Here is a 54,445-nt window from a genome sequence, read left to right on the forward strand (position 1 = left end):
AATACGATCACTTTGCCTTTTGAATGAGTAGCTGGTACACTGCTATTTTATATTAACTTCCTTCTTTTGTTGCCCTACAAAACAGCCAGGTGGTTGAATGAAAACACACTTTCTCCAGCTTGCCCTGTAAAGTAGGACAGGCTAGGGCCACTGTCTCTTGTAAGAAACTTCCTCCAACAAGTTTTATCCCCTAAATTTGAACTGGGAGGAAGATTTGACACTGGTTGCATTTTTAAGGGAGGCTAAGTAAAGGTAAAGGGACCCCTGACCATTAGGTCCAGTCGTGGCCAACTCTGGGGTTGCGGTGCTCATCTCGCTTTATTGGCCGAGGGAGCCGGTATACAGCTTCTGGGTCATGTGGCCAGCATGACTAAGCTGCTTCTGGTGAACCAGAGCAGCGCATGGAAACGCTGTTTACCTTCCCACCAGAGCAGTACCTATTTATCTACTTGCACTTTGACGTGCTTTCGAACTGCTAGGTTGGCAGGAGCAGGGACTGAGCAACGGGAGCTCACCCCATTGCAGGGACTTGAACCGCCGACCTTCTGATCAGCAAGTCCTAGGCTCTGTGGTTTAACCCACAGCGCCACCCGCGTCCCTTCAAGGGAGGCTACCTTGGACTAAAATTCAAACCAAAACATAGCTATCATTAGAAATATGCACGTCTTTGAATCTTCTGGCGCAGTCCTCCAGCCAATGAATGTTTACAAAATGCATTATATTGGGAAAGTTGCTTGGAAAAAAAAAGTGTCTATGTGTAGTGTCGCTCCAGGGCACTGTGTGAAATTTCAAACGGCAGCTTGCCAGCCTAGCTTCTGTTACCAATCAAGTTTGCAGCTGGAACCAGTCATGGAATGCATGCTTTCATTAGTGCAGGGATGGGGAATTTGTGGCCTTCCAGATGTTGTTGGACTACCATTCCCATCATCCCTGACCACCAGCTCATGGGAATTGTAGTCCCACAACATCTAGGAGGCCACCGTTTTCTCATCCCTGCTTTAGTGTATCCTCCAAGATGCTTTTATGTTGAGTGGGTGACGTTTAGCTAGATTAAAACACCAATTTTGTCAATTTCACCTATGTGTCCTCCAGGTTTTTAAGCAGACTTGATGAAGCTCTATTTTGCTGAATCAATAGTAACCAATTTATTTTCTCGGGCGCAAGGCTACATTTACTACCTTTATCAATGCTGGAATCTCCTCCTCCGTCTCCCTGAGCTTTCTGTAGTAGCAATGTGCACGATACGGGTCATTACCCAGAGATTGGGGTCAGTTCCTCAAATATCATGTTACTTAACATTGGCTCCTTCTGGGATCTTTTGTCCCATGTCTGAAAAAGGTTTAGCTGTGTCTTTAACCAAGGTCATCCTATTTATTAGGACTGAGAATTCCTGTGCCTCTTGACAGTGAAATCCTTTTGACTGGCAGCAGAATGACTAAGCGCAATTTCAAGTGTAAGGGACTTGTCCTGGTGTGCACAGGCTCCAAGACATGCCTTTTATCTGTATCTGTGCTTTTTATAAATTCTTATCTGTTTCTGAGTTCCTCTGTGTTCTCTCTGCTTTCATTAGCGCTCCCAATAACGGATACTTTCAAAACGCTTATAGCGTTTCCTTCTGGTTAAAGTGGATGAAATGTACACACTGAGGAGTCCCTCCGTAGTGGATTAAGTCTGCCAAATATTTTCAGGGGATTTGGGGGGCAGGGGCAAGTAAAAGGAATTCACTTTTACCAGAAGCCCTTTTATTGGATATAGTGGGTGAAGAGATACTAAGGGAAGATAAAAGACTGTTTATGTATGCAACAACTGCGGCAAGAATTCTTTCAGCCCCCAAATGGAAACAACAAGAAGCACCAACGAAAGAAGAGTGGCAGATGAAGATGATGGGCTTTGCAGAACTGGCGAAGCTGACAGGAAAAATCCGAAACCAGCAAGATCAAGCATTCCAAAAGGACTGCAGTAAATTTATACGATATCTGAAAGATTATTGTAAGTAATTAACATCACTAGCAGGGTTGTCTGAAGACTTGCAATGAGAAATCCTCTACCTTTCTATATTTTTAGTTAAATTTTGAGCTATTTCGTAATGTGTGTAATTAGAATTGGAAAACGTACAAAATGCAATGACAAAAAAGGTTAATTTTGAAAGCCATGAGGTGAGAGGGACATAAAGTGGAGTGTTATGATGTGAACGTATATTATAAATTGGAATATATATATATATATATATATATATATGGGATTCACTTTTCTCTATAATTCCTTGAGGGGGTAGGGTAGTAGATAAGAGTATTGGACTAAGATTTAAAGCCCCACTCAGTCATGAAGCTCACTGGGTGACCTTGGGCCAGTCACTTTCTGTCTAACTTACCTCACAGTGTCGTTGGAAGTTTTAAATGTTTGACATTTTATTATTTTGCTGGAAGCCACCCAGAGTGAATGGGGAAACGCAGCCAGATGAGTGGGGTATAAATAATAACATTATTGTTCTTATTATTATTATAAAATGGGAAAGAGGAGAACTAAGTGTGCCACATTGAGCTTCTTGGAGGCAGGGCTGGATTTAGGTTTGATGAGGCCCTAATCTACTGGAGGTAATGGGGCCCTTTCTATGTCCAGCTGTCCTTTGTCAACAACAAATTGCCACTGTTTCTTGTGTGGAATATATGCTATATGGTAATTTATGGACCTAATAGGTATCTAAAGCCATTTGCACATGTTGCCGTTCAACCAGTCCATGCAGAATGTAGGCACCCTATATATGGAAATGAGCAAACCAGTGATATTTCAGGGAGCAGGCTAGCAGGCAGGGCCCTTTACTTACATCATAGGAGCCTACACTACACAAAACTCTGTTGCTGTATGTAGGTTTTATTTTATTTGTTTTTTATCTCATATTTTGAAAATGTACATCCAGGGGTTTTTTCTTTAATTTTTTTTGGGGCCCCCACAAGAGTGGGGCCCTAAGCTATAGCTTTTGTTTAGCTTATACGTAAATCCGGCACTGCTTGGAGGGAAGATGAGATATATAAATGCAATCAATCAATCAATCAATCAATCAATCAGAGGTGACTGTCAAATCTTGCTTGTCAATTTTTGAAAAAAGTTTACAACTTCAGAGCAGTCTCCTTTTCAGTTCTGTGCATGCCCTGTAGGCATATGTTTTTGCTCCCCTCCCTGTTGACAAATGATAGAAACCAAGCACACAATCTTTACCAATTACATTAAGTTGTGTCAAGTTTAGTGCTGCAGTAGCATTTTTGGGATTGGCACTGACAGCTAGGCACTTATGCAGTACAGAGGGCAAGCAACCCACTTACCTCTTATGACTGGGAGTGACAGCATTAAAAGCCTATTAGTTCATTCTCATTAAACTTATTGGAATGGCAGCTTTATTAGCATTGCTGCTGCATGAGGCTTCCCACAGTAGAACAGGCAGCCTTTGGGGATTATGTATCTCAGGGATGGGTGTTAAAATGGCCCTTACCACAGTCAACTCAGCTTTAGAGGTCAAGTTGCAGAATGAATGACAAAGCATAGCCCTGGGGCTTGCTGAGATCTGCAGAATATTTTCTTTGTCTCTTAAAGTGACATTGACAAAGAGGGAGAGAAATGCACCTTGAAAAATGAGGAACCACAGGCTCTTTTCTCAGGCATTTAAGAATGGGAACATGTGCCCCTAATTTCAGGATTGTGCCCACTTCGGTGAAATTGAAAGTAATTTTCAGGATGAAGAACTGATGAGATTTTAATGTCTCTTCGGTCCTAATTTAACCACTAGGTAAAGGTAAAGGGACCCCTGACCGTTAGGTCCAGTCGTGGCTGACTCTGGGGTTGCGGCACTCATCCCGCTTTATTGGCCGAGGGAGCCAGTGTACAGCTTCCGGGTCTTGTGGCCAGCATGACTAAGCCACTTCTGGCGAACCAGAGCAGTGCACAGAAGCGCCATTTACCTTCCCGCCGGAGCGGTACCTATTTATCTACTTGCACTTTGACGTGCTTTCGAACTGCTAGGTTGGCAGGAGCTGGGACTGAGCAACGGGAGCTCACCCCGTCGTTGGGATTCAAACCACTGACCTTCTGATTGGCAAGTCCTAGGTTTTATGGTTTAACCAACAGCACCACCCGCGTCCCAATTTAACCACTACCACCACACTAATGTCCAGCTGGTATGTTGTACACACCTGAAAACATGCTTGAAATCACTGGTCAAATGGTTCTGTGCCTGGGCAGTTGTAAGGTGCCTTGAGAAGACTACCCCACCGCCAACCCTCTGGGGTAACAGGGTCCTTGCTGGGAGGATGCCATTTTCCCCCACCTCATTCATTCCTGCGGTCCATGCTCTTTTTTTGGCACGATGAACGTCTGACCTTCCAAATTTACCATGGCCTGCACCCATTTCCCACATTCCAGTCACTGCAGTTTACCCCTAACAGAGTTATAGTTTCCCTGCAACCGATAGCTCAGTCAGTACAGCATCAGACTTTTAATCTCAGGGTTGTGGGTTCGAGTCCCACATTGGGCAAAAGATTTCTGCTCTGCAGGGGGCGGGATTGGACTAGATGACCCATGGGGTCCCTTCTAGTCCTGTAATTCTATGATACAGTGCTCAGAATTCTATGAGGGCAAGAATGCGCTTCAAATGCACTTTAAAAGTTCAGCATAGATCAGCCAAAAGGCTCACCTGCATTTTTTGTGTGCCAGGCGGTTGTCAAATGCATAGAAGATATATATCCTTCAAAGAGACAAACAAAAAGATGGTGACCTAGGAAGCCAAATCTAATGCAGTCCCAGAATACTGGACTCATTTGGGCTCTTGAGCTGCATGGGGAAGTAACGTATCCTGTGTGATGCATACCTTGTTCCCTTAGTTTCATGATATACAGTGGTACCTTGGTTCTCAAACTTAATCCATTCCGGAAGTCCGTTTGACTTCTGAAATGTTCAAAAACCAAGGCGCAGATTCTGATTGGTGCAGGCGCCCCGGAAACAGTAGCCGACAGCCACACTGGATGTCCGGCTTCAGAAAAGCATTCAAAAATTGGAGCACTTGCTTCCGGGTTTTCGGTGTTTGGGAACCAAGGCGTTTGAGAACCAAGGTACCACTGTTCTTATAAAACACTGGTTAATGCCAGAAATCCCAGGAGGGATTATTTCCCAGCTCTCCCCCTCCCCCGACCCTGTTTAATGTCTTTGTCACTCTGAAGTGTTAATAGCTCTGATGGAGGTGTAAATGGCTTCTAACTGGGCCTTTTTGGCATCTGGCACAGACATTCTTACTGTGTTTTAGACCATATGGGATTGTTCCTTTGGGGGGAACACCTTGATCTCCCACAGTCTCTGTAGCTTTACACAAGGAGAGACTGTTGCTATAAACAATTAAACGGGCCTGTGATTTTATTAACGTATTTTATTCTTGTTGCAATCACTTCAAGACTTTTTTCCAGTAGCACCTTAAAGACCAACTAAGTCAGTTCTTGGTATGAGCTTTCGTGTGCATGCACACTTCTTCAGATACACTCAATAAACCTAAACTATTCCAAAGGGAAGGGAAGTTTGACCTGTTTGCTTAACATGACACCCCGCTCACTTGGCTAGGTATTTTTTTTTTGCCACCGATCGTCTTGTCATCATTATGACACTCAGAATATAAGACAGCAGATCGTCAAAAGCATATGCACGAGACGAGAGAACAAATTTCCTGGAAAGGTGTTCAAATTTGCATGCATCTAGTGAGAGAACAACTTCTGGAAGATTTTTACTGTATGGGGCTGCAAGTTTCAAATAATGGCACTCCCTTTGTCTGTGGTAATTGGTTACAATGTACCGGACAATACTAGGGAAATATATAAACATGGGTAGGCAAACTAAGGCCCGGGGGCCGGATCCGGCCCGATCGCCTTCTAAATCCAGCCCACGGATGGTCCAGGAATCAACATGTTTTTACATGAGTAGAATGTGTGCTTTTATTTCAAATGCATCTCGGGGTTATTTGTGGGGCATAGGAATTCATTCTCCCCCCCAAAAAAAATTCTGGCCCCCCACAAGGTCTGAGGGACCCCTGCAAGGCAGGCAGAAATGCAGTAGGTGATGCTCTTCCTGCCATGCATGTGGATATGCTGTGGTGGTGAAACTTTAACAGCTGCATGTCAGGTAAAATTCAAACTAGTAAAGTTACAGGAGCCTTGCCAGGGGAAAAGGTGACAAACATCCACTAAAGGATGAAGCCTTTAGCTGTGACATATGAATATTTGAATTTCTGCCAGTTCAGCCATTAACAGGGTGAAGAAATAATGATCACAAATTACTTGCCTTGTATTATGGGGAATTCAGTATGGTCAAACAAGCCTCAAAAGAAAGTCTGGATTATCTGAAGCACAAACCATGTGCAAAATAAAGGGTTTGTATCAACTTGCACTCCATTTTTTTTACAGGTTATTGCTTTTATTATTGATAATAATATTTATATAAATTTGTTGAGATTTTTTTGGGAGGATAAAGTTTATATTTATTTATTTTAGCTTATATACAAACAATTATAACAACAGACAAAATAAGGTGAATTTTTTTAATAATGGCATTTCTACAACAAGCTAAATGTGTTTTGAAATCTTATGTCCACAATATTAATATATTAGCCGAAGTTTTTAAGGTGCTCACAACCCTCTATGAAGTGGTGTGAGTCACCGGCAGGGAAGCTGGAGAGAAGGAAGCAGGAGGAATACCAGCTAGAGCATGGAAGGTACCCATATTGTCAGCAGCTTCATAATTCATCTCTGCCTGAGGTTCTGTACAAGGACAGAGTGAGACGTGGAGTCACTTGCCATTTTTTGTAAGTGCTATGATTTATCATCTACCTGTCAGGGAATAATTTGTGAGGCTGTTTAAGCTATTATGTGGTCTAGACTCTCAGAGAACACACACACACACACACGCACGCACACACACACACACACACACACACCCCCCATTTCCAGTTCAGAATTATTGTAGAAAATACCAACAACATGTTGCTCTCTGTTAGTTTTTTTCCTGCCCATGTCCTCCTACAGTGGTACCTTGGGTTACGTACGCTTCGGGTTACATACGCTTCAGGTTACAGACTCCACTAACCCAGAAATATTACCTCGGGTTAAGAACTTTGCTTCAGGATGAGAATGGAAATCGCACCATAGCTGCACAGCGGCAGCGGGAGGCCCCATTAGCTAAAGTGGTGCTTCAGGTTAAGAACAGTTTCAGGTTAAGAACGGACCTCCGGAACGAATTAATTACTTAACCCGAGGTACCACTGTATTGCCCAAAGGTGCGATGGTTCTTATTGGATTAGGAGCACAATATGGGGTGAAGGTTAATATTTTATTAAATAGCCCAAAGAAATAGCCCATTGTCCTGCAAACCTTCTGTCTTTGGCTGCTGGGAACCCTATTAGCAACAGTTGTGACCCCTGAAGAGGGATCAGGAACTCTGGCCAGTGCACAATACTTTCTGTGGCCTAGAGATTCTTACTAGTAAAGGTGTTTGGGAGGCTTATATACTCTTAGGGTACATTCTTCATTTAGAATGTACTCTTAGGGTACATTCTTCATTTTCTCTGAAAGGGACACCCTCAGCCCCAGGCCATGGTCTGCAGACACTTGATGCTGTAAGATTGCTGAATTGAAAAGTCTGGTCAATGCACAGGCCTGATCCAAGACATTTCTTTTCCTGAAGGGAAGGATACCCAGTTCCACATACAGATGCCAACCAAACTTGTTGAATATTTCTTCAACAGCGGGAATGGAACAATGTCCTCCAGCGCACCTGAGGGCGTCAGACTTGCTTAGGGGGTCTAGGACTGGCCACATGGCACCATTTTCATAGACTGTGTTACTATTCCCCATTCCTCCCTATAGCTGCCCATGGAGATGCTAAAAAGTATGGCAAGCTGTCTCCCTAACTGGTTTGGGGGTAGCTCCTGGTTCTGGTGCAGGTCAAATAAATGCACCTCTGCCTCCCTCGTTCTCTTCTTCTTGTTGTTTAGTCATTTAGTCGTGTCTGACTCTTCGTTACCCCATGGTCCAGAGCACGCCAGGCACTCCTGTCTTCCACTGCCTCCCGCAGTTTGGTCAAACTCATGCTGGTAGCTTCGAGAACACTGCCCAACCATCTCGTCCTCTATCGTCCCCTTCTCCTTGTGCCCTCCATCTTTCCCAACATCGGGGTCTTTTCCAGGGAGTCTTCTCTTCTCATGAGATGGCCAAAGTATTGGAGTCTCAGCTTCAGGCAAACAGCTAGGGTAGCTTGCAAGGGCCCTCGTGCAAACACAGACGCACGCAATGGTTGAGGCCTGTCTGGAAAGCTTAAAGCCTGCTTCACGGGAGATGGATGGAAGAAAAGGAAATGTGAGTTGACCCTGCCCATAGCTTGACCAATCGTGGCTAGGAACAGCTAAGAGCTAGGTGGAGTTTTGTTCATTTTGGGCTTCTCAGAAGTACGTAAGGGTTCAAAGTGGGCAGGGGGGGGGGCCTGCCTGCAATGGTGCCAACCTGAGAGGTGCCGGAACTGCACTCTGGCACTCTCCAGCTGAAAAAAAGCACTGGTTAAGAGGCATACTGCATGCACACCTGTCTAGAAAGGGGCAAGGCTGAGCTGATGATACCTGGTTACCCATTTTTAAACAGATGATCTGATGATGCAGATTGAGATAAAAGGAGATCCTACAGGTTGTCCCACATGCTGCAGTACCCCTCTTCTTGCTCTTGGTGGTCAACATTGCTTTGTTTTCCTTCTTCTTTATTGTACTTGGCATCTGGAGAATTTGGGAGAAGGAAGAGCAAACAGATGGTGAGCTTTGAAGATTGAATGCTGTGAGTCAGTGCTCAGCTAATGTTTCCATTTATATACTTCTCGATCCCCCTCCCTCTTTCCTCCTAACCATTTCAAGCCAGCTGTAACGATTCCTACTCATTTATCCTGAAGGGTGCTAATTAAGGCTGTGCACACACTTTGGATAATAGCATTGGAATTGGCTTAATTTGGGCGCAGAATCCAAGCCTTTGCATCTGCTTTAAAACAAAAACCCGACTCAGATATTTGAAAGCTAGCTGCCCCAGCTACTTTACCAACCATTTTGAACCATTTTTAATATTTGGATATTTACAGCTAGGAGATGGGAGAGACATTCATGCAGCTCACATTTCCATATGGTTTTAGAACCACAGATTTCCTGCACCCAACCACATAAACCTGACCACAAGGCTAAGTGGTAGGAGATATGCTATGCGTGCAGAAGACCGCCATCTTCAGTCCCCAGCATCTCCAGATAGGACTGAGCGAGACCCCTGCCTGAAACTCTGAAGAGTCACTATCAAGCAGTGTAGACAGCACTGAAATTGATGGGCCAATGGCAGCTTCCTGTGTTCCTAGCCCTCATGGTGAACACTGAACAGGGATGCTGGCAGTGTGTCAGGGCTGGAGTCAGATGCAGGTCAGCACGTAGAAGCAGAGTAAGTTGTCAGTGAAGTTCAAGGAAACAGCATACAACTCAGCAACACGTCCCAGTCGGTCTTGCCCCTATAGAGCAGTTTCCAGGACTGAAGGTCCCTGCCTTCCACCCATTCTAAGGCTCCTCCTCTCCAGGATATCTCCCAAGCCTCTCTGACCTCTGTTTCACTCTCCTCACGATCCTTCACATTCTTGGAAACCAGGGGGGTGGGGAGCTTGTTGCAGCAGGAGAGGGGGACTCCCTGGATTCTTCAGCAGCCTCTTGATTCCCCTCCTCTGCTTCAGCCTCAGAGTCTGAACTGCTCCCTGTCACCGGTTCTCCCTGCTCACTAAACCGTGTTGCCCCTTCAGCATCAGGTACCTCCTCCCAATCTTCTTCCTCTGACTTCTCCTCAGTGTCCCACCACCAATCCCCAGGCTCTGGGCCTTCTTCCTCTGGTGTTTCGCTTGGGTATCCCCCTGGCTGGTACCTCCCACTACTCCTCTTTGTCCAGCCAGTCCCTGACACAGTGGCAACCGTGCAGACAAGCATCAAAATGGGGAAAAGGTTTTCTATGGGTCCATTACAATGAATGAGCTGAAGGCATATGGAACCTTACTGGAGATTGCTGTGGACCAAACGGGAGACTGGCTAGAAGAAGAGGAAGAGGAAGAAGAGTTTGGATTTGATATCCCGCTTTATCACTACCCTAAGGAGTCTCAAAGCAGCTAACAATCTCCTTTTCCCCTTCCTCCCCCACAACAAACACTCTGTGAGTGGGGCTGAGAGACTTCAGAGAAGTGTGACTAGCCCAAGGTCACCCAGCAGCTGCATGTGGAGGCGCAGAGACGCGAACCCGGTTCACCAGATTACAAGTCTACCGATAGTGGAAGAAAGAAAGGCAATAAGACGAAGGAAGGAAGGAAGGAAGGAAGGAAGGAAGGAAGGAAGGAAGGAAGGAAGGGAGGGATTCCTTCTTAAAAGAAACATAAGTTGCCAAATGAGCTACAGGTTTTCCTCTCCTTTACAAATAACACATTTTCTTTTATTTGTGATCCCACATCCCTTATAAGATAATGAAACAGGTAAACCACTTTATGTATATAAAGATAAGAGGGGAATCAAGAGTCTGTGACAGTGTCCCATTATTTCTGCGCTTATCACATTTAATAGAAAATGTGCTGAAGCAACAACCTGACAACGGGTGACAGCTGGAATAAAGCTCCCTAGTCCTCCTGACCTCTGGTGAGAGATGGCACAAAAGATGTTCCTGCTTCTTGCGATCTCCCAGGTCGGTAATGAAAAGGGAGGGAGGGGTGTGTGGAAGCCCCCAGAGACATGTCAGCCACATTTTTACACTTTTTATTTGGGTTCTGAGTGACATCACAGATAAAATACTTTAATCAAATACAAGAAGAACAGGTTGCCATGTAGTTCTGCCCCCCGCCCCCCTCCAGATGCAACAAACAGAGTTAACATGGAAAAGAAAATCCTGCTGGTGATTATCCACATGAAAACACCAGTTGGAGATCTCAGATTGGCACACACAAGTAATATCTACACGGACTGTAATTAGCTTTATTAAGCAAAGCAAACAAATGAATTTTTTTTTTTAAAAAAAATCACATGCAAGATGTAACCCAGGCCTATAAATCCTCTTTGCCGTTGCTCCCTGTATCTTCCCTGCCCCTGGGGCAACAGGAACATTTGGCTGGTATGTTGCAAACTAGCTATCCCAAGTTTGACTGTCATGCAACTGTCCATTTCATTCAGTGGAAGTCGCAGTAGCACCAACTAAATGGAGATTACACAGCAGCAGAGTTTGCTGGGTGGTCCTCAAATGCCCTGATTCATGGAGATCCTCTGGCTGTCCCCCCCCCCCCCCAATCCTGCGGCTGCTCTCCTCCAATGAAGTGAATGGAAGGAAGAAGCCATTATGCACAGAGGCCTCTATAGTCTCTGCTGTTATCTGAGTAGGGATCTCATTGGCAGAGCTGTTCACTTTCCAACTCTTAAGCATTAAATGTCTAGAGTTAAACATCGTTTCACAGGAATCAGCTTAGGGTGGAAGAGATTGTGATCGGAAGCAGGTGAGCAATAGAGAAACTAGAACGGATGCAGTTCTTACAATATCAAGGTTCAATACCGCTACCACACAATTAAGGACGGCTCAGTTAATATATTGTACAAGCTTATACAGCGATACATGTTTGATTGGCAACACTGTACAGTTTTAAATCTAAAGTGCACAGCCTCAGTCCGAGGTGACAAAAAAATAAATAAAACCTTGCTATCAATATAATTTAAAAGGCAACACAAATTACAGACACAGCTTCATCTCCTCGCTCTTCTATTTTGCAATGCTACAATGAGCCAGTACCAAAAAATTTAAGTATTTTCAATCAGTTCTGACGACATCGCACTGGTTTACTTCAAGTATTTTGAGAGAGCGTAAAACAATATTGCTTTACAAACCCACGTGGCCATGTTGATCCCAGTTAAAGCTAAAACCCAAAACTTGGCCAGTGTTATAAGTAGAGACAACTCCAAGATGTGAAATTCAGGTAGATGGAATTTTCCTCCCTCCTTCCCACCCCCACCCTGCCTGCTTGCAACATGGCCTAACTTGCAAGTGTAAAGTCTTGGTGGGCCTTCAATATGCCATAAAAATGGTCCTCATAATCAGAAGAGGTGCCTGAAACTGCAAAGAGGTAAAGCTAAAGTGCTTTATGTGTATTCTAAGGTATTTCCTTCATATCTTGCAACCCTCCATCTCTGCATAAGTGCAGAGAGTGGCTTGAAGGAGGACCAACAGCCCAGTCCAAGATCTTTTGTTGCCCGAGGCAAAGCAGCTGATGCTTCTCCAACCCCATGTTAGTGTCAAGGTGCATAGGACCCATGACTGGTCAAGTTATTTTGGTACCTGAGGCAGAAAAAAAACCAAATTCTCTCTTGCCTCCCTGGTTGGGGAAAAATGCAACCATAATAAATTAAACAACAAACCAAATTGCTGCCCTTTCATGGCACTGGAAAATGGCTGCCTCACTCTGCCTAATGGCAGGGCAAAAATTATATAGGGGCTTCTGCAGCTATGTCACCTCGTGTTGAATCTTTGTATAGAGGTTGGATTGCACAAAGGAATTCTGGTTGGCTGCTTTGGTGAATTTTGGCCATATGAGTCCAAGATTTACCCCACCCCATAGCTGTCAACCCAGCAATTTGGCTCCCTCACTGGTAAGCCCTATGGTTTGATCTACTTATGTTAAGAAGTTTTAGGCTTCCTTTACCTGCAGCTCATTAGAATGCTGATGGCACAAGCAACTGATCTGAACTTTGACCTTTTAATTATTATTATTGAGAAGACTCCAAATGCAACGCCATGTTAAGTCGTGGGTAGCACTTTCTATGATGATTGTGCGTCTGCTTAGATAGGCCACTTGAGAAACATCATAAAGATTTTATAATTTCACTGTCATTGATCTTGTGTTGTTGTTGAAGAGCTGCAGTAATCTCTTGAGGTTTTTGTAGTACTAAACTCTGGAGATGTAAAGTGACAAGCAGAACAGAGACATTTCTGTTGGATAATTTATGTGGGCTTCTGTCTCAAAATAAGCATTCAATGCAATTTCTCTGAAGGAAAATAAAGGATCTTAATATTTACTATTACTATTTTTTGCCCCTGCAGTCTTCATAACCCATAGAAAATAAAAATCTATATTTTACAAAATAGGATCTTTTTAATATATATAATATATATATATATTTCTTTTGTAAAATTATATGTAGTTAAATACATCTGAAATGTATGTAAATTAGAAATTCTGTTCTAATATACCAAGAAAAAAAGGCAACATTTCTTTATTTGAAAGCATTTTTTGTTTTATGCTTTACAATGCCCCTCACTGTGTTCTGTGACTGTCTGGGGGCAAATTTGGCTACGTTTAATGCAAACTATCACTTTTACTAACTGTACTAAAATTTGGAGGGTGGAATCATGAGCATTTCATTATTCTGGATTTGTTTGAATGCAGCCTTTTTATATTTTCTAATTGGGAAATATTCACAAACTCAACGGGGAGGGGGAAAAATACTTTTAAAGAGGAGCAATGTTCTTAAGTGTTAAATTGTACTCTACTTTGACGGCACAATATAGAAATAGATTCACTTTGGAACAAACTACAAATACATTCACCACAGTTTGTGACAACTTAATTGTCTATCTAGAGAGACATTTCAGAAGGGTCTGGAAGACCACACAATTATAAATCTTGCCCAAGGCGCTCTATTTCCTCAATCAGGAAATCAATGTCTTGGTGAGCTGCTGCTGGATTGGAGATCACCATGCGGAAAAAGTTGACCTTGTCTCCCAGGGGCTGATAGCTGACCATTGTGGTCCCATACTCCATCATTCGGGCTTTAATAACTGGAGCCACCTTCACAGACACAGTATGAAAAACAAAATTAATATTCTACTGCCTCTGTTCTGAGCATATTCTTAGGGGCAAGCTAGACATGCGGTCCTCTCCCTATAGCATCCAGCAGAACTCACCTGTATCGCAACATTCTGTTGCTCTCCCTTCCCCTGCCACATCATTGGCTGGCCTGTGTTCTGATGTCACAACATTCCGTGTATCTCCCCTCCCGCTCAACATTATTGGGTGACCTGTGTTCTGATATATGACCACATTCTATGTCTCTCCCTTCATTGGCTACCACTTATTGGGTTTACACCAGTGTAGCATTTGTCCTACTTGGCTCAGCAACCAACCCAAGCTCCCATAAACTGTGCAGCCTTGTGCAATAACTGCATCAGGGACGCTCTTCAGTTGCAAGGGATCTGAGTTCATGCTGGACATCTGGCCACCAATGCCGTTTAGGGATTGTCCGCATTGGAGTTTACTGTGTGTTTGCAGCTGTTTGCATTCCCATTTAATTTGTGCAGTCCACATGATATTACCCCCAAACAACACCAGTCTCAGTGCTTTTTGCCTGTAAATTGAGTTTCCCTGATACAGAGATACTGAGTCAACAAATTAGAAAGCAGGGACAAACACAGAAGGGAATGCTGGCAGGTATGAATGGGAAAGACCAAAAGTGCTGTTCATATGCAAATGCATATACCGTATTTTTTGCTCTATAAGACTCACTTTTCCCCTTCTAAAAAGTAAGGGGAGATGTGTGTGCGTCTTATGGAGTGAATGCAGGCTGCGCAGCTATCCCAGAAGCCAGAACAGCAAGAGGGATTGCTGCTTTCACTGCACAGTGATCCCTCTTTCTGTTCTGGCTTCTGAGATTCAGAATATTTTTTTTCTTATTTTCCTCCTCCAAAAACTAGGTGTGTCTTGTGGCCTGGTGCGTCTTATAGAGTGAAAAATACGGTATGTGCAGGTGTGGACTAGTCTGGTCTTATTTGAAAATTGGGAAAGTGCATTCTGTAATAGAAATGGGCACATTGTCTTCTTCTTTTTACCTTTGAAAGACGGTTCATTCTTTCTTCATTATCCTCCATATTTCGTAAACTGGGAGGCACATACCAGAAGCAAACGTTTGTGTGCTGAGGCTAATGGAAAGAAAATAACATCTTAGATTGCACGAGCAGCTCACTTGCCACAGGGTCCATGTGTTCCCCTTTCCCACACATAGATCTTCCTATGACACTGGATCAAGAGCAAAAAACAACCCCAAGCTTGAGTAGGGTGCTGTTTTTCAACCTTTTAGAACTCCAGCTCCTCCAGTGATAAATTTAGACTGCAGTCTCCAGTATAAATTCCTAGGGAATAAGCCCCATTAAACCCAGTGAGAAGTGCTTCTCAGTAAACATGCATGGGTTCGTGCTGTTTACTTACTATCTGCATTCAGCAGTAACAACAGGTTGGATTTAGAATATGCTAGTTAAACTTGTTTCCCATTGAAATGAATGGTTATTCACATAGCAATGATTGACTTTTTAATTTTGAAATGTTCCAGGTTTCAGGTTATGAAACTTGTAGATTTCAATGGGACCTAAGTGCAACTCAAGTATGTTGGATCCAACCTAATGTGTTCCAAGGAATATGGCAGGGATAATAGATACTGGGAGAAGGTGATGGGAGCATAGGCTTGGAACACACAATGTCTGAGCTTCAGTCCCTGGCGTCTTCACTTAAAAAGATCTGGCAGCAAGGGTAGGAAAGATCTCTTCTTGGAGCCCTAGAGGGCCACGGCCAGTTAGAGGAGACTGAGATATAGTAGGGTTTCAAGAGCAGACTTGATTTTTCCTATGGATTCCTTTAATTCCCTAGGTGTCCATAGTTTGACATCAATTAGATCTACAGTCAAACCTCGGAACTTGAACGTAATCTGTTCCGGAAGACCGTTTGACTTCTGAAACGTTTGAGTTCCAAGGCACGGCTTCTGATTGGCTGACAGCTAGGTTTTTGCATAGCCACGTTGGCCATTCAAATTCTGAGGAACATTCGAAAACTGGAACACCCACTTCTGGGTTTTTGGCACCCGGTAACTGAAACATTCAGCAACGGAGCTGTTCGAGTTCTGCGGTTTGACTGTATTACTTGTAGTGCCTGTACTCAGAAGGTCAGCGGTTTGAATCTGTGCAACGGGGTGAGCTCCCATTCCTCTATCCCAGTTCCTGCCAACCTAGCAGTTCGAAAGCACACCAGTGCAAGTAGATAAATAGGTACCGCTGTGGCGGGAAGGTAAATGGTGTTCCATGAGCTGCTCTGGTTTCTGTCACGGTGTTACGTTGCACCAGAAGCAGTTTAGTCATGATGGTCACATGATGCGGAAAGCTGTCTGTGGACAAACGCCGGCTCCCTCGGCCTGGTGAGTTGAGCGCCACAACCCCATAGTCACCTTTGATTGGACTAAACTGTCCAGGGGTCCTTTACCTTTTTATGTAACAGGGAATACACATATGTATTCACTGGGTTAGATTTACAACCTAAGAGCATAATACGAGCTGGCTGGATTAGGCCAATGGCATAGTGCCAACCAGATGCCTGTGAGAAGCCTGCACTCTTGTCTTCCTGCTAGGCAGGAAGGCTGATTGATGTTCTGGCCAATTCAGGTGCTCTCTGGGCTTCTTACACTGATCTTGCAACTGATTCATAAATCAGCATGGTAATCATTCTGCTAGTGCTTACGTCGATTCCTTCTAGCACACTGGGCGGGAAGATTACTTGACAAACAGTCCCTTGGTAACAGTCTGATCTCTATGATTAGCAAGTACAGGGCAGACTTTTTAATTAATAAAATCCCCAATCTATAAAATGGTGTAGTAATAGATGTTCTGGAGCAGTGCAATCCCAATGTACTTGGAAGTCTGCCTTTCTGTAATTGGTGATGCTTACTCTTAGGTAAGTGTGGAGCGATTTGCTTTTCAAAGCTATGTTAAAATAAACACACACACCTTTCCCTCAATCACCAGCTCAAAGCCTTCTCTGTTCTTTATTTTGTTGTACAGGTATTCTGCAAGTTCCAAGCATTTGTCAATGTGTGCTTCAAATCCTACAGTGCCCTTTGGAACAAAGGAAGAAAGAGAGAGGAACGGAGGGTTAGGTTTGTTAAATGTATATCTCGCTTGGCTACAAGAACCCCTGAAGAAATTTACAAACGGAAGAGAACAAAATATTATTTCCCCCCCCCCCCTGATTTTGGAGGATGCACTAAACAGCTGGCACTATTTTAAGAAGAAACAAACACTGTTCGAATCCTTATGCAACAGATCAGCATATGACCTGAAGGGTGCTGCTTCTCTAATATACAGCAATCTATTAGCAGGAGATGCTGGAGGTCTCTGAATTGTATGGGAATCAGAAATAGGCTACCTAATTGAAAATCACAAATGGGAGGGTATCTGCACCACTTCCCTCCTTAAAACCCTCTCTGCTCACTTACAGGGGGCCTCGCTCAAGGTCCTCCTTAAAAAGTAGTAAAAGCAGCAAGCTGCATACTGTATTTATTATTGCTCAAGCTCCTGGAAAGTTCTGGGCAAAGTTTTCCTATTGAATCCAGTAGGGCTTCCTTCTGAGTAGGAATAGTTAGAATGCATCCTTTTGTGTTGCATTTCTCCTCCCACGTAGCTGAAGGGACTCTGCACATTAGCTGAAGGGGCACCTACCCTTCAGCGAAAGGAACCCAAAGCCTCCAGAGGCTTCAGGCGGCTATCTTTGAAGCCAAGGAGCCTGCATTTGCTCCATTTCCCCTTAATTTTTGGAGGGGAAAATGTGCCTCTTATAGGGCGAAAAATACGGTATATGAATGTAGTCAGGGTGAAACTTGATTTAAACCATCCTCTTCTTTTCCTGAGTGGATAAAATCAATGAGTTAAATCACCCTGATTTCATTCAGTCTGTCGGGCCTACATAACTCGTGACCCACCAGCTATGTGTTGTGGTGCTGCTAGGTCCTGGATCATTCCCTTCATTTCCTCTTTTTGCATCCACATACAGAGAAACCAGGAGCTTTATGGAGCAGCTGTAAGGCCTCTATAACTGGGACGTGGTGTGCATTTCCTTGTTGGATCAAAAATGATGCACACCTGACTTAAAGCAGTGGCAACCTGGTTAAGGTTAGCTATAAGATGATGCCAACAATGGGTGGCAAAAACATCTACAGCCGCATGAAATGTGTGTTTCCTGCAGGCCATTGTAGTAAATGAATTTGTTCATCTTAAAGGAAATCTTGGGGGAGTAATCTGAAACCACTCAGCAGGAAGCATTATATTTGGCGATATTTCCAAACTGCAAAATAAGCTGGTCCTCGGAGAGTCTTTACAAATATGCCCCTAGAAAACAACAGATTTATAATTGGTTTCCCCAGATCAATATTACGCCCGCTCCTAATTGCTGCATAAAATGGAAGCAGGTGTTCTAGTCACAGTTTTGCCATGTCTAGTTTTAAGAATTCATACAACAAAATCCTCTTGTCATTCTCGAAAGCTTTTAGCCTGAATACACTAAAACAAAATTGTTAGGCTGCCAAATTGGCTGGAGTCGAGGTGCGGCAACTGCTCCATGATGTCACAGGCTCGAAGCTTGAAAGCGGCACTCAATTCCTCATGGCTGAAAGGTGAATTGCCAATTATTATTCATTTGTTCACTCCCAGGTTTGTGCTTTTCATTTATTTCACGCACAGAAGGATCATGTTAGGGAGGGCAGTAGCTTACCCAGAGACAGCTCTTGTAGGAATGCTCAGCCGCAGTTGCCTAGCAACCTAGCCACCAACATTTACATATTTAGCAAAATTCTTAATTGCTTTGCATTCAAAAGAATCGCAAAGCGGTGTACAAAACAGAACTCAAACGCAATACAATGCATTTATAATGAAATAAAAAACCCCTATTACGATAACATTATGCTGTTCAACCAATAATGCTCACAATTACACACTCATCTATATATATACCTCAGTACAAAATCCCAACCAGTCACTTTATATGGCAAAGGCCCCATTCGTACCATGCATTTAAAGCAGCATCAGGCCACTTTAAACAGTCATGGCTTCCCCCAAAGAATCCTGGGAACTGTAGTTTGCTAAGAATGCTGAGAGTTGTAAAGAAGTCAATAAGTTTAATAATACAGTTGTACCTCAGGTTAAGTACTTAATTCGTTCCGGAGGTCCGTACTTAACCTGAAACTGTTCTTAACCTGAAGCACCACTTTAGCTAATGGGGCCTCCTGCTGCCGCCACGCCGCCAGAGCCCGATTTCTGTTCTCATCCTGAAGCAAAGTTCTTAACCTGAAGCACTATTTCTGGGTTAGCAGAGTGTGTAACCTGAAGCGTATGTAACCCGAGGTACCACTGTATTGCTAATAATAATAAATGATGATGATGATGATGATGATGATGATAGTATTATGATGAGTCACTCTTTCCAGGGAACTTGGGAATTGTACCTCTCTGAGGGAAATAAGACATCTACTTTCCCCTCTCTTTTTCTGACTCCCTCGCTCCCTCTTCCATTGAAAATACTCACCTTTGCCCTCCACATCAGCCATAGCTTGAAGACATCAACATGGCGCCCACATTGCAAGGCTTTGTCTCCAGTGTCGTATGACAGGTCATAGTGTTTATCTTGTTGAAAGAGGTAGGAAGCGTGCATTTGGTTACAGCTTTGCATCAGGCCCTTTAAAGAAGCAGACATACTCTGAAGGCCAAGTGGAATAACATGGAAGTTTTACTGATTCAAGAAAGCGCTTGCAAACAATTCCCCATCCCTGGCTGTGCTGCGAGGAACAGTTGATGTGTGTTTGTGAAGGCCTCATAACTTTGACTTTGGAAGAAGAAGAAGAAGAGTTTGGATTTGATATCCCGCTTTATCACTACCCGAAGGAGTCTCAAAGCTGCTAACATTCTCCTTTCCCTTCCTCCCCTACAACAAATACTCTGTGAGGTGAGTGGGGCTGAGAGACTTCAAAGAAGTGTGACTAGCCCAAGGTCACCCAGCAGCTGCATGTGGAGGAGCGGAGACGCGAACCCGGTTCACCAGATTACGAGTCCACCGCTCTTAACCACTACACCACACTGGCTCCCTAAGGTTTCCTAAGGAAAGGATACAAGTTCCAGTGCTGGCAGAAGGGGGCCATCACTTGTATCTTTAGACTATATTATGCAGTCAAGAGCATTATTTTCGTTTATGCTTGTGAGACACCTTTGGGAGAAGAAAAGGCTAAGGAGCGAACTCCACACAAATCTGGAGTAGAGTCCCTAAGAGGGTTGGATGACATCTTGTACGCCTTCTTCTGGAAATTCCTGCAGCCAAGCTGGTGCCAAATGTATTGTTCTGCTTTCCTTGTGACCACATCAGTGAGGCTGAGAGGGCAGCCCAGGCTCCATACACATAGCCCAGACTTGCTTGCAACATCATCACATAAATATATTCTTGCCATTATAGCTATTAGCCTCGTCTCCAACTCTATAAACAATTCAGCTGAATATGTGCTATTTTCTGCTTCACCTCCTACCATGCAGCCCCCAGCCCGGAGGTAGCCAATGGGGCACCCTCCAGAAACTGTTGTGTTCCAGCTGCTATCATCCTATGCCAGCACAGCCAGCGGTCAGGCATAATGGGAGTTGTAGTCCACAACATTTGGAGGACACCATGTTGGCTATTCTTGCCCTGCTGCTGTGAAGATGGGACCACCTAGTAACCAACCGTGCATCACTGAGCTCTTAAATCCACAGTAAGGAAAGCTAGGAACCTTTTGGAAACACCATTTGCTTCTCATGTTCACTCGTCTGCTAAAGTAGCATAGTGCCCCCAGTACGGAATCCCCCATAATATTCCATAGTAAAGGTAAAGGGACCCCTGACCATTAGGTCCGGTCATGGACGACTCTGGGGTTGCAGTGCTCATCTCGCTTTATTGGCCGAGGGAGCTGGCGTACAGCTTCCGGGTCATGTGGCCAGCATGACTAAGCCACTTCTGGTGAACCAGAGCAGTGCATGGAAATGCTGTTTACCTTCCCGCCGGAGCAGTACCTATTTATCTACTTGCACTTTGATGTGCTTTTGAACTGCTAGGTTGGCAGGAGCAGGGACCGAGCAACGGGAGCTCACCCAGTCGCGGAGATTCGAACCGCTGACCTTCTGATCGGCAAGTCCTAGGCTCTGTGGTTTAACCCACAGCGCCACCCACGTCCCTCATAATATTCCATACTAGTTGGGAAAAGAAAGATAGGGTGAAGGAGCCTTACGCTGCTGGGGAAGGAGCTGGAGGAGGAGCCTTGGAGAGCAGGAGAAGGTGGAGAACATCAGTTCTGACAGCTGTCTCTTTGGGGCAGGAACTACTGAGAAGCGTTGCTTTGACCAAGCTGTTTTGTTTCTCTGAATAAAGAGTTAAGTTCACTGCCATTGGGTGCTTTTTGTTTTACTGCTGACCTAAGCCTGACTCCACCTCCTGATATCCCTATTTCTAGGCAACAACCACTGCACCCATTTTTTAATTTTATTTTGTGATTTCAGGTTGATTACAGATTTATTATTATTCTTTTTCAGGTGAAAGATGTCAATATGGATGTAAACATACCTCTTCTCGAACGAGCAGAGCGGAGCACTGCAGCGGGACCCCCATCATTTTGTGTGGGTTCCATGTCACAGAATTGGCCCTAGAACAGCAACCAAACTTTAGCATGAGGTGCGGCAATGGCGGGTTGCATTCACAGAGGCGTAAAATGCAAACAGAAAAAACCAAAATAAAAAGGCGGCTCTTGTATGGCCAGAACAGTAAGGCTGAAAATAAGCCTAGCAGCTAAAAAAGAAAGTCATTATTTCATGCCATAATCAGGCTTTTTACAAACATCCAATAACAGTTAATATAAATGTACTGGCACAGATAATGTTCCTTAGAAATGACAGAGATTTTTCAGCTTAGAGCTTTTCCAGTAGATGTCTTTCTCTAAGTCCATAGTTGTTAAAACTATGGTTAATGAGAGAGTGGTATCTTGAACAGGTATCCTGGCTTGTTTTCACTAACCAAACAAACCACAGTTCCCTGTGTCTGGATGTCACGGGGAACTTTGACTGGTGGCCCAGCTGCACCCTTGTCTGGGCAGGAATAGCCTAACTTCTGTTGTCTATGATCTGGTAACCTTTAGGTTAAATTACTGCAACACATTATACGCCTCTGAAGATGGTTGGGAAACATCGGCAGAATTCAGCAGCCAGGTTGCTCACTGGGGCCACACAGTTTGAGCATCTTACACCAATCTTGGCCCAACTGCACTAGCTGCCAATTTGTTTCCCGGCCCAATTTAAAGTGCTGGTTTTGACCTATAAAGCCTTAAATGGCTCAGGACCGCAATACCTTAAGGATTGCCTCTCCCCATATGAACAGACCTAGATCCTGCAGTCATCATCTGAGGCCCTTCTTTGTGTGCCTCCTCCTCAAAAGGTCTGGAGGGTGGCAACATGAGAATGGGCCTTTTCGGTTGTGGCTCCCCATTTTTGAAATGTTCTCCTCAGGGATGCTCGCCTGGTGCCTTCATTACATATCTTTAGGCACAAGGTGAAAATGTTTCTTTTTAATTAGGCCTTTGGCTAAATATTTTAAATGTGTTTGTGTGGGGGGGTTATTGATTTGTTTTATGTGTATTTATTATGTATTTGTGTTCTCATTTTGTATTTATTATGTTGTGAACTGCCCTGTGATCTCTGAATGAAGGGCGGTATACAAATTTAATAAACAACAACAACAACAAAGTAAAAGGAACAGCAGCAGGCTCTTATGTTTTGCAAAGATTTGGTCAAATATTTCAATAATGATTTCTGCTGCTACATTTGACAAGAGGATATTGACTGGTTTTAAATTTGCAGGAATTCTGGTGGCAGTCAAGACAGCATATGAGTAGTCTCTAATAATATTTCCATCAGTCACTGCAGCACATAAGTGATATTTAATGACATGTCCATAATCCCTACCTTTCAACACCATTTAATTTCCATTTATGTTTCCTTGACATCAGCAGCCCACCACCCCACGCTCCCTGGAAAAGAAAAGAAAAGAAAGAGCATTAATTGTATTCAGTCGTATGGATTTCAAGGCTCTAATATCCAAACACACAAGTCACTTCTGAATGTTCTCCTTGTGTGATCAGGGAAGCAGCCGAAAAAATATTGCTGAGGAAATTTCAAAACAGGGGAAGTGTATGAAACATGTTCCCCAAGTGCACATTTGAAATTTACAACCACATGATGCAATGACGCCGTTGGTTTAAGTGGCTGTAGAAAAGAAAGAAATACCTTAAGCCCTTCAATTCAAGTGACTGTCCCCTTGCATTTTGTCAATTCCATACAGACAAAAGTCGTGCTGTAACAGCAGAGGGGAATCTGTGGCCCTCCAGATGCTGTTAGACTTTGCCAGCCCTAGTCAACAGGACCAATGGTCAGGGAGGAGTGTGGATGTTTGTGCAGAGTTGGGATTTGATATCCCGCTTTATCACTCCCCTTAAGGAATCTCAAAATGGCTAACATTCTCCTTTCCCTTCCTCCCCCACAACAAACACTCTGTGAGGTGAGTGAGGCTGAGAGACTTCAAAGAAGTGTGACTAGCCCAAGGTCACCCAGCAGCTGCAGGTGGAGGAGTGGGGAAGCAAACCCGGTTCACCAGATCACGAGTCCACCGTTCTTAACCATTACACCACACTGGATCTCAGTGGGTGGAAGAGGAGGAAGTCCTGATAAATCATAAGCTGTTTTCCCAGCTTTTTAAAAAAACAAACAAACAAGGGAGCAATCCCAAATCCAAGATCTTCTGGGATGAGTGGAGTTGGAAACAGGTGAATCTCTGTCTGAGTCTGGGCTTAACTGGGGCTAACCCAGTTCAAGTCCCTCATTCCAGCTCAGTTAGAGGTGTAAGTCTGCAGCTGGCTTAGCTGAGGCCAGGATCAGTGACGGAGCATGTTTTCACTGTGTCTGGGGCATGCACGCCCATTGCATCCTCTTCACACTGGCAGGACAGTGCCCCCCAGAAAAAAATGGAACCCCCATGTTATACCCCTGGCCAAGACAAGTCCCCCAACAAGGGAGTGATGGGGGCACAGTGGGGCAGGGGCGCACTCACACCTGTTCCAAACCCTTTCCATCTTGGTCATATGACCTAGCAACCTAGCAGAAGTTACACATCTGCCTACATTGAACTAGCTCTGACTGTTGAAGGCAGTAGGCTTTCAAATACCAGTTTTTGGGTGGGGAAAGTGTTGTTGTGCACAAATTCGGCTTGCGGGTTTGGCCACTGTGAGAGCAGGATGCTGGCCTAGATGAGCCTTTGGCCAGATCTAGTAGCCTTTTCTAATGTTCTTAAATAAACAGTCACATTCCCTGACTTCCCTGGCTTTTTTCTGGCCCACGTAGGACCAGTCTGGATAGTTGGCCTTAGTGAAGATTTGACGTTTTCATCCCCAAAAAGTTTTTTATTTGAGTTTCTACTGAAATGAGGCTGCATTTTAATGTTGTACTTAATCTTGTTTTTAAGTTGTATTTTAATCAATTGTTTTTACCTGGTGTTAGCTGCCCTGAGCCCGGTCTTAGCTGGGGAGGGCAGGGTATAAATAAAAATTATTATTATTATTAGTAGTAGTAGTATAGGATGGGCCTACTACTTGCTACTAACCACAAGAGCTCGAGGCAATAAAGCTTTGAATATCAAAAACTAGGGACAAAGAAAATGAGATGGCCCACACCTTCCTGCTCTCCTTGTCAGCTTCCAGAATCTGGGGTTCTCAACATCCTTCAGAGACTCTGCTAGGAAATGCATTTCCACAGTAAACAGCATGGTTTTTTGGCTCTGCCAGCTTACTGTTTGGTAGCTCAGCCCTTTTAGACTGCAATTCTGTACTCACATCAACATGCATCCAGATCTTGTACTTTTTACAGATATCTGCAATAGCTATAAGTGGATCAAATGCCCCATAGACTGTAGTTCCTGCTGTGGCGCTCACGAGGAAAGGAACAAATCCCTGCAGGAAGGAAACAACAACAAAAACAACAGGAAAATGTTCCAGCGGAGAAAATTTCCTTTAGACATGGAGACTGTTTTCTGAAATTGAGCGTCTTTCAGTCGCAACTGTTCTGTTGGGAAGTGGCGTAGAACAGAGGCTTAATACTGTTATAAGTTTTGGGGGGAAGGCAAGGATCCCTGAAACTCCTGGGTGCCAAATCTTCCTTGTTATTTCCATATTTAGTGAAAGTTAGAATTAATCAAGGTTTGATTAAACTGTGCCATACGCTGCTGGATGCACTGAATGCTAACAAGCCAAGCCAGCCTGAGAGTGTGGGTCAGTGGAGGAACAAAGCTGAGAATGGCCGAGTCATTAACTCACCAGAAAAGCCTTCAAGAGGGGGGAAACTATGCCAGACCAGGAGGAGTAGGGGCTCTCCTTCAGTGTGTGTTAGTGGACATAGACCAAAGGGATTAAAGGGTGTAGGGTTTTGGTTTGAAGGAGATAAGCCAGGGTCTGTTAACTGTGAGAAGGAAGAAGAAGGTGGGGGGGGGCAGCAGGAACATCAAATGGGCTGGCTGTGATAGGCTGTAACAAAGAGACAGAGAGCATGACTGATTTTCTGTCTTTGAGACCCAAGACTGCTGTGACTATGAGCAGTGGCATAGCGTGGGTTGTCAGCACCCGGGGCAAGGCAAGTAATTTGTGCCCCGTAACCCGTGGATTTGCGCCCCCTAACCCGTGGATTTGCGCCCCCTAACCTAACCCCAAGATGTTGCGCCCGGTGCGGCCGGGCCCCCCTGCACCCCGCACGCTACGCCACTGACTATGAGAGAAGCAAGAGACCTTCTTGGGGTGTAATGCTATCCACACCTCCATCATAGGCTCAGGTGGTATATATGTGTGTAAATAAACCATATATCCTAAAGACACCACGGTCTCCGCTGTGCCTTATTCCCAAAAGGAAACACGAACCCTAGATAAGCACCTGAGATCCTTGGAATCACATGCACCGCTCAGCAGAGGTTGGGGCAGCGTGAAACAATATCATTAGGGCGAGGCATACCACAGACTCAACATCTAAGAAGCATGCCTGATTTATGCTGCCAAGCAAAGCTTAGATGTTATAAGAGACTGCCACTTGCACATCTTGGCTTCCTCTTCCTACACGGACTGGCAATAGCTCTCTAGAATTTCAGGCAGGGCTATTTACCCAGTCAGGTGGCGCTGTGGGTTAAAGCCTCAGCGCCTAGGACTTGCCGATTGAAAGGTCAGCGGTTCGAATCCCCGCGGCGGGGTGCGCTCCCGCTGCTCGGTCCCAGCGCCTGCCAACCTAGCAGTTCGAAAGCACCTCCGGGTGCAAGTAGATAAATAGGGACCTCTTACCAGCGGGAAGGTAAATGGTGTTTCCGTGTGCGGCTCTGGCTCGCCAGATGTAGCTTTGTCACGCTGGCCACGTGACCCGGAAGTGTCTCCGGACAGCGCTGGCCCCTGGCCTCTTAAGTGAGATGGGCGCACAACCCCAGAGTCTGTCAAGACTGGCCCGTACGGGCAGGGGTACCTTTACTTTTACCTTATCCAGAGATGCTGGAAGGGACTGAAACTGACACCTTTTATTTAGTTTATTTTATTTGCACACTGTCCTATAATACCCTTAGCAAATGGGCTTCTCCACACTGACCTTTCCTCTGCTCTTTCAAGGAACCGTCCGAGCTTAAAAGCTATGTCTCTGAGTGCACATTCTTATTCTTCTTCTTTTGCTCCAGAGCGTTCCCTGAGAAAACTTGCTCTTTAAATCTCAATCAGTGCAAAGGGCAATCTGCTTAAAACCCAATTGAATGCTAAAGAGCGGGTTTTTGTAGGGAAAACTCTGGGGCAAAAAGCTCTACCAAAAAACCACCCAAAATGCTCAGATATGCAGCTTTTAAGCCCAGATCTATGCCTGGCGAGAGTGGAGCAAAAGTTAAGTGTGGATAAGCCCAATGTTGCAACCCATCGACATCCTTTTACTGTAATTTGCTTATGTCATTGATGCTTCTGCCTGCAGGTGGCAGCAAACTGCTAAGGCGACAAAATGTGTGCAGGTGTTTGGCTTTTGCATAAGGCTTTTCCTGGCAGGGAGTAAAAATGAGCATCTGGAAAGGCTAGGTTTACTTTGCAATTCTGAACTCTGTTGAATGAGTGACTTACACTCTTCTGGCCTCAGCTGGGCGGTGTAAGAAACAGTTTGTTGAAAACCAGACAGTTCAAATTTTTTAAAATCGTTGAGAATGAACTATTTCTACATGCAAAAATGCATGCTCTCTGACAATGAGCCTGCGCCTCCTACAATCACAGGGTCTAGACTAGAGAGTGGAGAGAGCTCAAAAGAGTTGGGGTGACCCAACATTCTTGCACATGCACACTCAGTGAATCACTTTGTGATGCCTACGTTATTTCGGAATAGTCTTTTGGACAGGTTTCTTTCAGTGCATTGGTCCAACTCATCATGAACTCTCATTTCAAGGGGGGGGGGGATCTTTGTGTGCAGATTTATAAGGCGACTCAACTTTTAAAACAATGATTGAAATTCCATAGGCAATTCCCTTGCCTCACTCCCCAAAATGGTATGCTTTCCTATACACCCACAGAATACTGACTATAGGTGGAAATCTACTTGCCTTTTGCTTTGCCTCAACAATTCTTCTTTCAAGATCAGATGGGATCATTTTGCCTCTGCAATATAAAAAAGGGGGGGGGGTGTCAAAATACCATGGCTTTGCTATTAGCTCTTTCTGTCTGCTACTCAGGTTAGTTAACTTAGATAAGATAGTGATTTATGAAAAGTTCTACCCACCATTTATAAACCTAACTAGCCACTTGGGAAGTGATTCATTCCACCCTCCAACATCTGCCTCCTTAACTGAATTTGAGTCAGTTGAAGAGGTTTGCAAACAGGTCCTGTTTCTTAGTACAGTACAGTACAGTACTACTACTACTACTACTACTACTACTACTAATGTATACTTTACATTATTTTGGGTTTTCTTGCAAATCTGAGTGTTTATGTGAATCTCAACTTATCCATAGTAAATTGGGTCAAAAATGTCAAATGACTGAATGCAAAGGTATGTTTTTTTAGTACCGTATTTTTCGCCCTATAGGATGCACCTTTTCCCCTCCAAAAATGAAGGGGAAATGTCTATGCGTCCTATGGGGCGAATACAGGCTTCAGGAAGCTCTGTGCAACCCTCGGGAGCCTGGCGCGAAGCCACGCCGGGCTCCGGAGGGTTGCGCAGAGCTGCCTGCCCTCCCGGGCTCCGCTCAGCTCTGTGCAACCCTCCAGAGCCCGGTGCCAAGCCGCGCCAGGTTCCGGAGGGTTGTGCAGAGCTGCCTGCGCTCCCGGGCTCCGCGCAGCTCCACGCAACCCTCGGGAGCTCGGCGGGAAGCCGCACCGGGCTCCCAAAGGTTGCGCAGAGCTGTGTGCATTCCGAAGCCTCGGGCGCACTGAAGAGTGCGCCCGGGCTTCGCACAGCTCTCCGCAAGCCTGGGGAGACCGGCGCAGCTCCCTAGGCTTGTGCATAGCAGGCTGTTCTGGGGCTGGGGTCAGGGGAAGCTCGGGCTTCCCCCGTGCCAGCCCCATGCCTGGGGGGAAATAATTTTTTTTCTTTATTTCCCCCCCCAAAAAAGTAGGTGCGTCCTATAGGGCGGTGCGTCCTATGGGGCGAAAAATACGGTACATTTGATGTACTCAAGGGCCCTTGCTCCTGAACTCACAGTTCACTAACTAATGTCCACATGGTGCTTGATAGATCTTCTGCAATCCAAAAATGTATTGTGCAGGTCACAATATATATAACTCTGCTGGTACAGCCCTGGGGCCATGAGCTTGGCTCAACAAACCTGCTATAAACCACTTTTTGAACTCTCTGAAAAATGCCCAGCATCTATGTGGCAGAGCTTCCTTAGCCCAACACGGGGCAAAGCTATATTATATGAACAGGCCATTTTATTATTCTTTTTAAAAAATCATTCTTTCTGCTGCTTTCAAAGAATGGCTATTCCTGCTGTCATTCATAAGGCTGTGCTTACCTGTCATCACACCTGATCAAAATCACACTGTCAGTACCAATTCCTAAGGCTGCTGCTCCTTTCTTCACAGAAAAATGACTCTGAAAAAGCACACGGGTTATTTTTGCAATGTTTACAGCAGCTTCGCTTCTTCAGCTGTAAAAGAATCATGAAGCAGCACCTAGGGGAATAATCCAGCAAGCCCTTATTCCTGTGTAATTGAGGCTCTGTTTGCAAGCCCTGGTGAAATGAATGGGAAGTTCTGCGTGGAGACCTTAAACATCTATAGCTTGACTGTTCGGTGATTAGGTGTTTAGTCAACCACCGAATGCAATTGAATAAGGGCTGACAGAACGTATGTGGAAGAGCTTTGAACTCTGAAGTGCTGATGTTGCTAAATGCTCTCAGATGGCTGTCTTTTTCTTGGACACCACAGGAGTTACATTAGTCTAGTCTTCCCCAACTTGGTGCCTTTCAGATGTTTTGGAGTACGGCAACAGTCCCAGCCAGTGTGGTCAGCATGGATAGCGCCATGTTGGGGGAGGTTGGATGAGATGGACATAAATGGAAGCTACAAGAGGTCAACACGAGATTCGACAGCTTCATAAAAACACACCTTCCCAACATAACCGACACACAGCACATTTCAGAAGGAGGGGAGTCATAGCTCAAGACTCATTTGTATGCAAAAAATAAACAGAGGACTCTCATGTTACAGTAGGAAAGTGGCTATGTCTTTCCCCAAAGGGCGTTTGAAGGAGCCTGGTTTAATCAGCAAAGAAGTGAAGCTAGCAAAAGGTTGAAAGAGAAAACACCTACATGCTCCGATGTGAAGGCAACCAGTCTTGGAATAGCTGCCATTCCTTTCTCTTTAACTTCCGGGAACATCTTGAAACGTGCAATCAACATAGCATACATGTTAGATATGGCACCACCTGGAGTCCACAGTAATACATTGTTACTTCCTCTATTCATAACAGCAGAAAAGCTTTAAGCACAAACTGTACTGGTCATGCAACGTTTTCAAAACAAGAGACATTTCTCATATAGAGGGCCTGGCTTGATCTTAGGTAAGGGAACTCCATTTCCCACCCGCCACGGAGAAAACCCACTGAGCACGTCCTTGAGTTTGCCTACTGTAGATTGGACCTTGGGCTGCATTTTAGAACAGGGCTGGGGAACCTCAGGCCCAGGAGTGAAAAGTAGCCCTCCAGACCACTCTGCCTGGCCCTTGGGACTCCCCCCAGGCCATGTGTTCCTGAACTGAGATTATAGGTAAAAAGGTAAAGGTAAAGGATCCCTGGATGGTTCAGTCTAGTCAAAGGCGACTATGGGGTTGTAGCGCTCATCTCACTTTCAGGCTGATGAAGCCAGCGTTTGTCCACAGACAGCTTTCCAGGTCACGTGGCCAGCATGACTAAACTGCTTCTGGTGCAACGGAACACCGTGACAGAAACCAGAGCGCATGGAAATGCCGTTTACCTTCCCGCCACAGCTGTACCTATTTATCTACTTGCACTGGCATGCTTTTGAACTGCTAGGTTGGCAGGAGCTGGGACAGAGCAACGGGAGCTCACCCTGTCATGGGGATTCGAACCGCCGACCTTCTGATTGGAAAGCCCAAGAGGCTCAGTGGTTTAGACCACAGCGCCACCCACGTTTATTATGCCTATTGCTTCCCTAGACAGAGAATGGAGAGATGCGGTGTGTGCATGGAAACCTTTCATTATTGCATGGCTGGAATGTAGCCTACCATACTAAGGTAAGAGTTGCATCTGTGGCTTCTTTTCCTTGCCCAGCACTGCCATGCAACCCTCAGAAGGTTGCCCATAAGGAAACATGGCCCTTGGACTTAGAAAGACTCCCCACCCTTGTTTTAAATACTTCCAAATGCCTGTGGCTGCATATTTATTTTGGAAATACCCTGCTTGCCCAATGGCTCTACATACACTGGGTTTGATTCCAGCCTAGTTAGCTGTACTTCTCCCATTGGAATGAATGGGGGGAAACTGTCCCATTGGGAAACTGACTTTCTCTGGTGAGGGACCAGATATTCCTTCCATGTCTGGACACCTCTTTCTTCAGGTCAAATGTCAAGTCCCGTATGGCAGATAACCAACATGATTCCTTTGAGGTGTTGTTGGAGTACAAGTCCCATCATCCTTGACCATCAGCCTCGCTGGTTGGCGCTTATGGGAGTTGGAGTCCAACAATATCTATATGCACAATGGCTGTCCCAACCTGCAGGGTTCACATAGTGTAGGATTTCCCCCAGCAGACTAGTTGGAGAAGGCTGCCCCAAACTATTTTGAGAGGCTGCTTTTGCCTGAGAAGCAAAATAACCAAACACAAATTTACAGGGCAACTTGGATTTAAGGACAGGAGAGAGAGTACATATTCCTTGTTATTTGTGTTTCTATTCCTATTTACTAAAGGGCTCAAGAGAGCACCACTACCTCATTAGTAAATATTAAATAAAATAGCTGTAATTCCTTTCTTTCATTTCAGAACACTTCAAAAATATTTAATGTAACAGAAGAACCGGGCAAATGTCTCTTCTGATTAATTTCCCCACTTTGGCTGTTTACAAAGCAGAAGGAAGTATTCAGCAGGGACAGATATTAATGTCTTTAATAATCATGTCTGTGGACTGCCATAAATATGCATTTTTTATGTACCCAAGAAAGGATACTCAGGATTATGAGTGAACGAGAGCCCTTCTGAATCTTGCAGACTGCAAAGTACATCATACATTACAGACATAAATAGGTTTTTTAAAAAAAGATCACTCACCAGGTGAAAATATCCCATCACCAGCACCTCCTGGCCAACCAATGATTTCTCTCATTTTCCTTAAGGTGACATATTCCAAAAGTACAAACACTGGAGCAATTTCATAGGTGAACCTGAAACACAGCAGTGCCCATATTTTATTGACCTGGTTAAGATATAAACAGAACACTCTACCCCCACATGATTTAACTACAGTTGTACCTCAGCCTAAGAACAATCCTGTTAACAAACAATTTGGGCAATGCACTCCGCAAAACCGGAAGTAGGTGTTCCAGCTAGCGAACTTTGCCCTGGAAGACAAATAGAAGCCGACAGTGGAAGGGCACCAGTGGCAAGAAGCCTCATTGGGGAAAGCACGCCTCAGTTTAAGAACGTTTTTGGTGTAAGAATGGACTTCTGGAATGAATTAAGTTCGTAAACCGAGGTACCACTGTATAACATAGCCTCCTTTAGTGGAATGGGATGTTTTAGTCCCGCCTTTTAAAAACATGAATGTGTTTTAGATTTTTCTCTGCTTTGCTTTGTGCTGGTTTTTAATGCATGTGCTATTTATGTATTTGTTGCAAGTCGCTTAAAAAGAAGTGATGAATAAGTTTAATTAACAACAACAGGCATTACAAGACTGATACAAGTGTGAGATGTAAATAGAGGGCAGATTAAGGAACTGAAACCTACAAATTACCAGTTCACACAATCCCAGAGGAAATAAAAAGATTTACCTCTATCTAGTGAGGCTTAGTGATGTAGGAAATAAAGGTTTTGACTTGGCTCAGGGAAAACCATGTTCTAATCCTCACTCAGCAATGAAGCTCATGCTGCAACCTTGAGACAGACACTATCTCTTAGTCTAACCTACCTTACAAGGATGTTGTAAGGTTTAAAGGGGCAGGGAAGAGAAACAGGCTGTATGCTCATTGGCGGAGAAGCAGAATAGTAATACATTTATTCACGTAAAACACAAAATAATTCTCTGTTGCATTTCTTGAAAGTTGCTAAGTTTTGAAACTGTAATTTTTTTCAATGGGAAACAACATGACTGCAGTGATTGTAATAGCCAGACTAAATTTTTCAAAAGATATCTGGACTCAATACTAAGCTTAGACAGACCCCATAATTAAAAGCACCAGCAAATTCACATACTTACATATTAGTGTTGGCCGTAGAAGTTAGCCAGTCTGCAGCCAATCCGACCATATCCAGTCCAGTTGAAAGCTGATTGAAATATCGGGGATGTCCTGCATAGCATTGAAAAAGTGGATGGCATTTTTTTGTTTCCAGCGAATCATGTTTTCTTAATCACTTTATTGAAACGTTAACTGTATATTTCACTGCACTGGAAAAGCGATCAAAGCATGAGACACGAATGCCACATTGCTGAACTTCTTGCTACCTACATTTGCACCATATACCTGCCACGCATTGACCCATGTAATCCATCTAGCCTTCAATGTGCCACAAGCAGAAAGGAGACATTTAAAGGGCGAACGACCTGAGAGAACTGACTGGTTTTGCCTGATGTCAAATTCTTAGACTTAAGCAGTGACTCAACCCCTGTAGTCATATAACTCTATCCAAAGAAAACCTGAGTACCAGACCTGATGTGAAGAGACCCTAACTGTTCCTGGACCAGGACCAAACAGATGAGACTCCTGTTGGCTGTAAGCAACCCTGCAGGCCTCCAGCCAGCAGAGGGCAGGGTTGAGACTAACAGATAGGGGGAAACACACTTTGTGGCTTCCTCTCAATCTCCCAAGCTCCACCCTTTCCTGTTCCTTGTGTGCTCTCTCTCTCTCTCTCTCTCTCTCTCTCTCTCTGCTGTAGAATGCAGCCCTGAGAAACTCAAGTCTGCGGTGTAGGCTTAGGATCTGTAGACATCTTAGTAATAATAAAAAAATGTTTGCCAATAAGACCTCTTTGTGTTTTATTTACTCTTTTAAGTAATGCTAGTTTGTGTGAATGAGACAGAATGGGTGGTGGTGGGACTGAACAGCTCCAGCTTCCAAGCTTTTAAAATCTGCTGTATATGAACCATTAAAAAAAAAACACCCCAAAAAACCCCACCAAGAACTCAGGGACACACTGATCATCTAAACTGCCAAGCACGAACCCTCTGAGAAGTGCCACACCATCTGTCCCAAGTCTTCACCTCCCGCCCCCAACAACCCTTGCTAAAGACACACCTAAGGAGCCATCTGCATGACTCCCAGTCTTACTCCCAGTCAGGATGCTTCCTGCCCTTTAAAATTCACAGTCCTTGGAGAGGAGGCAGAACTTGGCACAAACAGCAAGCAAGACACAGGGCGCTTCCAGAAAACCTTTTCATTGAGTATTCCGCTGGATTTGTTTTTAGGGAGATTAGATGATGTTGGCTACAGTGGTACCTTGGTTTGCATACGTCTTGGTTTGCACACGTTTTGGATTACAAACATGTCAAACCCAGAAGTGCATGTCCCGGTTTGCAACCTTTTTTTGGATTACAACCCATTTTTGGGGGGGATTACGAACAAAAATTTTTGGGAGGCCCCATTGGCGAAAGCGGACCTCAGGAACGGATTATGGTTGTAAACCAAGGTACCGCTATACTTAATGAGCATTAATTCTTATTTTTTTGCAGGGAAGTTAAACAACATTATATCAAGACAAGTGGTATCCCACACTTTCCAGGGGACCTGTTGTGCAAGACCTACCAACTATAACTGTGTGACCTGAATTTGTTGATATGTGATTGCCTATAGTCTGTGATTGCCTATTGCCAGGGCAACCTGGGAGCTGTCCATTGTACCTGTGTTGCTTCCTTGCTTGCCAGCGCGTGGAAGAACGAGCTCCATTGGCCGTGACCCTGTGAGGTGTTGTGGCCAAGGGAGCTTGTTTCTGGGCTGGTGGGTTCCTTCACCCTATGAGCTCATGTGATGCCCCTGGGGGCCCCTCCTCTCCCTTCTGGTAAAAGATGCCTTCAAACAGAGGGACTGCCCTCTGTAAAACAGGATATGTAGTCAGCCTACTTTCCTTGTATTCCCCAGCATGCAAGTGTTCCTCCCAAAATGCAAAGGGTATGTTCATGCATGTGCAGGCGTGCATGCACACACAGCATTGGAAGGCCCTGCTCCATCCTATTTCCCTGTCACTATTTGAAAAATCATATGTAAGGAGGCAGCCAGAAAATGGCTGACCAGGTAGTGCTGGAAGAACGATGTGCTAGCACAGAACTTGTGCTTGACAAATATCCCCTGACCACCTGTGGAGTACAACTGTATTATTTCCCACACCATGCTGTTCCGTTGCACAAAGTGGGTCTCCCTTGGGCCTCAACATTAACGGGGAACATTAATTGGCCAATTAGGCTGGTCTTTTGTCAAAGTCACCTTGGAATGTTCTTTAAGACACATGCAAACACAAGAGGCTAAAACTGGTTTGCTCAAGCGCAGAGAGAGAGTGTGAAAAGAGAACTGAAAATGAGTAATCCAGGTCTTGGTAGGTAAGTGGCAGGTGGCGGAGAAGTAAACAGGCTGTGATGACCTGGGATTTGGACTCGGATGCTGAACCTGAGGAATCCCAGCCTGCACAGGATTCCCCTGTGCTGAGCTGGTGCTGGGGCATGAGCCTGAAGGGTCCTTACCTGTGCTCGATCCTCAGGTGCAGGCACCAGCTGAGTCTGCTCTGGGTCCTGAGGTGATAGAGGACCCATTGCCTGCAGGTGCTCCACTCTCAGCCCCAGCAGAGGAAGCTGAGGTTGCCTCTGGGTCCGGTAACCCTCCAGCCTCTCCTGAGCTGCAGAGGCTCAGGGCAGAGAGGCAGAGGGAACTAAGTTCCCGCAGGAGGAGTGCTCGCCTCCATGCCAGGAGAGGCAAGTCACCTGTGGACCGGGGCTGCCCTATGCCTCGGGGCAGATAAAAGCCAGCCAGCCCCAGCCCCAAGTTGCGGGAGCAACATTGTTGGTAGCCAGTTCCTGCCTGAACCCTGTCCTGCTTTCCTGCCAGAGCGCCTGACGTCACCCGACTCCCTGCCCTGCACCCAGCTTCAGCTTTGACGGACTGCCTCCATACTGCACCTTCGACCTCGGACTGGACTCGGACCTCACCTCACGGTTAACCCACGGGACCAGCACACAGGCAGTACAATGAAGCTGTAATGCCTGTGCTGTTATGAATAGGCAGGTTGCCACAAAGACCTTATGCCCCAATCCAGAGGAAGCTAGTGACCTAGTGGCAACCCCATGCATACCTACTGTATCCAATTATTGTATCCAATCATATCCAATTAGTATCTATGAGACTTAAGCTAGACTAATCTTCTCTGCCTACGAGAAGAAACGCCATGGTGCATCTGCAGCAGCACAACTGGACGCCTTCATCTGCCCCAGCTGCAACAAAATTTGTCTCTCCCATATCAGTCTCTACAGCCACAGCAGGCGCTGCCTGCAACCTTCCAACAGCTTGACCTCACCCACAAAGGCACACTCCTCCAATGTCTTCCAAGACAGACAGATGCCAACCAAGTCTGTAGTGCTTTCTCTTCCACTACAAAGAGCCCCTTTCAAGGCTGACCTTCGTATCCTATTACTCAGGAAAGGGTGGATATTTGCAAAGCTATTCTCAGGGGTGGTGATCCTTGGGACTGGTAGGAAGGGAACCCGCACGGTAGGTGGAGCCAGAGCCAGAGCCAGAGATGGGTGGAGTCAACTCTTTCCAGTTTTGTCCCCATCCACTTCCCTGCTAAGTTCTTCAAGGGGAAACACTGAGATGGAGGAACAGGAAGTTGACAGGCAGGGCCAGCCTCTGGACTGCATGTAAGTAGGACGATGGGCAGGTGGGAGCTGGCTGAGCTTAGTAGGACAGTGGCCCATTAGCCCCAGTGCACCAGCCTCCATTGACTACTGCAGAGATCTGACATAAGCCAAGGTGAATGGTTAGATACTCTCGGCACACAGTGTAAAAAAATGTGCATACTGCCAGAAGCAAACCAGGGAGCGCAACTGGGCTATGATCCTGCTCTACAAAATACTTATCCTGTTCTACGAAATACTTATCAAAATGTTTAATCTGGACCTGAGCACAAAAATGGATTTCTGGAACCAGTTTTCTATCTAACCACAGCTCAAGAAAAGCTTGAAATGATAAGCCGAGGTTTGCATTTCCTTCTCCTCTTTAAAGTCAACTTCACGGTACCTTGTAGCAACAGCCCTTTGGAAGACCTTTGCTCACATGCCACATGTTGTCAATGAACGCTATATTTCAGAGGCAGAAGCAGGCCTATGAGCTGAGGAGCTTGCTGCGGCTTGTAATAACCTCTAATGATTACAAGAGACAGGGCAAAATGAGCAAATGGAACTCTCTGCCGACTGCTTTGCGCCGTGAGTGAAGGGGCTGAGGATGGCATGCAGATTGCCCAGACACCAGAAAATACAGATCATTTCTCCCTTGTCAGAACACACAGTTATGAAGCCCTGAATCTCCTGGTAATTGTGATTTTAAAAACAAAAACAAAGAAACAACAACAAATAAACGTAATTCAAGTCAAAGTCTTCAATGTGTCAGAATGATGCATGAGAAAATAGTCGGTGGCTTGATAAGTCCATTTACAGGGCTTCTCGTTGTTTCGATTTGCAGATCTTTCGCAGCCCTTTCAGAGAGGTTTTGAAACATAAAGGAAATGTTCCCGAAGTTCAGTAGGGCCACGGAACACCCTTGCCTGGCTACATCCAAAATAAAGCCCTATCTAGGTTTCGATACCAGCAAAGAGAGAGAGAGAAAGATTAAGAGGTGCTTCAATAGCATTGGATGATTACGAAAGCAGGCGAGGAACACCTGTTCCAACCCAGGCAAAAAGAACATCGCTGCCTGCCTCCTGCCTGTGAGGTGGGAGATACAGAGGAGCTATTAAAGAAAGGCATACAAAAACCTAAGAGGGAAATTATCAGTCTCCAGCAGTCTTGTATCAGTCAGGCACACACTCCACACAAATAATTCAGCCCTGTCCGTCATCCATGGTACGGTCACACAAAGGCTCAGAAATCAGGTTGTGTGGGTGAAGCAAAAGGAGGGAAATTAGGGGTGGAGGAAGCAGCAGCAAAACTCATTATTCTCTTATAAATGGAGTCTCTGCCTCACCCTTCTGAGGCAGCTACTTTCGCTTAAATGATGTTGACTGGATAGAAGCGCCTAGCAGCTGCAAAAGAGCACTGGCTCTGCTATTTGGCCTTTTTCTTTGTTATTTTTTTTTAAATATAATAATAGCAATATGTCTCCTTCCACCAAGGCAGGGGTAGGCAACGTGAAACCCTCCCATCCTTCCTAGCCCTTGGCCATGCTATGCCAGGTGGAAGGCACATGTCGGCTACTAAGAAATTTTGCTTTATGTTATTACAGTTATGTCCCACCATTTATCCAAGGAGCTTGAGGTGATGTGTTTATCCTTGTAGCAACCCCAAGAGGCAGGTTAGGCTGAGAGGCAGTGACTGGATCAAGGTCACCCGTGAGCTTCGTGATCAAGAGATTTGGACTCTCATCTTCCAGGTCCTATTTTGATACACTAACCACTACACCATACTGGCCCTTAAGTTCAAGGTGGCCTAGATGGTTTGGCAACCACCCAATGACCCTGTGAGGAAGATTAGAGTGAGAGAGACCCCATGGGTCTCCCTGGTCCCAGTCCGACAGGGTGTGCTCCTACATGACATGGAACCCAGGCCAGCTAAACATTTGCTTGATATGCAGCCTGCACGTTTTTCCTTCGTTAATAACTATGCACAGGGAAGGTTGCACACACAGGAAGGTCAGGCTGACTTCTTCCCTTCCCAGCATGATGAAAGCCAAAATACACTGTATTTGAATATCAGTTGTTGGGAATCAAAGGTAGCTAGAGAGCTGTTGCACTCATGCCCTGATGGAGGGATTCCCCCCAGATTCTGGCTGTCCACTGTGAGAACAGAGTGCCAGGCTAGATGATTCACTGGCCTGATCCCCCTGCAGATCCACCCATGGAGAGCCAGTGTGGTGTAGTGGTTAAGAGCGGTAGTCTCGTAATCTGGGGAACCGGGTTCGCGTCTCCGCTCCTCCACATGCAGCTGCTGGGTGACCTTGGGCCAGTCACACTTCTCTGAAGTCTCTCAGCCCCACTCACCTCACAGAGTGTTTGTTGTGGGGGAGGAAGGGAAAGGAGAATGTTAGCAGCTTTGAGACTCCTTAGGGTAGTGATAAAGTGGGATATCAAATCCAAACTCTTCTTCTTCTTCTGGCAGTGAGAACAGCAGGCAACAGTTTAACAGAAGACCACAATAGAAACCATTGGCGTAAAAATGGATAGAACTGTGCTGCAAGTGTATTTTCCAGTATAATCTATTTCAGAGGCAGTAATGAGGGGGTGAGGAACACGTCATCTTCCAGATGCTGGACTACAGCTTCCATGATCGGGCACCGGGCACGCTGGGAGCTGGCTCCAACAATATCTGGAGGGCCACAGTTTCCCCACCCCTGCTATGGGCCCTCACTTGCCCTTACTTCACCTAGCCAACAACGACCCTGCAACAACATTGGAACAGCAGGAGATGGGAAATTAGTATCACTTTCACATGCATTCTTTTTAGATTCCAGGTTAAAATCCAGTACCAAGTTTGAGGACCATTACCTATATCTATCTATCATCTATCATCTATCTATCTATCATCTATCTATCTATCTATCTATCTATCTATCTATCTATCATCTATCTATCTATCTATCTATCTATCTATCATCTATCTATCTATCTATCTATCTATCTATATCTATCTATATCTATCTATCATCTATCTATCTATTTGTTGATTTTCATAGGAGGGAAATCTTTAGAAGAGTACAAACATACAGGAAGAAGAAGAAGACAACAACAGAAAGGCAAAAGGTGGAAAGACAGTGGTACCTCGGGTTAAATACTTAATTCGTTCCAAAGGTCCATTCTTAACCTGAAACTGTTCTTAACCTGAAGCACCACTTTAGCTAATGGGGCCTCGCCTCCCGCTGTTGCTGCACCGCTGAAGCACAATTTCTGTTCTCATCCTGAAGCAAAGTTCTTAACCCGAGGTAATATTTCTGGGTCAGTGGAGTCTGTAACCTGAAGCGTATGTAACCCGAAGCGTATGTATCCCGAGATACCACTGTACTGCAACAGAAGCCATAAAGCAGGAGAAAGAAAAAATAGGATTATATGGGAGCAGCTCAGCAGTTTCCAACTCAAATGAACTCCAGGAGGGGCTGTGATCTTACCATGGCTGAGAATGAGTGGTCCTCCAGATGCTGTTGGGACTCCAACTCCCATCAACCCCAGTCAGCATGGCCAATGGCCAGTGGTCATGGGAGCTGTAGTCCAGCATTGTCTGGAGGACCACAAGTTCCCCATTCTTGATGTAGGGGGGAAGGGATAAAATCACCAGAACTGGCTATTCCTCTTCCACAAAAACTGCCTTCCTGGAACAGGCCAAAGGACAACATAGTTCAGCCAACATGCTCTGCAGAACCAAAAAGCAAGACACCTCCCATCGTGTAGTAGGGCTATCATTTTTGGCTATTACTTTTCAGCATCAAACGCAGCCACCATCCTCACAGCTTCGGATGGGGAATTTCATTGCTTGGAAAGCGGGAACCAGGGAGACTGACAAGGCCAGGCCTTCTCGAGCGGAAGGTTTGGTTCGAATCCGGCTTGGAATTTGCAGCCCGAAAGAACGACTTCAGAAAGCCAAGCTCACAGCAGCGCCCCCTGGCGGCGTGACGTTTATCTCCTGCTTTTGACAGACACCGATTCCACGGAGCAATTCTACACGTGCTTTACTCCGAAACGAGTCCAATTTGCCAAGGACGTGCAGCGGGCCCGTTCACATGCGGTGCTAGGCCTTTGTTCTGGTTCTTGCTCGTCCCCCACTGCATCTGCCGCTTATGTTGCCGCTTATGTTCTCCCCCACCTTCCTTCCCTTTGACAGCAAAAGCCCGCAATACATGGTTTAAATCGGATTGATTGCTCTTTATAATGCATTTACTGTAGTACGAACTCTGCTCACAGCCATCCCCCGCCAAACCAGAGACAGACCCGGATGAAGAAGCCACTCTACTTCACACAACCACTCAGGGCTTTTATAACTCGGGAGTAGCTGAATTTCCATGAACTGCACATTCCGTCCTCCCTGCCTATTGGTCACATTGGCTAGGACTGATGGAAGTTGGAGTCCAGCCGCGCATACACTCCTCTAAAATTCATCTGGTGAAGGGCATCCAGCGCAAACCCGGTTTTGTCCCCTAGCGAAACTGAAATGACAGTCCACGTGATTTCACTGGCCAATTACAGCCAAGCAGCCAATTCCTTTCCTAATCCAGTCTATATATCGTCTGCCATTTGCGGTAAATTATATATATATGGATATTGAATTTTCAGGCTCTTCATGCATCTGATGGAACGGGTTGGAGCGCTTGGCAATGTGATCCTGCGCATAAATCTCATTGAATTCTATGGAGTTTTGTACTGCGCTTTGTTTTACAATCGCTTCCTACACAATTGAATCATGTCGCTTTTGTATTTCCTCCCCAAGTTTCGCATTCAGGGTTGCAAACAAAGCGCAGTACAAAACTGGCATCCCTTACCAGGGAGAAAACCCCATCGAACTCAGCTCACCTGACTTCCGATTAAACAAAGAAGAGCGCAGCCGAAGGCAAGAAGTATGTTAAGTTTATGGGGCTTGTGGGACAACAACGTAAATCTCTGAAATACATCTTGATCGAGTTAAATCCAGTTGAGACCAGCGATGGGACGAATCCTATTGAAAACTCAGAGGGCCTTACTCCGGAGTAACTGAGCTGCCACAAGCCTGATTTCTCGAAAGCCAATCCCTCTGATATTGAATTTTCAGGCTCTTCATGCATCTAATGGAGCGGGTTGGGGCGCTTGGCAATGTGATCCTGCGCATAAATCTCATTGAATTCTATGGAGTTTCCTCCCAAGCCATTAGGCGCCAGGCAAAAACTTTCCTCTCATAACCAGGCTTTTGGTCTTTAATGATCCTTCCAGAAGCGGGTGGAGTCGAATCATAGATTAAGAGTCTCCTGCGCTACCGACTGAACCATGTTAGTATCGCAGGGGATCGTATTTTCGAGTGTTTCTCTCGTTCTCTGCTACAGAATCGAACAAACCTTCTACGTGGCGCATCGGAGAGATAGACTTGGTGCAATCCCCTCCCTGCTGCGCTCATTTTGGGGTCTTTTCGCTCTCTCTGAGCCAGCCACGTCGGTGCATCCCCTTGTGTGTGTTGTTGTTTAGTCGTGTCCGACTCTTCGTGACCCCATGGACCAGAGCACGCCAGGCACTCCTGTCTCCCACTGCCTCTCGCAGTTTGGTCAAACTCATGCTGGTAGCTTTGAGAACACTATCCAGCCATCTCGTCCTCTATCGTCCCCTTCTCCTTGTGCCCTCCATCTTTCCCAACAGCAGGGTCTTTTCCAGGGAGTCTTCTCTTCTCATGAGGTGGCCAAAGTATTGGAGCCTCAGCTTCAGGATCTGTCCTTCCAGTGAGTACTCAGGGCTGATTTCCTTCAGAATGGATAGGTTTGATCTTCTTGCAGTCCATGGGACCATAATTCAAAAGCATCAATTATTCGGCAATCAGTCTTCTTTATGGTCCAGCTCTCACTTCCATACATCACTACTGGGAAAACCATCGCTTTAACTATACGGACCTTTGTTGGCAAGGTGATGTCTCTGCTTTTTGAGATGTTGTGCGTACACTTACACATATGATCACAGTCCTTCCTTGATATAACAGACTCCTTGTACCTCTGCTAACGCACCTGTCCATCCTCCTCCTAGGATGGAGTCCTTCATTCCCACGTGCAGTGTCGCTCGGTGACTCACCACAAGCTGCTTGGCTCGCAGCAAGAAATGCGAAGAGTCCTGCAAGAAAGTGTCTCGCTGCCTTTTCCAGCCCTGGTTGCGCGCGTCCTACTTGGCTCATTTGTCTTCCTCGCCAGCTCTCTCCTCCCCCAAAACACGCGCGGGCGGGCCCGCCTGCCATATCCGCGCACCGCGATCCTCAGTATAACAGGATCCTTCTGAAAAGGCTCCCGGGAGGCGCAAGCAGGCAGGTAGTGGCTGCCCGCCCGCTCCATCTTGCTCCAGGCGCTCTAATGAATAAGATCCCCTCCGGGACAGGCGATCGTTAGGAAACGCGTTGAGAAAGGGAAACGCGCAAATGGGATGTGACGATCGCCGCTCGGGTAACTGCTCTCATTTCGGAGCGTTTGGAGAGGCGCCAATCGCGGATCGTGACCCTTCAGAACCTGCTCGCTTTATAACGCAGCCTTAAAGTACACGAGACATCCGACAGATCCAGTTGTGCGCATCAGATTCAATACCCAGTGGCAAAAGCCCCCCCCCCCCCAGCCACTCCAAATTAATATATCTTTCTTTAGGCTCGGCTGTTAATACGCGCAACCGTGATTGCGATCCACAAAACGCTTAAACCGGAGTAGCCAGGTTGGCAGCCGTGGGATTAGAGAGACCCAGATGGGGAGAGAACAAAAGACCACCAACCCCAGCCCCACCCTCTCAATCGACGCAATCCTCAATCGCCCGTACGATCCCAGAGCGACTGACTACAAATGAGAGCTACGCTTTCCTAGATCCACTTGACCTCTTCCTGCTTGCGCACAACACAGAATCATTCGGAGTCACTGGGAAGACATTCAAACTGATTTCAACCGCGCTTCCTTCCAAGAAACTCGGCTCTATAGCCTTTCAGCCGTCGGATCCTTTATTTATTCCGAAGTGACTCTCCTTTCTTTCAAAGAAGACGCTTACAAAAGAATGTTCAGGGTTGTTTACTGGTGGTTTGGCCGATTGTGGACAGAAATACAAATGTCATACGCAAAACAGAATTTGCTATTTGATTGCCGCAAATCTTGGGTCTGTTAATCTTGTTGACGTTTCCCCCTGTATTTTTAATATTCATGTTTAGGCAGAACTAAGTGCTCCTGAGTTGAATGGAAAGGACTCCTTAGGGACCGTGTTTAGGATTTCAGCCGAAGTCAATAAACGAATCGGGTCGAAACAAACATGGCTCAGCCTCAGGGCCGTAAAGTTGACGGTTTGGGGCACTGAATGAACCGAAAGATGGTTCCTTCCTAAGAACACAGTCGCTCGAAATAAACACAAACTCACAGGTGCACCTTCTTTTCAACAGAACAATTAGGAAGGGGACACAAGCAAGAAGGACTACTAAAATCAAATTTAAAATATTTAAATCATTTTTTCCCAAAACTGCTCCTAAGGAAAATCATCTATATCTATATCTATATCTATATCTATATCTATATCTATATCTATATCTATATCTATATCTATATCTATATCTATATCTATATCTATATCTATATCTATATCTATATCATCTATGAGAGGGAGATGGAATAGACACTGTATTAAAATGATTAAATTGGAGTTAGGTAATAATACCTATATATGTAGTGTGCGGGTCCTACATTTAATTTATACGCGGCTCGGTTTTTCAGTCACTTGACAACATAACGCTCCTAATTGCTGGTTTTTAACCGGCCACGCTTCTCTCTAGGTATCCCGGGAAAGGGCGGACGCTCTGGTAGGAACCTCATTTGGAAGAATTTACACCCGTTGAAGGAATCGAAATAATATACTAAGGAGCGCGTGATGGAAATGATCGATAATGGCTAACAAATCATTTTGATTGGGAGGTTGTCACCCCCAAGACGTTGTGAGGCGCTTCTCCCGTTACATCCTCCACACCCGGCGGGCGGGGGGAGAGCTCAGCTCCCGGTACATCCCCCTGGCAGTTAAATGATGTTCTGGACGTGCTCCGATTATCTGCTCGCGTTTCTTTGGGAACATCGGTCAGAATGGGCAGACGAGACTCTGCCGGCTTCGCTGCTTTCAATGCTTTCGCCAACGTCCCATCGCCTTTAATGTCACTTTCCTTGGGGGGGGGGGGTCGCGAAATCCCGGCTCCGTAAAAGCCGCGCCCTGCCTCTTGGGTTGCGCGGCGTTTTGACTACACGCGCGCACTATTTACGCTTTCTCCCTCTCTATACCCACGCCTTATACGTAAATGTGTGTATGTGTGCGCGTGTGTGGCCGACACTAGAAAACCCACCCCCACGTCTGTATCGCCTAACTCTTTAATTTCCAATGTGTTTACAGCGATGCCTATAAATACACGCATGCAGACATAACGCTCAACGCGTGTCTTCTCAAAAATAAGCCCCACTGGTTTTAAAGAGGCTTACTCCCAAGGTTCTAGATTTGTCTATTCAGAAGCAAGCATTGAGTTCAGTTGGGTTTATTCCCAGGTATAAGATTGCGGTCTTAGCCGTCCCTTCCTCCGTCACGTTTCTGGATTTGTTATTAAGTTAAGGCTCCGGTCAGATACACGCTTGAGGATGAATCCCTCTGAAACAAACGGGCCTTACTTCCAAGAGACGATGTTTGGGATCCGACTGTCAAAGGCTAACCCACACCACCCTGAAACCAATGGCACGTTTTAAGGCGCCGCCTTTAACTGGTGTTATGGATTGCATCCAAAACGAGGCACTTTAAGGCACGAAACAATCTCATCTCCGCTGATAGATGGCAAGGTCGTAAATCAGCACGTCAAACGCTAATGCAACCAATCGTGACGTCTGGGTCTGAGTTTTCTTGACAGGGATTATTATTATTATTATTATTATTATTATTATTATTATTATTATTATTATTATTAAAAAACACGATCAAGCCCTAAAAGGTACAGGGAGGGAGGGAGGGAAAGAATCGAAGGCAAAAACCATCATTCACAATGAAAATCACACATGAAACCAGTCCATCAGAAATATGCCATAATAGAAAAGAAAAGAAACTCGAAGCAAAATCAATACAAACCTCACACTCTGTGTTTGTTGATTCTATAGGGTAGTCAAAGGCTGCAACCCTATGGACACTTACTTGGAAGTAAGGCCCGTTGAATACCATAGGATTTATTTCTCTTTGTGTGTGTGTGGATTTATTTCTCTCTCTCTCTCTCTCTCTCTCTCTGTGTGTGTGTGTGTGTGTGTGTGTGTAGGCGGAGGGTGGTGGGTAGTAGGAATCAACGGCGAGAGAATCATCTGGGTCCTGTTTATTCAGAAATGTCCTACCAGGTTCCAAGGTGGGCTTAGTCCCAGCCAGGTAAGCGTGGGTAGAACTGCAGCCCAAAGCTTGTATCTCCATGGCTGTCCACCCTCTTACGCGCATGTGTGTGTGTGTGAGAGAGAGAGGGGGGGGGCGGGGGGAGAGAGAAATCTCTCCGGCACACTATGGATTATTAGCTCATATTTCCAGCAATCAGGTTCCAACCTCTTTTTGAACCGGGCGACAAAGTGGAGCTTAAAAGGCCATTTGGCATTTAATTCACCTTGTTTATTGGGCCGCCGTCCATTTAAGAGAATGAATCAGTTCAGTGCCACTCAGGATGCCCGGACTTGCCATCAGGGGTCAGGACTTTGCTCCAGGCGCCAGAGCTCAATTTACCCGCTGCTTCTTGCCCTGTTGGTTTTGCCCAAACAGCCCAGATTGCTCCCCATGCCCTTCTGGGTGAATTCCTTTCTTCAGGAAGTCTGCCTGAACCCTTCTTTTAGAGGAGCTCCTTCTGTTAAGTGGCACAACACCGCAACCCTATACATGTCTACTGAGAAGTAAGCCTATCTATTTTCAATGTAGCTTACTCCAACGTAAGCAAGTAGGGCCGTAGTAGAGTAAATCCGGTTTGCCTCCAGATTTGCGCTCTGGAAGTCCCTGCTAGGATTTTAAACGTGAAAGAAAGAAGGATCGGGACCTCATTTATGGACCTGGGTATGTTTAGTGATGGTATAATAATAAAAAAAGAAGAAACTATTTTTCCCTTGCTGGCTCAATTTCCATTAAAATAAAAAAAATGGATGGGGACGTCTAAAAGAAGCGACGGTACAATTCTGAGACGGCTTTTACTCTCAGTCATAAGGAAATCTGTAATTTACACTACGCCAAAAATGTGTGTCTTTAATTCAAGAACCTGTTGTCACCACCACAAGCCATCGCTACATGATCTCATAAAACAAAACCAGCTAGTAGTATCTTTTCAGCAAAGAAGCTATGAGTGATCTGCACCGAATAGACAGAGCTCCCCTCTTTACCCTCTTTCAGCGCAGGAATTACTGCTTGTTTGTTCCAAACGTCAGACATTGCTCCTCAGCGCAAGACAATAAATACTAAAAACCGGCCAGGTTTCTCAGCAGATTCCAAAAGCACAAAGAGACGGAGGGTGGGGGCGGGGGCGCCTGTGACTTTAACCTAGAATCATTTTACATTATAACACCCGAAGGTAGCTGTTACCTGTTTTAATGGCATATTTTAGCGCGATCCTGCAGTTCGACAGAATTTCTTCCAATGTCTGGGGTTGATCTGCCAAATCCCAATTATATTCCTGAAGTAGCTCGTTTGGGTAATGGAAATCAATAACTTTGGTTGATCTGTCGAAATTTGTCACCAGGTACTGGAGCAAAATGTCTATAACATCTTGTAGGAAAGACAAAGTAGCTAATTCTCCGTCCGAGGCTGGCAGAAGATCTGAAAGGATGGAAAGCGGTGAAATACGACATTGATTTCATAGTTAGGTTTTGGACACTTTTTCTACTTACGGTGGACCATCGAAATTGGTCTCTTTTATGTTAAATATTATTCAGAGGTACAGACGACTACAAAAGCCAATGAAGCTTTATTTTACAAATGTTCATTTCCTGGTAATATAAATACTGTACTTTTATGTCTCTGTTAGTAAACAAAACCTCGTACTTAGAAGTTGATTTATTACTTGAAAATGGGTCCGTTAAAGATCTCATTGCTCCTACTCATGTTTCTACTTGTACTGGATATTTGAGATTTTTTTTAACAAAATAAAAATAAAAATAAGAGTCATCTACCAAAAAGCAGATTAAATGAAAAAGAAAAATTCAGAAATCAAGGTGCAATTGCCTCACTTTCAAAATAGTAAACATCTTTGTATTTCGTGCATGCCATGTTTTGTAATGAGTTCCCATCACTAATTTCTCCTTAATTCTGACATTTATGTCGTCAATTACCAATATGTCTCACCCCGCCGTTAAGGCTTAAATTGTTCTTAGTCGCTGTCCCTCCAAGTGGTGCTGAAACCACCATAAGGTAGTTAGGAAAAGAATCTACGGTATCAGTCTCCAATATTTTCAAGCGCTGACTAATTGAGAATGTCGAACCAGCGCCTGTGATTCCGAGGAAAGCCATTTATCGGTTTAATACATTGCCACTCGGCGTAGAAGGTTTCGGAGGGATTTGATGAAGCAGAAAGATTCATATCCTGTCAATAAGCTTTTTGGCAAGAGTTTCCAGAATTAACAACCTGATTCCAACTGCTGGATTTCCCTCTCGCCGCACACCCATTCACACATCACGCTTTAAAGTGGGATAACGAACACGCGCTTTAAAGTGGGATAACGACATTTATTGCCTTTAGAACCTAGAATGCTAACGATAATAAATTGTGTCCTGGTATATACACACACGTATTTATGCATTGCTCAGCCTCTGCCTAATCGAAATCCTCTTGGCAAGAGGAAGCCAGGGTGGTCGCACAGAGATGTTTACCAAGCCTCTGTCAATGGCAAAGTTCCCATTGGATTTAATGAACCAGGATTATAATGCTTCCCACCAAAAGGCTTCCTCCTTTGGAACATATACCAGCTGATGAGTGGCTTCCAAAGCATCCAGTCCGGCTGACCCCATTCTGATACCCCCACCCCCACCCCAGTTAGGAGATGGTTACCTGATGCGTGTAAAAACGCATAATTGACATCCTCTTTCTGGCAACCGCAGGGCTTTTTATTGCAGGTGCAAGGGGCCTTCCTGGCGGCCGAGCTCGGGTCCTCCTTAGCAGCCCCCGTTTCCATGGGCTTCTCCCCATCTCCGTACAGCAAAGCTAACAAAGACACAAAGGGCGAAGCCTAAATGGCACAGCGGAGACTCAAAAGCACGGAGTGGGGGACCCAGGACGGTTCGTTCAAGGCGGCTCCATAGACCCATCACCGAGTCTTCAACTTACTCTGGGAAGTCCTCCTCGGATCCTTTGGAAAAGGGAGGGTGCGCGCGCGGGGTGGGGTGGGAGACGGAATGTATTTTTGTTTTGTTTTGTTTCCTATGTAAAACGTCTCCTCCCCCGCCCTATTTTATTAAAGCGTCTTCCTGCGATTTGGTCCCCCCATTTCCTTCTCATCGCTTACCACAGAGTTTGGTTGAAATGCCTCCTGTAAACTTCTGGGCAGCTTGACACCAAGCTTTTGCTGAGGGGGGAGAAACAAGAATATAGGATCAGACGGGTCGTTTCGTGTGGGTTCGATGAGGAAGATGGCCCCCCACGCAAGCACACATAACAGGGTCACTGCAGACCAGACACGATGCTTCCCCCTCGCCGGGGGTTTGCTTAGGATTTAGCGCATGGTATATGGGTTATGTTATGGGTAATGTAAGGGCTGCAATCCTGCGCATACTTAGACGGGAGAAAGCCCCAATGAAATCAGAGGGTCCTTACTTCTGAGTAAGAAGATGCTTAGGATTGCGCTGCGCACGTATTGCTAGCTGCCCCCAAGCCCTCCATATGGGAAGAGGCGCGTTAGAATGAAGCAAGCGGACAAATGCGCGTAAGCAGTCTTGGCGACGCAAGCATATGGATCCTTCAGCAATCCAGGACACTTTGTAAGCGAAAAGCGCTCCCGTCCCCTCTCAGCGACGCAACCTGTGCCCACCCTTCTGCCCACCCCGCTCCTTCCCTTTATTGAGGGCCATTTGTGTTTGGGTAAGTCCTAGCCGGGTAGCAGCATCCTGAGAGATATTCCACTGAGCTGCTTTTCTCCGAGCCGGCCAGGGGCGCTCCGGGTCCCTCGCTGCGCGCAGGTGAGGCGGCCCGCTGCCTCTTCTTTAGGTCCTGGTATTTTGGCCCCTCCAAATGAATCCCTTCTTAGAGGGGCGCCTTCTCCAGGCAGGGACGGGCGGCCCCCTCGATCTTCTCAAGGCGGCCAAAGGCACGAACGATTATAAAACCAGACGACGGTGGCAGCGGTGGGGGGTGGGAAAAAAGTCAGGTCAGGGTCAAGCCAAGCCTTCCAGGATCTGGGCTGGCAACTTTGCGCAGGAGGCAGGTGCTGAAAGATGCGTCGTGGTCTTCCGGGGGGGGGGGGTGTGACTGAGTGGGGGCTCCTACCTGGACCGGGGTTCTCAGGGTCTCCGGATCCATCTTCAGACCCAAAGGACCAAAAACCTGCGCCGGGAGTCGCCATCTGCGGAGCTTGCGAGGAGCCGGTGAAGTGCAGCGAGCGCGCCTGGGCTGTGTGTGCGAAAGACAGAGAGACGCCGGGAGGGCGGGGGAGGGAGGGAGCGTGTGTGTGTGTGTGTGTGTGTGTGTGAATGAGCGTGTGCCGGGGTTGTGGCTGGGCGAGAGGGCCGGGCAAGGCGGGTGGCGATGGCGGCGACGACGGCGCCGGGAGAAGCAGCTGAGCGTGGCGCTCTGGCTGTGCGCTCCAGACAGACACCAGCGCTGGCTGGCTGGCTGGCTGGCTGGGCGGGAGACGAGCGAGCTGCTGCGCTAGGCGCTCTCCATGGTGCTGATCCGCTCGCCCTTCGCTTTCACAGCCAAGCGGACAGAGGAGGCGGGCAGGCGGCGGGGTGTATTTATTTGCGCTCCGCCAGATGATCGCCTCTTTAGCCCCGGGACTTGTGGCGCGGATGGCGAAGGGACGCGCTGCCTGTGCGTCTGATCACGACTCCCTTCCAGGCGGCGGAAAGGGCAGCGCTGGCCGACTCGGGCTCTGGCGACAAACGCGCTGACCCCTCGCGGAAAGAACTGCCTCGCAGGGACAGCGCAGAGGTGTAGGAGACGTGGTGGCCGAGGACTCCGGCTGGTGCGCTCAGACGGGGAATTCAGACATTCGGAAGGGAAGACCTTCGAGATCGGTGCTGGGATGCTGCTTCAGGATCAGCCTGGAAAAGTGAGAGGGGTCCTCTGATCGCGTTCGGATTTCAGGCGGCTCTGTCTGGAAGTGACCTTGCCTATTGGGGAAAACACATTGGATTCCACCCTGCCTGCCGCAGCAGTGTAGATGCCACAACGGACTAGCATCTGATGAAGTGGGCTTGAGTCGCGAAAGCTGATGCCGTAATGGATTTGTCAGTCTTTAAGGTGTGCACAAGACTCTGTTGTTTTTGCTGCAACCTGCTGCTCCTCTGGAAATGGATTCTTCAAGTCTTCTGCGTCATCGTGATGGGGATGGAGTCTGTGGCAGAGCCGTCTCCCAACAAAAGGAGGTGCCAGGAAACAAACTCACTCACACATCACATATGCCCCAGTTATTAAAGATTCCGTGGTGAACCATAACCTTCATAGTGTCACCAGTAGTCTCTGCCTGCAAATAGCAACCCACCAGAACAATCCACAAAGCAGCGACAGCTAGGAAGTAGCAGTCATATTTGAGCAGCCTTTGGGCTGTGACTCTCCTACCACAGACCTTTGGGAACAATGAGTAAAGCAACTCTCTGAACATTTCTGGTTCCTGAAATGTTTAACACCATCCCACCACAGCCGTGCCCAGCTAGAGAGAAACTAAGAAGAGTACAAAGTCAGCTTGCAGTGGAAGCAAAAAGTTGGATGGTTCAAGCCTGGCTGGAACACATCCTTGATCTGTGATAATGCCTGGGTGTGCATCAACTTCTGACTTTTGCATGGCTGGAATGCAGCCTACTGTACAGATATGAGAGTCACATCTTTTATGTCCTCCACTTCTGCCTCTAGCCCCTGCTACTCTTTGCTGCTGGGTCCACAGGAAGTTGCAGGTTCAGGGAATGTGCCCTCAGGCTGAAAAAGGTTCCCCAACCCTGGTTCAAAACAACACCCATATGGCTGATTGTACCATGTAAACTAGCTCTTAGGTCCCCATCTCCTAAACCATGGCTAGACCCCTGGTTCACCTTCCTTTTCTCTCTCTGTTCCCTCTTACCATGGCGACTGTTCCTGAGCTCCTTCAGCCCCAACATCTTGTCTGGCAGATGGGTAAAAGTGCACTGAACAGAAGAACTACTAAGGCTTCCCATGAATTATATTCATTTTCTTCAATTCCACGTCAGGTTCTGGTACCCCTGTAACCTTTACAGATGAGCTGGAACTGAATACACCCCAAATAATGGGAGGAAAAATGTGGTACTATGAACATTCCAGAGCAGGAATGGCTAACCTGTGGCCCTGCAGATGTTGCTGGAATACAGTGCCCATCAGCCCCTGCCACCATGGCCAATGGCCATGGATGATGAGAGCTGTAACCCAATGACATCTGTTAGGCCGCCCTGCTCTAGAAAAATGTGGACGTATGTGAAAAGAGAAACGAAAGGCACAATACATCTTAGCTCCATTGGGCTTTGTTTCTGGAGCATCCCAAACCAGATAATGGCTTTCACTGAAAGATGCCCCACTGGTGGGTTGTTGGATCACAGAATTCAGAGAGAGCTGATGAACTTGGCTGGCAGTGGAAGTTGGGAGCCTTATGGCACAAGTGTGGGGTCAGGACTGTGCATTTGTATGGGCACTGTGAAATCAGCAGTAGGACCATAACACAGATATAGTCAAGTGTGCTCTCCATATAGTCTAGCACTGCTGAGGCCTCTTTGTAAGAGAGAGAATGAGAAAGAGAGAAATGGAGAACCTTTCTTTCTTGCCTCCTGCCTGCCCTTATTCTCCCAAAGTAGCTTTTGGCTCAGCATGTCACTAAACAGGTGGTACGAAGAGGGACCTCAGCTGGCTGACTGAAGAACACATTTGTGAGTTAATGAACTGCAGAGACAAATGTATTAGTCTCTCCAGCAAGCTATGCTGGAGGCATTAAGGACCATCTCTGGGGTGACTGCAAGCCAGCGAAGTACACAGGGCAAACACACCAGGTCCCTGTTTCAGGGTATCAGTTTCCAAAACTTATACATTTATTTTGGGCTCTTGTTTTGAGCTGGAAATAGGAGTCACTGTGGAATCAGGGGGGATCTGTTTGACAATGCCCTGTAATGTTCTGCAAAAGTTGTGAATATAGAAAGCATGAGCACATTCCCTCAAAATCAAGGGCCTCTTGAAGCTATTGCTCAGTTCTCCAATTTAACAGTAAGCCTAATCAGCAGCCTCAAAGCAGAAGGTCCTTTCATTTATGAACCATGCCAGGTTCATGGAGATTGGCAGTGCAATACAACAGATGATTTCAGGAGCTGCAAAAAGTTAAGAATACATATGAAACAAGGGTGCAGGCTCCAGACAGTGTGGATGCTAACATGCTGTTGGTTGAGTTATCTGAATATTTGAAGTTAGGAGACAACACTCCCCCCCCCCATGGAGACACCTCTTGGGGAAGGCAGATATTAAAGCTGCCAGCAGCCTCTCTTCCTTTGTTCTCTGAATTCTTCTTCTTCTTCTTTCTTTGGTGATCACTTGTAGCCGAGTAAGAATGTCTTCCATAAACACGGTTTTAACGATGAGTCTGTAAGTGACTATGGAGGCCAATTCTGGACCCACAAGTCCTTCCACAGTGGGGCCAATGGTTCCCGGGCGGGAATTGATCATAGTGTAGATTTGCCAAGTGTTCCTTCCTCTTAGCCCATTTCTCCCTTGTGTCCTGAGTTCGAGTGTCTTCAAAGTCCATGACACCTTTGGTAAGGCTGTTCTCCAACTGGAGCACTCACAGGCCAGTGTTTCCCAGTTGTCAGTGTTTATACTACATTTTCTTAGATTTGTCTTGAGACAGTCTTTAAACCTCTTTTATTGACCACCAGCATTACGCTTTCCATTTTAAAGATCGGAATAGAGTAGTTGCTTTGGAAGACAATAATCAGGCATCTGCACAACATGACCAGTCCAACAAAGTTGATGTTGAAGAATCATTGCTTCAACACAGGTGATCTTTGCTTCATCTAGTACACTGATATTAGTTCGCCTGTCTTCCCAAGTGATGTGTAAGGTTTTTCAGAGACACCATTGATGGAATCTTTCCAGAAGTTGGAGATGGCGTTTGTAAGTGGTCCATGTTTCACAAGCATACAGTAAGGTTGGTAGTACTATAGCTTTGTAAACAAGCATTTTGGTTTCCCTGCGAATGTCCTCAAACACTCTGCACTTCAATCGGGAGAAAGCCGCACTTGCAGAGCTCAGGTGATGCTGGATTTGCAGGGCATCAATAGCACACATTCCACCTTCCTGTATCCTGAAGCTAGTTTAAGCCTTGTGTTCAACGAAGAAGGCAGTCTCTTGGTTTCCTTTTAAAACTGCCTGGACGGGGAAACAAGACTCGTGTTTATGAAAGGGCAGGTATGGCTTGAGTTTGTTTCAAGCTTCCAGTTGACAAGCACATAAAAGTAAAAGAGGAACATGGGCTTCAATGCAAGAGAATCTTGTACATTCTCCTCCCCAATATATTTATCTTTCACTGGAAGTAAACCAAATATTGCTTGGACTGAGGTTCCCACTTAAATGGTTGGCCATTTTTATATTTGTGTTTATTTAGCAATTCTAAAAAAATACTAATGGGCATGACTGAACTAGTCATACAGGAATAAAAGACATCAATACAAACATAAAAAATTGCAAATAAAACATATTCCGACTTCCAGTATGCAAGG

General features: G+C 45.7%; 1 protein-coding gene and 1 long non-coding RNA gene across 4 annotated transcripts; one reads left to right on the forward strand and one right to left on the reverse strand.

The window, feature by feature from the left end:
- Positions 1-10,809: 10,809 nt before the first annotated feature.
- On the reverse strand, positions 10,810-51,165 carry GAD2 (glutamate decarboxylase 2). 3 transcript variants are annotated; one of them, XM_083704938.1, is made up of 16 exons: positions 50,007-51,164; positions 49,030-49,089; positions 48,576-48,728; positions 47,114-47,347; positions 32,889-32,979; positions 31,745-31,857; positions 29,771-29,886; positions 28,973-29,052; positions 27,562-27,616; positions 24,803-24,919; positions 22,884-22,948; positions 21,493-21,571; positions 19,441-19,590; positions 16,872-16,979; positions 14,934-15,023; positions 10,810-13,896 (listed from the first exon to the last, which is right to left on the reverse strand). In XM_083704938.1, the coding sequence occupies exons 1-16, from the start codon at positions 50,080-50,082 to the stop codon at positions 13,723-13,725; spliced, it is 1,761 nt and encodes a 586-aa protein (XP_083561064.1). In that variant the 5' UTR covers positions 50,083-51,164; the 3' UTR covers positions 10,810-13,722. The 3 variants fall into 3 exon arrangements, with proteins under 3 accessions (XP_083561064.1, XP_083561065.1, XP_083561066.1); XM_083704939.1 differs by lacking the exon at positions 49,030-49,089 and having other exon boundaries at positions 50,007-51,165; XM_083704940.1 differs by lacking the exons at positions 48,576-48,728; positions 49,030-49,089; positions 50,007-51,164 and adding an exon at positions 48,153-48,277.
- Positions 24,926-27,555, forward strand: LOC310828109. The gene is made up of 3 exons (XR_014556679.1): positions 24,926-25,560; positions 25,737-26,130; positions 26,486-27,555. It is a non-coding gene; the product is annotated as an uncharacterized lncRNA (long non-coding RNA).
- Positions 51,166-54,445: the final 3,280 nt, after the last annotated feature.

Source organism: Podarcis gaigeae (assembly GCF_964106915.1).
Source record: "Podarcis gaigeae genome assembly, chromosome: 12".
Taxonomy (NCBI): Eukaryota; Metazoa; Chordata; class Lepidosauria; order Squamata; family Lacertidae; genus Podarcis; species Podarcis gaigeae.

Coding starts and splice junctions, on each gene's coding strand:
- GAD2 (XM_083704938.1), bottom strand. CDS start 50,082: ATGGCGACTCCCGGCGCAGGTTTTTGGTCCTTTGGGTCTGAAGATGGA. Junction 49,090..50,006: donor CCCTGAGAACCCCGGTCCAG/GTAGGAGCCCCC, acceptor CTCCCCCCTCAG/CAAAAGCTTGGTGTCAAGCT. Junction 27,617..28,972: donor TTGATCAGGTGTGATGACAG/GTAAGCACAGCC, acceptor TTTATATTGCAG/AGGCAAAATGATCCCATCTG.